The sequence below is a fragment of the Colletotrichum gloeosporioides genome (assembly GCF_011800055.1).
Source record: "Colletotrichum gloeosporioides strain Lc1 chromosome Unknown consensus_51, whole genome shotgun sequence".
Classification (NCBI taxonomy): domain Eukaryota; kingdom Fungi; phylum Ascomycota; class Sordariomycetes; order Glomerellales; family Glomerellaceae; genus Colletotrichum; species Colletotrichum gloeosporioides.
Window position 1 is genome coordinate 1 of NW_025544696.1, and position 56,709 is coordinate 56,709.

The window sequence follows — 56,709 nt, forward strand, 5'->3', positions numbered from 1 at the left end:
TTACTACCTTAATAAACTTAAAAAAGTAAAAAGTATAGCTACTTAATAAGAATATAATTATAATATATTTTTAATATAATTAAATAGACTAAGGAGTATCTATAGCTACCTTCTCTTAAATTTATACTTTAGTAGTATATTATAAAAACTAAAATAAACTTTAAGATTAAAAAAGTTATTATAGATATTACTTTCTAATAGTAATTAGCTACCTATAATAAGAAAACTACTAGTTAGTTAGGTTTCTAAAATTTAAAATTTAAGGTATATTCCCTTATAAAAATATATTTTAAATATAATACTAATATAATTTAGTTTATTCCTAAATTTATATAGTTTTCTAAAGTTACTTCTACTAATAAGAGAAGTATTAATAACTAGTTACTATATACCTCTAAGTTATATAAGTAAGTTATTTTTAAACCTCTTAGTTTTAAGAAGAATAAATTATATAACTAATATTTAGTTAACTTTAATAAGTTTTCTATCTATAAATACTTCCTAATTAGAATATAATCTTAATATAATTAAATTAAAATACTAAGAAGTATAACTTCTAAAGTAATTAATATAAAATTATAGAGTTAATTAGTTTAATTTATAATTACCCTCTTATTACTACTAAGTTTAATAATAAGATTAGTAATTATAATATATTTTAGTATTACTTTATTATTACTACTATTAAGTTTAATTTTAGTCCTTAAAGCTAATAAAAAGGAAATAGTAAATAGGATAGAACTTAAGTAGAATTTAAGACTTTTTTAAAACTAAATAGAAATAGGTTTAAAGACTTTTTTAGATATAATTAAAATATAGTCTAATTATATTTAGATTATAATTTATATATTAGCCCTTTATAAATAAGAATAGATTAATATTACTTTTATAAACTTATAAGTAACTTCTATAGGTATAAACTACCTAATTTAAGAAAGGTGGGGAGGGGTAAGATGAACTTTTGTGGGGGGGTAAGCTGAGGTGTTAACTGTTGCGAAACGACGTGAACAGCAGTTCGTTTGAGTAAATTAAGATTGACATCCTTCCAGGGGTGAGGCTTGTCAGATCTCTAGGTGCTTCTGCATGCACCCGTTAGGCTACGGCAAGATCCTGCTGAGGTAATCAACCAACCCCCCACGTCCGACTAACCCGTACCCCAGATCTAGCTGCACGGCGCGTGGTCATTGATTTCAGTCTCCATCTGAGTGGACGACAGACGATCTGGTGAACACGGCACATGATTGCGTGTCTCCGACCTCAAGACAACACACGCCTACCCAACGGAACCTGCTTGTCCTCGTGCCCAACGCATCTGGAGCAGAGTCCGTCTACTGTCAGGGAATACTGAGTAGCCGACCGATCCGCACCTGGACGAGCGACGGATGGGGCATTGACTGGGTCCCCAACGGCGACAACCCCGAACCTCGGCGCCGGGCGCGACCTGACTTCCTTCGACACCGAAACGTAACGCTCCGTTGCTCTTCCAGCACAGATACAGGTCAAATACGATAGTACTCGATTACCGGCGACTCGAAGCTCTTTGTTATAGCCAAACGCCGAGCTTGAAACACTCGCTCGCCGACATCGACGCCGCCGACAGGCCCGAGCAGCGATGATGGATCGCATTCGAGAATACCTGGGCAAGTCCAGCAAGCCCGATCGCGAAGAGTATGAGCCTTTAGCAGAGGAAGGCCGCGAGCTCGAGGGCTCTGCGTTGTTGGAGGGACAAGAAGAGGTGCCCTTTTCATGGACAGAGTACCTAATGTTCGCCTGGCTGGGGATGGCGATGTTATGGGCATGGTACGGCATCCTCCCTTCGTCTTCAGAATAGTGTCCAAGACAGCACTCTAACGATCCAAAGGAACATGTTTCTCGCCGCCGCTCCCTACTTCCAGGTGCGCTTCCAATCCGACGTCTGGATCCAACAGAACTTCCAGTCCGCAATCCTCACCGTATCGACCTTGACCAACCTCACCGCGATGCTCATACTCACGAACATCCAATATACTGCCTCATACCCCTTCCGTATCAACCTCGCCCTAGTCCTCAACACGGGAATCTTCTCCCTTCTGACGGCCTCTACGTCGATGTTCCTCGACGTCACCCCGGGCGCCTACCTCGCCTTCATCCTGCTCAAGGTAGCGTCCAGCTCCTGGGCCACAGGCCTCATCCAAAACGGCGCTTTCGCCTTCGCTGCCTCCTTCAACCGTCCGGAGTACATGCAGGCCCTCATGGCCGGCCAAGGCGTTGCAGGCGTGCTGCCCCCAATCGCGCAAGTCATAACTGTCCTCGCCGTACCAGAAAAGGACAGCGCCAACGAGACAGACGCGATCCAGGCGTCCAGCTCCTCGGCCTTTGTCTACTTTCTCGCAGCCGTGGCCGTCTCAGTATCTGCCCTTGTTGCCTTCATCCCCCTCGTCCGCCGCCACAACCAAATCATCGAAGCCCGCATGGTCGAAAACATGGCCGAGTCCCTCAACTCCGTGCAGGAAGCCGAGCGCGCCGCCCGCAAGGTCGTCTCCCCCCTCCAGCTGCTTAAGAAACTCCACTGGCTGGCCGGCGCAATCTTCATGTGCTTCTCCGTCGCAATGTTCTTCCCTGTCTTCACCGGCAAGATTCTCTCCGTCCGTTACCCGGGCGATGAAAAGTCCCCCGCGGGCGCTCTCTTCCGCCCGGCAGCCTTCATCCCCCTCGCCTTCTTCGCATGGAACTTGGGAGACTTGTCCGGACGCATGGCCACCATCTTACCATTCTCCCTGCGGCATCGCCCCGCGGCCCTCTTTGGCGTGAGTCTCGCCCGCCTAGGTTTCCTGCCACTGTACCTCCTCTGCAACATTGGCGGCCGTGGTGCGGTGATCAGCAGCGACTTCTTCTACCTCGTCGTCGTTCAGTTCTTCTTCGGTCTCACCAACGGCTGGCTCGGCTCGAGCTGCATGATGGCGGCCGGCGAATGGGTCGAGGACGGCGAGCGCGAGGCCACGGGAGGATTCATGGGATTATGTCTGGTGGCTGGCCTGACGACGGGCAGTCTCCTCAGCTTTTCGGCGGCTGGTATTTAGGAGATACTATGGCGTACTTGGTTAATGCATTATTGAATTAGGACGGAGTTTCGGGATACACATGTAGCATGACAGATCACGATTATTGATATCAACATAGAAACATATTCTTACATCGAGGAGCAACAACTCCTGTCGGGTATACAACATTGTGAATGCCTAGGATGACGTACCAAAATCAAAACAGACCAGCCAAGATGTCATCCGCGTTCAACTCCTCCGCCCTCGGCAGCTCTCCTTCATTAAACGTGCAGTACCATCCCAAGAACTCCGCTACAGACCCAAACACGCGTGAAGAGTAATCCCACTGTGACACGAAGGTATACCTCCACCTCCAACCACCCTCATCCCCAGCCCGTCTGCAATACACAGCACAAAACCACCCTTCCTCCCTCCCCTCCCCGAGCTCCCACCCGCCAGCAACCTCCCAGCCGGGCCCCAGCCCGCTCATCTGCTTCGCCTCTGTCGGCATCATCACCCTCTCCGCCGTCCTGCGCTCGAACTCCCTCCCCGCCGCCGCCGTCCCCCAAAGCCTATCCTTCAACCCCCACCAGAAGAACGCCGTCCGGTCCTTCGCCAGCCCAGGCCCGTCCACCGCGTCAACCTCCTCCGCCAGGACTTGAAGCTCCTCAGGCACGCCGATGCTCTCCCACACCTCCTCCAGACACGTCCGCCTCAGCTCTCTCAGCACAACGTCGAAATACTGCCCCCACATCTTGCTCCTCATCCCCTCCCGCGCCTGCGGCGACGTAACCCCGTCGAGCCCCAACCGCGGCACCAGCGCCTCATACCTGTTCAGCACATCCCCCGGCGTCGCGACCCCCAGCTCCGCGAAGCAGTCTTCGTCCGCAGACAGCAGGCCCCGCAGGCTCTCCATCCGGAGCCGGACCAGGTCCTCGCCGTCGTCGAGGTCCGTTTCCGCGGCCGCGATGAAGGGCACGTAGACCTCCAGGACCTGGCGGTTGCGAGATGCCACGTGCGAGCGGTACGCGGCCAGCGCGGCTTTGACGTCTACTCGTGCGGAGCGCATGTCGATGTGCGTGTCGCTTGCTGGTGATGTGGCATTAAGAATGCGACGTTGGTGATGATTACTACTTCATGGCTCGTTTTTTGTTGTTTTGCTCGCGCGAGTCAATTTTGTTGTCGTGCCGCTGGATCCGGCCGGGTGCGAGGTGGGCAATTTTAATTTATTTAATCAGATCAACACGCGATGGTCCTTGTGTGAAGTTTGCAATTGAGCTTAATCTATGGGGCCTGCTGGTTGTCCCAGAGATATCATGGCATCATGACCAGTCTCTTCTCCTCATCAAGGATGTGTACAGGCCGCATCGGCCTTTGCGTCTGAATTACATTACACTGTTGTACTTGCTAATTATACACTGTTTTACAGAGGAGAGCGCTCCTGAGTGTCGAGCTCCTCAGTTCCAGAGCGCGCAGTTCCTCATCTGGCCACGGCCAGTATACCACTCCTCTTCGACGAGGGCGAGCTCCTTTGCGCGCCACTCGTCAAATTTCCAGTCAATGTTCTTCCAGTCCAGGTCAGCCAGCTTTGCTTCGAAAGACGCATCATCCACTTCGTTCAATTCCTTCACGGTGCCGTCTTTCTTTTTTTCTTTCTTCATACGATATCGCACGAAAAGAGAACAGTCCCTCAACGTCATGGCTATGCCATAATCGATGTCGGCAATGTCTTTTGCTCGTCTGAGAGGACCGAGTGGATCTTTGGAGAGTTGATGTTGTTTCAACAACTTGAGTGTGGGCTTTTGCTTCAGGAGCTCGTACAGACGTGCATAATTCTCATCGTCCTTGAAGATCTTCTTGATTGCCGCAGCGCGGATGGATTTTTTGCCTGGCGGTGTCACTCTCTCAGGGTCGAGCCAGAGAGGGCAAGGGTAGTTGTCCGGGCTTAGCCTCTGCTCCTTGATTGGAGAATCGATCTTGGCTTTGGCCTTGCCCTTGTCATTGCTGGTCTTCTCATCTCCCTCCACCTTGTGATTGGGGTTGTTGGCGGTTTGGGGGTTGTTGGCGTCGTAGTACTTCTTGGATGCGAGAGCACAACACCGGCAGGTATTGGCTTTCGGGGGTGCTGACGGCGACTGAGCCAGCCACTTGGGCTTGAATTCGACAGCGCGCTCGCCCGGTCTCGGTCGCATGTCTTCAACTAATGCGACAAAACATTCTTCACCCGGTTCGATTGTGTCTCCTCGAAACTTGGCAGGCCGTCTGGGAGGAGGAATGTTATCCAAAGCCTTCAGATGGTTCACCATATTCATGATGATGTCTTTGTTGCCTTTCCCCAGTCTGTGCACCACAACTAGGTCCCTCCGATAGTCGAAAATTGGCAGGATAAACTGCTGGAGGTAGCCTAGCTGCAAACCTGCATTCAGGTACGGCTTGTTGGGATCTTTGGGTGCCTTTGGCACTCTCAAGAGAAGTTCTGTGAACGAGTCAATAACAAGCGAGCGGAGGCACCAGTTTCCATAACTTACTATTGAGGAGATCTTCATCGGTCTTGTCGCGTGGGTCGGGCTTTCCGGCATATGGTGGCAAGTGGGTTTTAAAAACGACGTTCGCAGCCCCCTCAGCGACGTAGTCGACATATAGCCAGTGGCCAATATACTTAGTATCTTTGGCACTGGTCACCTCAAACGAGAACGGCGGGCGGTTGGCGAATGGGAGTACCATCGCGATAGTAGTCGTGGTAGTGATAGATAGATAAGAAGACAGTGAAGCGATGTCTGGGGGTTTAAATAAAGGCGAAATCTTTGTGGTAGAACGAGATAATGTTGTCGGCAAAACGATGCCAGAGGGAGAGTCCGGAGGCTAAAAGCTAGATACCGTAGGAAACCATCTACTTTGGGGGCTAGGAGGCGGCCGCTTTGAGGAATGTTTTACCCAGGACGGAGGAAGTAGCGCCCATTGTGGATGGTTCAAGTTGAGAGGATATGGCAACTCGGGTAGTGGAAGGTCCTTCCCAACCGTGGGACTAAGGTAGAAAAAGACTGAAGGTGAATTGCGGAGCCGACACTGCCCGTCCAAACGATACCTCGCCCTGGATCTTCCTGCTTTCTTGAGTGAGTTTGGCCAATCTACCATGAACACAGGATACGTTGGTGAGGTAAGACCATAGATGTCAGCCAACCCAGCTCAACCTAGGCTGTCCTCCTCGGGCCGAAGACGAAGGCAGCGAGAACGGCAAGCGACAGCGGCTGGCCCGACTTCACCTCCTGGATAGATTCAGCAAATTTGGAGCGGTATCGACACGTCTCCATCTGCGATTTGTTGCTGCGGCGCAACGAGGTCGTTGTTGTCATGGGCTGTTGTTGTCTTTGCGAAGTCAGCGGTATCCCAGGATGACGACAGACTTTCCCCTTCCGGGAGTGGAGCAGAAAGCTGGCTTTTTTGGCGCTGGCAAGCTGAGCTTCCGTCGACACAACCGTAGCAGACAGGCTCTTCCTTGGTTCAGCAGGCGCTGAGGGGTTGGCCAATGACTGACACCCTTTCCGCAAGGAGGCGTCGGCGTTGGCGTGTTTGTCATGTTTTGGGCGTTGAACAGGACGGGACGAGTGGTCGGTGCAGAGCGAGCAGTCGTGTGAGGCTGTTCACTTTCGCTAAAATTTACCCCAGAGTCTCGTGAGAGGCTCGTCGCTATTAGTGGACTGGAAATCACTGGATACCGCATCTCCTCCCGTTGCAGACTGAGGGGCCGAGTACGGTGCATACGTAGAAAGATGGTCCAATTATTCCATCGGCACAGCGCGCGCCCCATGCACATGCTTCCATTCCATACATGAGTTCCTGCGGCGAGAGCAAGGCACGCTCTGAGCTCTGGCAGTCTGGGTAGCACTCAAGAAAAGCGAGGCGCCGTGCCGGCCGGTCTCTGCCGGAGGAGGACCGAGAATGGCCTGTGCAGTTGGTCGCTCGTGTCAGTCCCCACCGGCGGCCCAGAACGCATCCATGGATTGCGTCGTTTTCTTCCTTTGCGGCGTTGCCCGTTGGCTCCCTTCCACCGATAAGCGGACCACTGCGGAGAGCAGATCCAAGGACAGGGCCGTTGGTGGCTGGATGAGTGGCCTAGAGTGAGGGGTTAGGGACGAGCGGCACTGGCTGGACGTTGAAAGTAGGTAGATAGCAGGTCGTATTGGGCCGTGGGTGACGGGAGAACTGCAGCAGATCTGACAGGAGGTTTCGATGGGATAAGAAAGCGTCGGACTGGGCGACGGTCAAGAAGGAGGGGAAAGAGAGTCATCGCCTCGGGGCCAAGGGATGGCCGGGACGGCGGGCAGGTTACAAGACCCGAGAGCGAATCGTCGGACGTGATTTGTCGATGTCCTTGATCCTTCTTCCAGCAGTCTACAGGGGCCACGAACACCTCCCCGGCCTGGCGTCTGACTTGCTATTATTACACGGAGTATTGCCGTGGAGCGCATCTCTTCATCCCCCAGTCCAGGAGACGGAAGATGACGATGCAGGAGGGAGAGAGAGCATGGTCTGAGATGGAGCAAACCAGCCCATGCCAAATTGATTTCTAGATTCAGCCTTCATGCAGATGCATCCACCAAAAGGGGATGACGGCGTTTCCTGGAGTTTGGCAGTTTTCGAGAATCCTGCAAAGTTATCTCATGCTTTTCCGGTGCTTAGAGCGTAAAGTGCCCTGATGTCGGATCATGTCAAGCACATGTCTGTCGACGTCGTCCGATCTTTGCTGACTCTCCACCCCTCGTGACCAGTCCAAGACTGCAACGGCCACTGGCACCAACCAACACGGCGGGATGCGGATGCGGATGCGATGCAAAGAAGCCATGCCATGCCATCGGCGGGTTCATTTCGCCAAACGGTCCCAGAAGGCTGATTCGATTTTAGCTTGACAGATCTGAAGAGTCTCTGCGACCCCCGTTCCCCAGACGGTTCGCGCTTGGCGAAACGAGGCCCAACTCTAAATCGGCCACCGTCATGATCTCTTCTGTTAGTTCTTTCTCCGTCGCAATGCTGCCGGCCGCGATATGCCTCTTGGGTGTGCGCCAGATGGCAGATGGCAGATGTTAGTCTGGCCCGTTGTCTTGGAATCCAACCTCGGGTGACTTGCATGATGGCCAATTTGCCCCTACCTTACTCATACCGCCCTTCTCACAAGCAAAAACGCACCTAGGGACGGGCCTGTAAACACTGCCTGCCCTCAGTGCTACGCGCCGTCCGGGCTGCCAGACAAGCAGGTTGCAACCACTGTAATTAAGTGGAGCACACCCCTCCAAACACGGTGCTGTGAATCCCCCCTCCCCCGATGGAACTTGGAAGACCAACTGGGAGGGCTTCCTCCTGTCTCAACCGTGGCTTGGGGGCGCCCATCACGCTGCAGCCGTTGCGCCGACCACTCACACAGGGCGCCGACGGTGCCCACCGCCTCTGTCGCCCCACCCCAGTCGACCTCCCTGCACGCGACACCTGCAGGAGTCGACCAGTCACAGCACCCGGTTTCCCAAGTATCAGAAATTTTGCGGGAGGGAAAAAAAAATTCACGCTAAGCCCGCACCGCACCACTTACCTCCGAGTATTCCCTTGACCTTGGGAGGCGCTCCCGAATACAATAGTGTATTCGTAGCGCACCCGACCAGCGTCATTCGGAGGAAAACGCACACACGCACCGCACCACCACCACCACACAGAGCTCGCCCCGATCTACATCCAAGACCTGCCTCCTCGCCAAACCAACCCTCCTTCTCCTCCCACTCACCCCATATTATCCCGCTGCTCTTCCCCGGACTCTCGCCTTCTAATTGCTCTGCTCCTCAACGAGTCCGTCCTTTATTCCTTCCGACAAACCGTTGCGAACAAAGCTCAAGAGCTCTTTCCGTCGAATGCCGATTTCATAGCCCCCTCCGATCGACTACGTCCTACTTTTACCCGGCCGAACGGCCTACACCAAATCACCCTTCGATGGTTGGCCGCAGTTAACGCCATTTCAACATGGCCTTCAACTTCAACTGGTCGCCGCTGACGGCCGACGCCGAGTTCTATCAGCGCGCCCGCGAGATGCTCACAACCGCCCTGAACAAGTCGCCGAAGCCGCCGATTATCGTCGATGACATCCTCGTGACCGAGTTCAACTTGGGCTCCGTGCCCCCCGAGCTGGAGATTCTTGAGATTGGCGACATTGCGGAGGATAGATTCCGAGGAATATTCAAAATGTGCTATTCTGGCGACGCCTTCCTGACGTTGAAGACCCGGGTTCAGGTATGCCGATTTTTTTTTTCCCTGGAGGCTTTTTTTCTCCCGCCTTCCCTGCACCCGCAGCTTTGGAGACGAAGCTCGGTGCCGCGGCTGCGGCAATGACTTCACCAATGCCGCACCCCGACAAACACGCACAAATCCAACCCCGACGCATCCCCGTTCCAGCGCGAGTTCGTTGCATCAAGCATTTTCAATCGCGATGCCATTCCCATGCCAGTGCTTGGAATGAGCGCGAGCCCCGCCAACGACCGCATAGCCGAGACTCGATGACGCTGCTCCCAAAAACATCGTCAATGAGCTCGGTTACTACACTGCGCAACTTTTCTCTCGCCTACCCCTCGGCACTTACCCCAGACATCCCGGTGTTTGTTTTTTACTCATCAAACATTTCGTCCCTACCCGCGTCCTTGCATTGATGCTGAAATTGCTTTGCTGGGATGCGCGTCCTAAACCTCTCTACGGACCTACCAAATTGGAACGTGCGTCATAGCAGTGGCTAATATATCAACAAACAGGCAAATCCACTGAATACCTACCTATCTTCTAAGCCAAGCTTCACATCGCCCCAGCCATTGGCGGCGGCATCGGGGTTGACAATCCCGCTGTCAATCACCTTGTCCGAGATCAAGCTCTCGGCTTTCATCATCTTGGTGTTTTCCAGGACGAAGGGGCTCACCCTGGTTTTCCGGAATGACCCGCTAGAATCGCTTAAGGTCTCCTCGACCTTTGATTCGATCCAGTTCGTGCGCGATTATCTGCAGCGGACTATCGAGGCCCAATTGAGGAATCTGATGATGGACGAGCTCCCCGCCATCATTCACCGCCTGTCTCTCCGCCTGTGGTGCCCCGATGCAGTGCCAAAGGACGAGGATGCGTCCAAGGAGAACACTGATGAGACCGTAGTGGACCCCTTGGCTAGCCCCCCATTAGACCCCGTGGATGCGAATGGCAACCTGCTCGATGCGAACGACGTGTCGTCACTATCGTTAGAGGGCGGCCCAGAGGTCCAATCACTATTCTCGCAGAAGAACCTGCTGAGACTAGCTGCATTGAACGACTCTCATCGCACCTGCTCCCTCTTTACGCCGGGTATCCGCGATGTGGTTTTCAGGGCTTGGACCAGACCTGCAGCGTCTGAACCAAACAGTACCCCACCAACCGCGACCCCTAGCTTGTCCAAGACGAACTCGTTCGCTGGGACGTCGACCACGTACACATTCTCTGACACAGGTAGCGCAGCCCACGGTCACCTGCCATCCCGGCCATCCATGGTCAGCCTTAACTCGGCGACCACCGGATTGTCTTTGGGAGCTGGCATTAGATCGAAATCGTATTCAGGCCGGAAGAAGAAGAACAGAGTCGTCAACCTCCGTCGCACCCACAGCGAGGTGTCCACACCAGAGGCAAGCGACACTTACTCGGATATAGCGTCTGATTCTGCTTCCGTGGCAGGTCCTTCGACCGAACCCCTCACTTCCTGCTCCATTGCGGAGGATCCTGAACAGGAGGAGGCCCTGGCAGATCTGGCCAATTCCACGCCGAGCAAGGTCCGCTTCAGCCCCGTCGAGAGACCCCAACTCCACTCCCGGCCTCCTTTGCAGCCCAACTTCTACGCTCCGCCCACCGAGGCTCCCAGTGCGCCTATCAAACTCGATAGCGCCCTCAATGTGGAGACTACTCCGACGGCCCAACAGCCAGCCGACAAGGCTCGGACTTATCCCAATGAGAAGGGCGCTGCTGGCGAGAACTCGACTGTTTACGAGCAGGCCTGGATCATGAAGATGGCTGGAGAGATTGCTCGCCGTGTCTATGACGAGAAGAACCGTCAGCAACAAGGCATGTGGGACGAGAGGGAGGATGTTCCTCCTCCGGCCTACGAAGCCTCAACCTAAACAACAGACCTGCGCATAGCAGGTGAACATAACGTACGACCGTACAAAGATCACCACCTATCCACTCTGCTGGATTTAGCATTTTCCTTACCGTCTGTCCCATCGACTTCTCCTCGCAAGGCGTTTGGGGAGCTTCTCTCTTTTTTCCATTTTTTCAAGCGGAGACAACACAAAAGGCTCTGCCAAACCATTTGATTGCTTTAGTGTTAATGTGTATATCCGCATGGCGTTCGACAGGAGAAGGGAGGGGATCATAAAAAAAAGAATGTTTGTTTTGTCGACGACGGGGAAAACAAAGAGATTGGAGAAACCATGGCTCCCCCCCTCATCGTCGAATTTGTTTTGCGTTTTTTGGATTCTTTGGGTTGGGATTCGGGGGCCACCAACCACGACTGAATTGATGACATGACGAACGGCAGTCTTCTAGAGACACCAAACTTTACGGCTGCTGCTACTACCTTATCACGGCATCATCAGCCCTTTTTCAGCGACGTCCTCGAAAAGGCGCGTACGCATACACACCAAACTTTACACCCTTTTCTTTTGTATGGAATTATATGCAGAATCACGTCCTCGGAGGACGGATAGACAGAGAGAGGAGGTCGAACAATAGCAGGAAGGAGCCGCTGCTGCAGACAAGGAGAGCAAATCACATTGATATCATTCGAAAGAGCGGGGAAAAGGGGGTCAGACGGAATCTGTGGACAGACATTGAGTATCTTTTTTTTGCGCGAAAGCCTGGCTCGACAGAGAGAGACCCATGGCAAAAGGCATGTCAGTTAGACATGTCGGAAGAATCAAACTCCCATCTTCTATGCATAGTACTGTTTTCTCAATTGCGTCTGTGAAGCATGCTATCTATACACCTTTATTCGCCACACCATGAAACATCGACAAGCTAAACTGAGCCTATTTATCTGCTCACCCGTAACGACTACTCGCTCTTTGCCTTTTTGTTCGGCGACTTGACGTCTTCCATTGAGATGCATCGCTTCAACGGCGATGTACGAACCTCGGGACGACGTCGTTCGATGTTCGAGTGCGCTGGGTAAGGAAAATGACGCGTTGCAGAAGGCCCAGGCACATCCTGTGCTGTCAAGAGTCGAGTCTGACTTCTGTTGTCATGCTGGCTGCTGCAACTTGTCATGTATGACAGAGCTTGAGATGACACCGTCCGTAAATATTTTACGGTCTCAGGTGCAAGAGACTGTGACATTTCTGCTGGAGCGATAGGCTGCTGCTCGGAGGTTTCACCCCGTGACAGATGGTGGTCGCCCTGCTCCTCGTGCTGACGACGCCAGGCTTCACGATTCCGCTCGTGAACTGCACGGTCCAGCATCCGCCGTATTTTACTGTCAAGTCTTTCCTTCCAGAAACGGTCGCATCCTTGCAGGTGCTCGTCCAATAATGCTTCAAGATATAAATGCCTCTGCAACCCATGAGGCCAATGGGTTGCCGCGTAGTCATGAATCTTGCCGAGTACAAAGTTCTGGGCCACGTCAAGGAGGCTTGAATCGCATGGGTCAGCCTCGCTGTCGCTGCAGGACGCGAGTGCCACAGAGTAATTGAACTGTGGGCGTGAGGTATTGCTATCCACTGCGGCCGCGACGGCTTCAATCTAGGAGTCGAGGATCTTTCGCAGATTTTTCTTCGCATCCTGTACCTTTTTATCGTCTTCCTTTCTTTGGGCTTCCTCAGTCTTGCGTCGTTTCCTAACGAGCCCCTTGGTTTTTGTGCTGGGCGGCTTCTAGCTGCTCGCAGCAGCAGCGTTCTCGGCTTTGAGCTTGGCAAGTAATGCTTCCCTCTCCTTAAGAATCTCGAGCTGTTTCTCGGCCATCTTCTGGACCTTGGCCTTGGCCTCTGCGAGTTTCTTAACCTCGATCTGCTCCGTCTCGAGACTGAAGGGCTGTCCTGGCTTATTTACGGCGGGCAGAAGGGAACTCCGCTCCCAGGAAACTTGTACGTTAGACGTCTTCTCAGGCAGAGGAGGAATCGGCTTGTTCTTCCCCTTGCCGCCCTTCCCAACAGGATGGCCCTTTGGAGTAGCTCCAGAGGTGAGGATCTCGTAGAAGGCTTCGTAAGGCTCATTGAAGAGCTGCTCTTCGTAGTTCCAGGCGGTAATCTCACCATTGTTCTGGCGGGCCATTTGTTCCTTCTCGGCATCGGTCCTACCGAAAGGGTGCAAGCGGAGATTGTGGTATAGAGTTTGGGGCTTCTCGCCGGACTCGGTCACGTAGTACATCTTAATTGTGATCTCGAATTCTCCCCATCCGGTCTCGTGGATGATGAAGGGTTTTCCGGGTTCGCCGTCGATCACTTCGTTGGGGTTAGCAAGGTTCACAGCCAAGTAGGAAAGGCGAAGGGGGGAACGCACTCCGCACGTGGTTGGGGATGGACTCATGTAGCTTGAACTGCACTCTTCGAAGCCAGTAGGTAATGTCTGTGTCGTCAATTCCCTTGACAAAGACCTCCCACGAGTGGGTGTGGTCGTCAGGGACGCCCTCTGGCTTCGGGTTGCGCTCGGGATCGAAGGGCCGGGCAGTGGTTCCGTAGATGAAGGAACGCTTGATCTGGGTGCCCTTGACGCGCTTACCGAGGCTGCTGGGCGGCGCCATATTTGTGGTTTTTGCGGAATACTCTGATGGATTGATATGTATTCTGTGACGGTAAAGTATTAGAGAAAATCGCAATCGTCGTCATCAACGTTGGGGATTGAAGATGTAGTGGAAATGAGTTGTCGCAAGGAGCCAAGGCGAAGAAAGGCGAAGGGTAGGTAGCCTTACAGGTGCGCAACTTTAAAGTGGGCCAAGAATTGGAGGCACCCGTGGAACCGCCCCTCGCTCCGCCCCCATCGAAATTGTTGCCGAGTCTAGGAAACTCTCACCCGACGCCGTCTTTAATCCAGCGGCAAGGCAGGAAACAAGGATATTGTATAAAAGGCAATGGCGTTCGCAGGTTCGATCGAACCGAAGTTTTGGCCGTTTTCATGAGTCCGCCTGCTTTTTACTACATTTTCTGTTTGATTGTCTGCGACCTTCTGAAGGCGTGTGAATTATGTCTGGAAATGCACTCACAGGGAACTAATCCACAAAATATCCTGTAACGCAAAACACACAAAGTGAATCGGATTGAAATGAATGAACGTCTGGATGACAGAATTTAAGTGCTTTTCGGAGAGGTACTCAATTTTAACACTCAGCTTGGCATCCAGCGCTCGTCATGAGGTCATAGACGAGTCTCCACTGGAATCGAGAATCGGTCAATGACTTTCTACAAAGTGATGGTAGTTCAAGCAAAAAAAACGTCTGCGAAGTATTGAGATCTTTCTTTCGGGATACTTAGATTTCTTGGTATACACTCATTGGTCTGATGTGTCTGGTGCATTTCTTCTACTTTGGTACGTCCGTCCCATGGAATGTTCCAAGCTCAGGCACAGTGGACGACGCAGCCAACGCGAATCGGGTCTGGCCAATGACAAGCTCCAATATAGCTGCGCACCCCTGTAAGCGCATGCCTGCGTCAAGACCCTGGAAGATTTCAATGGGGAGCTGGGGGAGCTTCAGGGCGGGTGATGATTTCATGACTTTGCACCGCGTCCGGAACGGCATCGAACCACTCTCGGAAGAAACTGGCATGCGATTGTCGGTACACTAACGCCGAATTCGGGGTTCAATCTCATTCAACAGCAATTGGCTTTCATCCAGCTCTGTTCGCTCGTGAAATCTTCCAGTTTCCCCTCAATTGGTACCGCTCATACCTTCTCACACTGCGACCATGTCCACATCAGCCGTCACCAAGAAGCTCGTGGTCTGCGGAGGAAACGGCTTTCTCGGGTCAAGGATCTGCAAGTACGCCGTTGCGAGAGGCTGGGATGTCACATCAATCAGGTATATCCTCCCATAGGGCTTCATCCAGCTTATCATCTTCTCTAACATCGTTCCGCAGCCGCTCAGGTGAGCCCAAGTGGCAGGCAGTGACCTCATCACCAGCCCCTCCTCAATGGGCACACAAGGTCTCGTGGGAGCGTGCCGACATGCTCCGCCCCGCGACATATGCACCGCTCCTCAAGGGCGCCGACTTCGTCGTCCACAGCATGGGCATTCTCCTCGAGGCCGACTACAAAGGAGTCGTCTCAGGGCAGGAGTCACCCATCTCCGGTCTCCAAAAGGCCTTTGCGCCCGTCAAGGACCGCGGCGTCGACCCCCTCAAGGGCCCCGAGGGCGCTGACCTCAAACCCACAAACCCCAAGGACCAATTTACTTACGAGGTCATGAACCGCGATAGCGCTATTGCCCTGGCCAAGCAGTCAAACGCCGAGAACGTCAAAGCGTTCGTCTACATCTCTGCCGCTGGAGGCGCGCCTGTACTGCCGGCGAGGTACATCACCACCAAGCGCGAGGCAGAAAGCACGATTGCCAGCGAATTCCCGCGCATGCGTGGCATCTTCCCGAGGCCGCCCTTCATGTACGACAGCTCGAGGAAGTTCACACTGCCTCTAGCTGCCATGACGGGTGCCGGTGCTCTATTCAATAAGTTGACTGGAGGCGTGTTGGGTAGCTTCATGGGTGCAAGCGGTGTGAAGCCTTTGCCTGTTGAGTCCGTGGCAGAGGCAGTTGTAGAGGCACTTGATGACACCAAGGTTCAGGGGCCTATCGAAGTGCCTGAGCTCGAGGAGCTGGCGAACAAGGGATGGAGAAAAACCATGCTTTAGGGCATGTAATGTATTCTGAAAGTTGTCATAGACTGTATCATTCCCCAAACAAGCCGTAAGGCTCCCCCCGCGCCTTTACTCCCATTAATTCAACATCCGGCTCTTAAATCATGGTTCCTCTCTCGAAACTGTCCCTGATCTCCGCAGTGTACTTGTTGTAGAAGCGTGCCAGCTTCTGGTTGAACTGCTTGTTCTTCTCGTTGATGTATGTGACGTCGCCGTCGTCGCCGTTTTGTGCCATGCGATCCTTCCTCTTCTTCAATCGGTTCTCCTCAGCTCTCCTGAGGTCTTCCACAAGTCGGTCAATGGCAGCCTTGTCGGGCTTGCTTTGTGTGAATGTTGTAGAGTCGGCAGTAGAATAGAACGACCCGTCCTTGTCCACCGCGATGAGCTCTCCGTCTTCCGTCTCGACGATGTCGAGTCCACCAGATGCCGCCGCGCGCTCGATGGCGGCCATCTTGTCTTTCTCGTACTTCTCCATATCCGGCGCGATATTCCTGAGCTGCCGCTTGTAGATCTTGTTGCTCTCGGCAGTGTAGTCCTGGAACGCATTGTTGTCGCGGTGCGCCTCCTTCTTCTTCACGCGCTTGTCCCACTTCTCGCTCTCGTCGATGGTCCAGTCCCACGCGCGCTTGCGCTCAAAGTCACCACCGGCGTCCTCGACATCGGCCTTGAGAAGCTTGTGCGAGGCTATGGCCTGCTTGCGGTGGATAGCAGCCAGTTGGCTGGGGTCTGTAGCGAGGCGTTGGGACTCGAGCGTCGCTTCTTTGAAGTTTTGGTCGGAGGAGCTCTTGGCGCGGGCTTTGAGGGCCTTGAAGCGCGCCATGCGATCTTGCGCTTTCGATGCGGCATCATTTGATGCGGATGATTCTGGGACTTCTGCCTCTGTGTTTGTTGTGGTAGCTTCCTTAGCATCGGGCTGTTCGGTGGCGGCAGGTTCTGCCGGCGCGTTTTCCTTGATTTCTTCTTTGGCGGTGGCCTTGGGCTCGGTCTTTCTCTTCTTAGCGGCAGGAGGCATCTTTATGGTTCTGCAAATGTGATCGAGAAAGTCGTGCTTATGCTGCTGATCGCAAATGGTGGAAAGTTCGCTGGGGTCTTGGTTGGAGATGGGATGTCACTGGAGAGCTGAAGTGCGCCAGGTGACGAGAGCCGTGACGCTCCTCCGAAAAATCTCCAGCCTCTAAAGTATGTGGCTGGTGAGTTGTGCAGTTTGTGGCTGCGCTTCAGCCGGAACAACAAATCGCCCCACCCGCTGTGGATCGTATGGGGGGAGGCCACAACGGGACCTGCGAGAAAGCACCCGCGGCTACGCGGGCGGGCCATCCCTGTCGAGCCCCAACACCCCCTGCGTCCAGTCTCCCCTCAGCACCTAGACGCGCCCTCGGTAGTATGCGGCTCCCAGAATCAGACGATTTTTCAAGCGACATCGCGTGTCCTTGAAAAGCTGCATCCCCAAAACTGACCTAAGCTCGGAGCACCCAATGAGCTAGCCAAGCGCGCCAGCTATGCCACCTCTGAGATATGCGAGTGGCATCCAAGGCCTTCGCCGCACAACTTCATTTCCTGCCGCGGCAGCTCCATTTCATTCTACTGCTCATCTTACTAAAAGGACACGACCGAGGATTCACTTGAGAAAGCGCAGCACCCCTACACCGGGACCATGGTGGAAGCCTTTTGAGCTCACAGAGGCGGTTTTGGACCTGGACAGCTACGAGAGCAATTACACGCGACCGTATGACAAGGCCGAAGAAGTGGCCCAGACCGCAAAATGGAAGTCAGACCCAAGGAAGGATGCCATGGGGAAGCGCATCGACAAACTTGAGGCCGACTACAAGGACGCCAAGAAGAAGCTCGAGATCATTCAAAGCAAGTCCTGGCAATCATGGCGTGTCACGGATCTCGACATCATGACTGCTGCTCTTCAGGGAGCCCCCAAACGCCCAGGGCGCGAGACCCAAGACGTTGACAGTGTTCAACTCGAAGTTGTCGACAAAAACGGGATTCCCTTATCCGTCTGTCAAGACGACGAGCGCCTTCTAGAGTGGCTCATCCATCGAAAGCACAACGCCCGCCCATGGCGACTGGGCGCTGAAGAGCTTTCACGACTTTTAGAGGAACCAACCAATGCGAGAGAGTTTCAGCGCTTACTCTCGAGATTCCTAACGTCTGATCAAAGTCATGAGACAATCGCAAATAACGCCACGGCTATTGCAACGGTTATGTCAGATGCGCTTTGTCGTTTGGAGCGCCCCATCGAATTGCTGCCCATCATCAACAGCTTCAACGCTCGCTGCGAGTTGCACGGCTATCCAATGGGTCTCCCACTTTGCCATGAGGGTATGAGGCTTTGCGCTGGAGCCTTCAAGCTCTGGGGTTTGCAGAACTACATTGAACATGCCCTCAGCCATCAGTACAGGGTTGAGCCAGTCGTCATTACAGAAGTGATGCGCATCCTCCAAAAGGAGGTACTATTAAGAGAAGCAAAAGAGGAATCTGGCGTCGGCTCAGACCTGCAGAGCTTTGAAGGGCCCCGGTTAAACCTCAGAACCTGGAAATTCAAGATCTTTCGTATCTTGACTGGGGTTTCAAAGAAGGGAGACCCCGACAAGACGAAACCGTGTTTCCGGAAAATAGTCGAGAAGAAGCCCGACGAGCAGGAGCTGAACGATGTCTATCAGGAACTATTAGCAACAGTCAGGCCTCTTCCACAAGACATAATCGAGGCGGATAGTCGAAGCGGACAGGGAAAGAGACGATAGCAAGGACAGCCTACCGCAGAGGGACAACTGGCTGAATCCCTCGTCAGATCTGGTCAAGGCAGTCGTCGAGATGCAATTCCCACCTTTGCTGGAATACGGATCATGCACATCAATAGAGCTCCAGAACAACCGGTGAGTCGATGGTGCGCTATCCTTAGAAGAGATAGACATCAATGGGAAGAACGAAACCATGCGTTTCGGTCGAAATCTTCCCTTGGCCACTGAATGGAAACTTCAACTTCAAAGTTCGGACCCAACTGGTCGGCGCCAGAGCCCTGCCATCCCGCTAATTAGTCGAAAGTGGTTACTACTGCTCTGTCCTTCCAACGGCTCCCGCCCGCATCGTGGACTACCATCTTCCTTACCCAGCCAACAAGCGAAGTCGCGCCTTCTCTTTGAGCCGTCGGCCTCAGCCCTGCCACGCCCAATGCCGGATGCAGGATCTAGTGCCATGTGGCTGCCCAAACTCCATCCCATCCGGAACTTTGCTCCAGTGAGCTAAAGTGGGACTCTCCAGCCCACTTCTCCAATTGGACCTCGTACGTACCGTTCACAAGTTCTAGCTTGAGCCGCCTTTTCTCTAGACACATCGTTAAGACCGCGTTCGTGTTTAAGCCTCCACGGACTTCCCGTTCGTCTGATTTGCTATCGCTTCGTTTTTTGGCACCTGAGTCTCCCGGGAGGCTGACGCAGCTGCAGCGCAAGCCATGAAATCCCATCTGCGTGCCTCCTAGCAGCTGCTTCACCGCAAGTTGTCTCAAACGTTATTCCTCTGCCTTCGCGACATGTGTAGGTGTTTGCACATGGGCTCGGAAACCCCTGGTCCTCAAATATTGGACATGTTATCAATCCTCACAACAGAAAAAACTACAATCGTCGAAGTCGATGCTCATCTCGATCTAGGCCTTGTCCCGCTTGACATTCAAGGCGCCTCTCCGTCCCCCACTTGACCCGGGAGTCAGGTTCACTCACAACCAGACTACCAGAGTACCGAACGTGGCAAAGCAAGCTATATCGATCGAGGCATGGTGTCCCGGGCTAGAATTCCAGCTGTCTCGCCCGTTCACATCTGGTCAGCCTCTGGCTGCAGCCGAGCCGCCGCCCATCTGGATCCGGTCTGGTTTCGTGCCTTCTGGTCGCGGGGTTGACTGGCACTCCTAGCTTGCCAAGCCTGCGCACTCTCTTGTTCCCCATTCGATTCTTTGTCTCCGAGCTGGATCATATCTCTGGGCAGACCTAGCCTGAACTCCTTTCGTGGGCAATTCCGTTATTTTCTGGAGGTTTGCAATCCTTCGTCGGTCGTGTTCCTCGTCACATTTCTCCCTTGAACCACGTTCATCTCCGCGCAGCATTCCATTGCTCGCTCCAACCAGGCGATCTTTCCTTTCTAGTTTGCAGAAGTAACCCGCTATCCACGAGACATACAGAAGACTGGTCCGCAGAACAAATTATCTTCTTCTCGACTATTCGTTTCCTGTTGATCTCCACTTACTTTCCTCCCTTGCCTGCCGTGCCTTCGGCTACTGGACGCCAATCAACTGAATATATTCACAATGGGCCCGTCCCCAGACCGGGAGGGATCGACAGCCCGGGATGGAGGGGTGGTAGAGATCCGATCAAAGACGTCTCTGCTATGCGCGTCCGTTCTGTTACTCGTGGCACCGGCCATCGCACAACAAGATCCCGTTAACAACTTCTGCCGTCGATTCGGGCACCAGACAGCTGTTGTAGACAACAAACTGTACATCGATGGGGGGCTCATTAACTGGAACATAAACGAGAATCCGAGTAACTACTCAAGTACGTCCACCTATCGTCGCTAATAGTTGGAACTATAAAGATTGCATAATTCAAGAAGTCTCGCTAACACCATCCAGATCCATGGCTCCTCTATCAAGACCTCTCCCAGTCAGCCCCCAATGTGGGTATGCCGCCATTATTTGCGAACCTTTCAAAGAACGGAACTATCCCCAACACCAATGGCGGTGGCCTCTGGGCCGATGGTGTCAACAAGCGTCTCTATCTCTTTGGCGGCGAGCATAATGCTGAACCCCCTTCCCCATTCAATCTGTGGTCGTACGATATCATTAATAACTATTGGACCTCGTACGGAACTCCACGGTCCGGCATTCCCATTTCAAAAGTCAGCTACGGAGCTGGTGTGTCTGTCGACACGAGGGGTGAAGCGTACTACTATGGCGGCTGGCTTAGCAACGCCTCCGTAGCGGGATGGGGAACAGGTCCACCAGTTGCTACTAACGGGCTTGTCAAGTACACCATGGACACGAATAGCTGGTCGAACAATACTGGCCCGGACAACGTCCGCCGCGCTGAAGGAAGTCTGCATTACATACCTGCTGGAGGCGGCGGGATGCTGGTCTACTTTGGCGGCATTCAGGATTTCAATACGAACGGAACAGGAGAGGGTCAGCCGATGGACACGATCTTCATGTACGACATCCTGAGCAGCAGGTGGTACACGCAGAAAGCGACGGGCCAGATCCCCGAGATGAGACGGCGTTTCTGCGCAGGCGTCACATGGTCGGCTGACCAATCCTCCTACAATATGTGAGGCTCTTTCTTTCCTTTCTCCTCTCAGGTGCATCACTAACATGTTCAAAGCTACATGTACGGCGGAGCAACGGTCCCAGGAGTCCTTGGCGCAGGCTACGACGATGTCTACGTTCTCTCCCTCCCAACATTCACATGGGTGAAGATGTTCCCTTCCACAAACGGCACAGGCTCGAACCCTCACCATTCTCTGTCCTGCAACATCGTGCCAGGCCGCGCGCAAATGATCATCATCGGCGGAACTTTCCCTTCGTCTAACGATTGTGACTATCCCGTGCAATGGGGAACACACAACGTCGACCTCGGTAAACAGAACAAGAACAAGAGCATCTGGGAGCTCTACTCACCGAACAAGACGACATACTCGGTCCCAGATGAAGTCATTGCCGTGATAGGCGGCAACGGCAATGGCGGCGCAACAAAGACATCTCCCGCAGCCGGCTGGAATACCGCAGACCTGGGCCTCATGTTGGCCGACCAAGCCGAAATCACGCTCAGAACACCCACCCGCATGGTCTCTGCTACATCTGCTCCTTCCAGTGGCTCGTCCCTCTCTACCGGTGCGATTGTCGGCATCGCAGTCGGTGCTGCCGCCCTCATCATCCTGCTCGGCTTGGCCTGCTTCTGCCTCATTCGTCGCCGCCGTAGCCAGCAATATCACAACCCTCCCAACTCGAGCTCAGGCCAACCATTCCATGCGCAGACACAAAGCATGTCTGAAGCCTGGTCCCCGCCGGCAACGCACCTGAGCCCAGCGGCATCGCCATACTCACCCCCTTACCACCCCTCCCCGTTCACACCACCACCGCACTCCCCTCCGCCGCCGCAATCCGCACAAACAGTCCCGCCTTACATGGGACCACCCGTCGAACTCCCGTCCGAGTCTCCAGCACTCACAACAGCTCTTTCTCCCCCGCCGCCGCCCTCGGGGGGGCACCATTCCGGCGCGACGGCAGCAGCAGGCTCCTCGATGACGCGCTCGTCATCGGTAACCTACCCCCCGCAACAAGCCTACTTTCCAGACCCGGTCACCTTGTCGAACCAAGTTCAAATTGACGCCAATGGGAACATGTGGGTGCCGCAGGTGAGCATGGTTCAAGTAGCGTCTGGGAGCCATCCGGGTAGCCAGCACGGCACCCCTCCGGTGTACACGCCGCCGATGGGAGACCGAAAATCGCCGGCGGCGCAGCCTACGCCTCCGGTAGAGGTCCAGCCGACGCCACCAGTGGAGTTGCCAGGGTCGCCGCAAGAGCTGAGCGCGGACCGGGATGATGATCGGGCGGGTGGTGGGAATTCAAGGCACCAAACATTTTACAACAGGTGAAAAGGGCCTTCAATGGTATATATTTGGATATATTAGCGAGAGCACCCATGACTCAGATCTCATGTCTATTGTTACGAAACTAATCTTACAACGTATTTGAGCCTATTGGTTTTTCTGTTTCCTTTGTTTGGACGAGAAGATTCCTGCCTGGAGTTTGGACGCGGCGACTGGGATTGGGTGTGTCGAGGGCGCGGTGATGGAGGGTCCGGGCCTTTCGAGATCAGCAGTGTCATGAATGACGAGCAAGTAACGTGGGGTTTAATGGAATACTTTCAGCTACTTCTGTTCCTTGGAGAAGATGATGAGCTCTTTCCAGAATATTTCAAGTTCATTCCCGGCGATCTCTCACAATGCTGCAAGACTCAATTACACTCCAAGAGTCGGACGTCATTACTGGAACATCTCTCGCAGGGACAATAATTTCGTGATAAGCCCATGTGTAGTACTGTCTCTCATCATCTCTTGGGGGTTGAGACAGCTCTGACGACGGCTCTGCTGTTTCATCACCCGAGAAGTGTACAATGATACTGTCTCGAGGAAGGAGAGATTGGCGATGCATTCACTATGAGGTCTGTGTTCTGGATCTCTAGCTTGGCCGTTCGTCTTCAAAGAGACCCCTGAGAAGAATATATCGCTCAGCTTGAGGAGCAATATCGGTGGAAGCCAGAAGGCCCTAGTGATATATACTTCGGCAAGCTACTCCGGATCTAAGGTCACCATTGTTTCGTCATTGAGTCAACATGAAAAGTCGCAACATATGTTCCAGAAAGACGAGCAGCGACAAACCAAGCGAGAGTCGAAAAGTTTGCGTTGAAAGTTCGCTGGCCATGGTGGAAGGTAGGCATATTGCCTTTCTTCCAGCGGCTACTTACTCAATCAGAGACTATGATCTGGTCAGGTAAAGTTCAGAATGTTTGGCTACAAGATTGTCTCCCTCGAGAAAGGATGGAGCTCCAGGGCTATGTTCTCACACGTGGTGCCGAAAATGTTGCGTCTTATACCGTGGTCGTCATCCTAGCACCCACCCGCCCGTCAGGTTTTGTGATACAACCGAAGCGGCAAGCGATGAAAGACCCGGATGTTACGAGCCCTCTGCAGGAGTAAGGACGCAAGTACACAACACAGACGCGATAGAAATTATCATGTAACTGACTAGTAACCAGTGTCGAGTAAGCGATTATCAACCACGGGGGGAAAACAAACTGCCGTTTCCCACAGCCGCCAAAAGCGGCTCAGTAAATAATGCCCTCACGATATTGTCACCGTATCCTCCCGAAATAAGACCGGGCCTCGATACGATGCAATCCCAAAGAGAAAGCAGGGGGGAGAGTCATTCCTCCACACACACGCACAGCGTCGCAATCTCTGCTCTCCCGGCGGCGGCCCAAGCACCGTGCACGCCGCAAAACTCGGGCACCCCCGATGCTCCACCCCGAACAACACCGGCCTCGCCGACACGGCGCCGGCCGTCTCTCCCTTCCACGGTAACCAGCCCCGAGCAAACGCGCGAGGAAAGCCGCACACTGTACGAACACGGGAAAACACAAATCATTTGGAGACGCGACTGGTGACAGCGTGCATCAATCACATCCCATCACATACACCGGCGGGGGACAAAACCTGTTCGCCATGTCTCAAAAACCTGACGTATCTCGAACCGTTGGGCCGCTCTTGCCAGCAGAATCTCGGATATCTCATCCCCGAGCAAAGATTAGATCTGGCAAATGCCACCAACAACCGAAACTAGCCTATCTCGCATGCGCTGCTCTCACCTTCCCACCTAATCTGATCGACCCAAAATCCAACACGGGCGCTACGCAACCAACCACCCTGCCCAAAGCAGACCATGATTCCAGTTTTCCCGACTATGCGATTCCCCCGGGTATCCCAAGTAGGCAAAAACCACACGACCCCTTCTCACGTCATCATCCCACCCATCCAGCCCACCACACACAACCAGAATCACTAAACCGGTCTTCCCTGGGACACCGTCACACGCCGTCCCTTATTGCACAGCAGGCGCCTCAGCCGCCCGCCGCGCCGCCACCCAGAATCTCTTATCGCAACGGCTCCAAGGAGGGGCGCCCAAGACAACGGTCTACGGCTCACGGGTCGCGGCTCGCGGCGTCCTCTCCGCTCACCTGGATCCTCAACCCGCTCACCGGACCTACACCGCCCCCAAGCAACACCCAACCCCCGTACGTCAGCCAAAGTCACCACCGCGATCGTCAACATACACGCACGAGACCTTCGTAAACCACTTCGTCATAGGACACCTAACCCTGGGCCGACTTCGCCTCAACCTCAATCAACCAACTCATCTGACTTTTCCCGCACACATAATCACCATCCCGCGAGCAAATGTAGCAAACCCGCATGACTCGGTATGCCAAACCTCGAAAACCATCCACACAGTATAATCTCATATTCTCTTGACGCCCCCCCATATTCCCGAGGTGTGATTGTCTCCACCGCCCACCCCAATACGTGACGAGAAAAGAGCCCACCCCCAGATGTTGCTCCTCACGATCGTCCAAAACGAAAAGCCAAGCCCCACGCCAAAAAGGTGACCTCCCAAATTGCCAAACAGCCCGGGACACCTTTCCTCCCCCAAAACCCCACTACGTGGTTCTCCCGCGCCCGCAAGCTTCGACGCGTCCCAAGGTCGTCGTGATGGGAATCCCGACCTCACCACCCCCAATCCATGAGTTCTCCAAAAACATAGCACAATCACAAGCAGTGTAGCATCCAATATCGGAAATCGCCCGGCGCCAACACTACCACCTCCCCCCACACAGGCACCATAATCCTTCACCACCTGCCATCCAACCAACCAGACCACACACATACATCATCCCTCACCCGTAAGCACGTTGTACGACCTCAGTGAAACCTCGGGCCCGAAAAGAAACGGTCCAGACCTCTCTGTATAGTATTCTTGAGCGGCACAGCAAACACACGAACCAAAACCAAGGATTCCCTCCTCCCAAAGACGGGTGTCCAATTAATATCAAAATCCTACGGTGCGCAACACCTTTTCCCACCACCCCTGGGCCACCCCCAATTATCCTCCTCCTCCGCGCTGCCGTCTCAACGGTAGGTTACTCCTGTCCATCTCCCGCAAGAACCCACCGCCGAGTCAGTTGCGCACATCACTCGCGGGGCCACTCACCCCATACATGTCTCGTCCGGGTAAAAGAAAACAGAGATAGATCGACGTTGGGTCTTGCGGAGGTGGGCAGGTTGAGATAAGTGTGGAACTGATACCATGACCGCACACCCCCGGATGCACGAGTTAGTTGCTTGATGCTAGGTAGCGAGGCGTGTGTGTCTGCGTCCGCTATTCACCAATCATACACTCTCAACGCGCGCTGCACGAGTGAGACAGACACCAGACATTCCGGTTATATACAAACAAACATGATTATGATGTGATTCATATTTTGTTCCTCGCGAAATCAGGTTGTGCCTGCTCTAGAGACATATACCCAGATCGCGGAATGAGATACATACAGTAAAAAAGCCAGACTATGGTCGTTTTGAGAGGAGGGGGAGTACTGTATCCGCCATGTGCCTCCTGTCCCAAGGTCATGATGATGATAGTGACATGAAAAATGCGCCCAAGTGATAACCTGAAGAACCCGTTGTCCTTTCATGCAAAAGCTGGAGACCCGTAAATGCCCGCCTTTCTAATATGCTTTCAAGATGGCGTGAACGACGCACGATACGTGCGCAGCGCTCAGAGAAGATGAAAGAAAAAAGAAATAAGAAAACCCCCCCGTCATGAATCGTTCCCGGCCACAGCCCACCCCGGCACGGAGATGTCGTTGAGATCCTCCGTGATGAGTTGGGTATGGCGTACCAAACGGCCGGTTCGAAATCCAGACAGGCAATATCCCCAATAACTCGCTGTGTCAATGCCAATCAATGCCTATGCCAATGCAACCCCGATTTTGTGTGTTTTGAGTGTTTGATCCCCCTTCCCTTGCTCCTCCCCCGCTCACATGACCGATGAGAACACGCCGCAGATGCGCAAATTGGCAAATCCCCACACTAGTGACTTCCACCATGCTGGTTTCTCCGCGCGCGTCAAAGCGTCATTTTCGTGGGGTAAAGGGACGAAGGTGGTGTTGGAATGAGATCGGCTGGAGAAAAATGAGTGCCGGATGATTCGGAAATGTGGCGACCCGAGGCAGGAGGAGCAGCAAACAAGACAGAAGCTGAAGTTTGGGATCGAATCTCCCCATTATCGGCCGTCGTCCATCCCGTAAATTAAACCCCCACGTTTTCCGGCGCTCGAAATCGACGCTAACCCCGCGTTGGGGGCTGGGGGTGACAGGCGAGTACGAGAGGAGAGAGGCGCCCCCCTCGGCCCCGCGCTGTACACCTGTTCGGGTGCGAAGGGAGGTCGCCGAACAATACGCCAGTTCCACCCTCGATGTCGTCGTGCTTGCCAATGGGATGGTAGTCCACAACCATGTGTGTCTGGTGGCGCCAGTCCTCCCCCAAGCCCTTTGGTTGGGCGTTAGCGACCGACCATGGGGGTCACCAATTCGATACTTTTCGGCCTCGAGTAGCCCGGGCCAGTGGGTCTCCGCGTCGGCAGCGGCCGATCCATGCCGCTGGAGCTGTAGTTGTAGGCGTAGCCGGTGGAAGCGTAACCACCGTCGTAGGTTGCGGGGAAGAATCCGTTGCCGCTGCGGTTGTAGGAGGAGCTGGGGCTGGCGGCGCTGCTCTTGGTGAAGGGCCACAGGCTGCTGGGGTGCGAGGATGTGGGGGATGGCGGGCTGGGAGGGCGGATGCTGAGCGACCTCAGGGCGGAGATGGCAGACGAGTACTGAGCACCGCTGGTGGCACCTGGTGTCGTGGGCGGGGAGAAGTGCATCGAGTTGGGCCTCGATGGCGAGGCGCGGGGGACGATGTCTCTCGGTTCGGGGTTGCCTGCAGCGTAGAAAGGGTAGTGGCCCTGGTGCGACTGGCTGTGACTCCTGCCGATTGATGCGCTCTGCTGGTCATGGAGGCGGCACGCTTCTGAGCAGTACAGCGTCTTGACATCTTGGGGCACGAATTGCTTTTCGCACGTCATGCTAGAACACAACCAGTCAGCGGGTGTGTTTGTGGTAGTCATGAAAGACAAGATGGTTTTGAGAGGCTTTATCGGGAGACGGGGTAATGTGTGACGCCCCGAGCTGCGCGTGCGTCCATCACGACACTGCAGCACTCCCGAAGAGGGAAACCGTCTGCAGCGAGCCATGGAAGATAATTGCGTAGAACAAGACGGAGCTGTTGTGGGGATTGCCAGTCCAGAACATGGCGCGAGCAGCCACTTGCGCCAAGCTGAAGAGAAAGAAAGGAAAGGCTGAGGTGAGGAAGCAGAGTGAGAAAGACAAATCATGTTTACGTACCAAAACTGAGGGAAGCTTTCACGGTCATCGTCCCACGAGTCCTGCCATTCGCGTTCGCGGTCCCTGTGGCTCTTGCCCAGCTTTTGCGCGGCGACAGGTGTTTGGCGTCTGGAGAGTGTTGTTGGGCGCTTGCCATAGCGGGAGGGATCAGTTGCGGTAACGGTCTTCTCCGTCATGGAGGTGTTGCCGGACTTTCTGCGACTGTGATGCATTGTGTGTTGTTGTGTATGTGAATGAGTGAGTATACGAAAGAGAGGAATAGATCGGGAGGTGAGGTCGGAAAGCCAATGCTATGCTGGCAGGGGTCTTTCTTGTAGTCGAAAGTCCTCACTGTCTGTCGTCTCGCAGACAGTCAGTGGTGCCTGTGATGCAGCGGGAGCCTGTGTCGGTGGTGGCAGGCGGAGGAAGATAAGCGGGGATGGTGGTGGTTTGGTGGAGGGGTAGGCGCCGTGCAATTCCCCTAACGAGCGATGATTGACACCAACACAACTGTAAGGTGGTTGCCCGTGCTGTCTCGGCCGTCGGGTTTGGCAACGACCAGAGACAGAAAGACCCAGTTTAAAAACCCCGTGGAGGTGAAGGAATCGAGTTGGTGACTCTCGTGAAAATTTTTTCGTAAACGGGGTTTGTGTGATACGGGTTGCCGTCCTGTTGGTGGCCTTGGGTATGGGAATGCAGGAAATTGGTCCTTGCTTTCTCACGCGTTCCGAGTGGCAAAAAAAGGTCTGGACCGTTGCGCGATGCCGCTGAAGAGATTTTTTGTGTTTGCCCGTTCGTTGGAGAGTCAAGTTTCCCCCCGCAGACAAGCCAGGTCGGAGCGGGTGCTGGGAGGATTAAGAAGGGGTCGAGAGCAGCCGCAAGTGCAGGGGACGCCTGATGTGGTGTGCCTTATTTTCCAATAGCTAAGGCGCCTTGGTGATGGGAACTGATAGATAGCGGCGGGTTTGCCTGGGGGTGTGGATATGGCCTGGTAGGTATTTGACCGAGCTGATAAGTGATGGGTGTGTGTTGTTTGTATGTGTGTGTGTGAGTGAGTGGGTGAGTAGTGTGAGAGCGTGTGTGTGAGGATGCGAGAGCGGTAGCGGATGCAGCAGCGTGTGTGCGGGCGGCTGATACGCCTTTATGAATGCCCGCACCCAAGGAACAGGTTCCTATCTAATTATCAATTCGGCGAGATGCCGCTGACACAGACGGTGTTCAAGCCCAGGCGGATGAGGTGCTGGGCGGCCGTGGTGGTGCTAGCTAGCCCGCAGGAAGGATGGCCGGAAGAGCGCTCTATTTTTGCGAGGGCTAACTCGGCTGAGAGGCTTGTAGCTGACGGTGGTTGATGTTGCCGTGCTAGGTAAGGGCAAGGTAGGTGAGATACCTAGGTATGGAAGGTAACCTAGGCGCGAGAGGTTGCAAACTTGGTGTAAGTCGTAAACAAGCCGGGGGCAAGGCGGGCGTCTGTAGCGCCAAGTTGCACCGTGGTAGTGGTTTCTCGATCCAGGGATGGGCCGTGGCCGGGTGCTTTTTTCGAGATTTAATTAAACAGCGGGTGCAGCAACGAACATGCGCTGGTTGGAAGCACGATGACGACACACGAGAGCGAGGAGTGCGGATGCGGGGACCAGGGCTAGCTGGCAGCGAGAGAGAAAAAGGAAGCTAGGGAAGTTGAGGTAAGGCGAAGTGGTTTGCGGTTTATTTTGCGGATGTCGATGTGGATTGGGATGTCGGTCTGGTCCCGTTGTCGTTGATGTTCGGCGGTGGGTTTAAGCCTAGGGTCGGAGGAAGAAGCGGAGGGCGTAGTCGGAGTTTGTTGGAGCAGAGCGAATTGGTCAGGTATGTGCCTCGGGTGAGACGATTGAGACAGAGGAAGAGAAGAGAGTGAGGTAGTGAGAGAGAGAGAGAGAAGAATGAGAATGATGACTGATGACCGAGATACCTCGTAGTCCGAACTGATACGGGAAGACGCGAAAGAGAGGCTCTGGAAACGGACGGGAGGGCTCGGGAATTATTTGTAGTGCTGCAGGACGATCTGCTTTTGTATCAAAGCTGCTGCTGCTTTCTCTCGGGGTCTCTGGGGATGGATGGAGCCGCTTGACGAGTGTGACTCTTTCCGTTGTCGTGCTACTACTGACTACTGCTACGGATACTATGGAGGTACTCTACTCACTCCCTTGGAGATGGGTATTTTTTTCCCTTTCCCTTTCTCGCTGTCTGTTCCCTGGACCTTGGACCCAGGCAAGAGCCCGGTTGAGAGAAAGGTACATTGCCCGCAAAAAGAGTACCTCGGATTGACGCAAGGACGAGCAGGGCCGTGGGTTCGCCGAAAGCGGAGATGTCGGGGTGCGGACGGGCCTTCAGCCAATCGACTCTGCACAGCGCCGCCGATTCGTCCGTCGTCTCAACTTTGCCCATGACAGACGGCCAATTTTTTTTATTTTTTATTTTTTGCTCTGCGCGGAGAGAGAGAGAGCACTGTGCTGCCAGAGGCAAAGTCACAAGTGCAGAAACGCGCAATTTTAGTCGCCGCCGCAAAGGTAGCATGCTGCCAGAGACAACAGAGCACACTGCAGACACCCTGATGACCTTCCCTCTTTCCATTTCAAATAATCCTTTTGACCTGTTGTCCCAGTTGTTCAGAAAGCGCGCGTGTGTGTTGGGTAGGTTGTGGCCCTGTCTCTCCAATGTCTTCATCGTCCAGTTCCTCGCCAAGCAGAAAAGTTCTTGCTCCCAAGCGGCGGTGGACGAATTGGAGACAAGCAAGGGCCCCCGAGAGGAATGAATGGCGGCGGGTTTGTCTCTCGCATACGTGAGACCGGAGAATAATGTCTAGCCAAAGGTATTCTTCTTTGACGTCTGTGTGGTTAAACGCGATGTGCGAGTGTCTTTTTTCGTATGCAGACTAATTTGGTTGGGAATTCTTTGATCCTCTTTTGGTCTTTGAAGTTTTTTATTTTTACTCCTTCCTCTCCTTCCTTCACCGACTTATTGACGTGTCGAGGAATGCGGCTCACTAGCGAGAAATCTCTGACTTTTTTTTTTTTTGCGCCCTCCTGTCTCTTCTCGGATCGAGATTTCAAGATCGGGGTCCGAGGCTTATATCGCGGTTCGCCCCCAGAGCTCAGGTCATCACGGGGATTGTGTTTGTTCCCTCTGCAGTGGGCAGGATGCGAGGCAGGCAGGTCAGGCAGGTACCTCTCTGCTCTCGATCCCTCTGGCGCAGTTGCGAGGTTGCGCGTGGACGGGGGAAGCCTGTCTTTCGAAAGGCTCTGTTGGGTAATCCGGACCCCCTGTCGGCGAGGTGGGTGAGCTTCGCTGGAGAGAGAAAGAGAGAAATGGTCTGGTTTCTCTTGCGGCGGAGACGCAGAGTGGACTGGCGGGGACCACGTCCAAGGGCTGCTAGGCGCCTTCAGGCTAGGGCAGAATGGCCAAGCAGGACTTTTAATAGTGCCAAAATATGGGGAAGCGAGAGGGAAATCAGAGGTGATGCACGATGCTGCCGAACGAGTCTGGGGACGGGTAGCATCAGAAGAGTACTTCGAGCGACAACCTACGACGGTCCAGAGTACCTCTGTACCTTTCCCAGGCTGAAAGGTACGTACTCAGGGTCAGGGCCGGAGCAGAGTCCTCTGGCGGTCAAACGGTGAATGGCGAATTCAAGCCTGCGATTACGAATCTAGCCACGACCCCTCCATCATTACATGATCGAAACTAGAATGTCAGGTACGGACACAGAATGCAGCGGCATGCAGGACGGGGTACAGTACCTTGCTTGCTCTCTCTGGCCTCTCCAGTCTGACAGGGCAATGGCGAAGAGGCCCTGAGATCAAGGCCACCGAGGGGGTGGGAGGGCTTGAGGGCATCTGTTGGACAGCAGAGCGCAGACAGTAAGCCAAGGTGTGAGGTGAGGTGTGGCCAGGTGACTGGCCATGCGAAGGACTAGACTGTGTGGGAAGCAAGCTAAGGTACCCAAGGTACGCAGTAAGGTAACCAGTCTCCCCCAGGCCTGACGCGAGCCGAGGGGGCTCAGTTGCCATTGCGATGCATCATTTTCGCAATTCTGTCATCAGCTCACTCCATCACTCGCTAACTCCCTCACCCACGGCCACGGCTCCCCGTGCTGCAATGTGGTAGGTGGGTGGCGGCCGGAGTGCACGCCGACGGGCAGAGGTAAGGTAGGTAGCTTTGGCTGCATGGACGACTGACTTGTTGCATCACAGAGGACACCTTATTAGCTAAGATGTGCAAGTAGCGACAACCTAGAAGTTTGGGTCGTTTCCTTGCTGGAGCTCAGAGCTGGTAGAAGCCGTCCCATCCCCATCCCCCCCGTCCTGCATCCCGGCCATTGCACTCCAAGCGCCTTATGTAAGTCGAAACCTCTACGGCCTCGCTGTCGGCTCCCTCAGACACTACATGTACCGGCCCGGCTGACGACGAGCCAAGCGGTACATCAAACATTGAAGACACGGCTTCCGTCCAAAGTCCTTGGATGAAAAACACCCGACGGATGACGAGTGGGCAGCAGAGAACAAGCACTTGATGTGGTGGAGACGGAACGGAAGGGGACATTGTGACCTTGCCCGCGCCGCCGCCCATCATCGATCGTGATCGTATGTTGGGGACTCCATCCGCATGAACACTGCGACTTTTCAGTCCCTGGCGACGGCCAGTCGGCTTCGCGCAGCTGGATGCAAGGTGCCTTGCTGCGTACCCCGTATTATGGAGAGGTGGAAGCCGTCCCGTGTGCATAAGGAACCAGGGCAAAAAAAATTAACAACACACACGCACATGAACGTGAGAGGTACCTTGCATCGGTACCGTCAAATCTTCTCTAACCTTCCATCGCTTGAGCGGCATGGCATAGCATATGGCATGGTATGGTACATACGTAGTGTCTCAACTCAAAAAGCCAAGGCAGAGACGCTACAGCATCTTGCCAGCTGCTTCATTGGGACTGGCCGCCACCGCGTCGTTCGTTCCATGAGGCATTTGAGCCTTTTTGCATTTTTCAACCGCCAAACTGGCATCTTTTGCACAGCCCGCGTGTTTCCCAAATGCCATGACTATATCCGAGGTTTTTGATTTTTCTTCTTTACAGATGACTCAGGAGTGCAAATTGAACGCCCGCAAACAACGGGTACTGGGCGGCACTTACAAGAGTAGCGCATTATGTAATACCAGCCGGCCCGAGGCAGGTTGCGATAATAGCCCTCACAAAGACTCTGAGGGATGATGCAATTGCAAAAGGGAAAAACCAGCCGTGACGCAGCTCCAATTTTTTCAGTTTAGGCACGTCCCTGGATGTTGCAGTTCTCGTCAAAGGGCAACAACAGACGGGACACCAAACAGTCCCGGTCACTCTATCGTCAGCCCATCGCGGGTCCTTTGACTCCTTGCCTTAGTAAGTTGGGTGTGGGAATGGGCAGGTACAAACGAGGACCCAGAGACGACGACACTGCAGCTTGTGTGACCCGGCAGAGAGAAAGAGAATTTCTGGAGACTCTGGAGACTCAACTCCCACAAGCCCGGGCTGGAGAGGGTCCCGCTGCTATGCTACAGCGCCGTGTTCCCCGAACCCAGCCGTGTTTGGCTGCTGCCGCGGTGTCTGTTGCAGGAGTCAGTCGCAAACGCAGAGGGACCCCCATATTATTTGGTTGTTCCTTCACCACTTCATAGTGCTTTTCTCACACTCACATCACCCCATCCACTCTCTTGAGCACGTTTCCCCACGAAGGGGCCCCCCAAAAGAGCTGCTGCGACTTGGGTTGGACAAACGCACAGAGTTCAAAACAACTCCACAAAAGACGGTCAACAGGAGGGAACTAGACCTCTGACCGACAGCTTCCCACAAGCAAGTCTCAGGCCTTGGTTGGGGGCCATCTTTTCTCAGGAGTCAGGGCTCTCAGGAGGACCTTCAGGAGGGAGAGCCACCGGAAGCCCGGTCGTCCAAGGCTTGCCTCCATTCACATGGAGGATCGTCCCCACAGCGGGAATGGATGTATCCAACAGAGGCCCTGAGTCCCCTGGAGGCGTCATGCTTCCCGAACGGCGCTGCAAGCTTGGGCGGTCCGGCGCTCATCGTCCAGGCCTCTTTGAGTTTTTGGCGACACCGACCTAGGGTCCCGTGGAAGATCCCCATTTGTCTGGTCTGGTCGTCGTCCCTCACACCCCTTTTCTCACTGCCCGTGGACCTCTTCGGCCCTCACTCCGTCGCCCGCAACACAACCTGGACGAGACTCCGTTTTTCCCAGGAACAACGCACAAAGACTGCAACGCTCCGCCAAACAATGGAATCCACTGCATGCCACAACCAAACAGGGCACGGGCAGAAAAACAGATGAATTGTGGAAAAGGGCAGCAGGACTGAGCAATAGACGAATGAGAAGAAGGCAAGGAGAAGTCTGGAAGGGAACTCAATGACACGGCACGACAGTCCAGAGCCCCAATATGTGCCCCGCCTGTTTCCTTCCCTCCCGGTTCCGTTTCTGCCAGGGCTTCAAGACGGACCTTGTCTGGACTTCGTCTACGCAGTGCGGATACCTTAGCAGACGCCGCAAGTACCAGAGGTACCTTGGGCTGGTGGGAAGGTACCTCTCCTCTGGTACGGCCAAACCACCTACCACAGCCGCCGCTTCATCCACGTTGAGACGTAACGACATGGACGATGCCTTCCGTCGCAACACACGTGTTTGCATCGTGTATGGCCAGAGGCAACTGCGTGCGCCCCATCACCCAACTCACTTTTTCTTCTTGGTCTCCTTCTCGGGCAGTTACAGTAACACCCACAGCATTGATGCGCGTTTCGTTTCCCTTTGTTCCCTTCCTGTGGTTCGTACAGCGGGGCGATCCCAGGCGCAGGCTCGTCCGGCGAGGGAGCCGACGGAAAATTTTCTCTCCTCTGCTGTAACCCGGAGCTGCACGCTGCAAGTTGTATTGCAAAAAGCTACAAGGTCCAGAAATTCTTTGGCTAGGAACCACGGAAACCAGCGCATGGGCATGGGGTATTGCTTTCGTTGGGGTTTGGATGCTGTTCTGATCGTCGTAAGTTTTCGGTTTTCTCATCCCATTGCCTCTTTCACTACCTCCCGTCTGCATGCGTGAAGAAGAAAAACCCCTACCTAGCAGATGGAGATCCGATTATCAACATGTTTGGGACGTGTCCATCGCCGTTGGAGACGTCGAGACTACATTGGCTGAGGTGAATGTTGAATCCGCCGTCTAATATGTCTTGAATATGGCTCTGCAACAGTACAGGTTACCACCAGCCCACATCAGTTGTAACGGCCTATGATACATTATTTTTCGTGAGAGTACATGGCAACATCACGTACATGGCTTCGTGACGACGGGCAACAACAAGAAACGTGCTCATGCACAGTGAAAGCACAATTGACTAAGCAGCACCGCTTCCCACCCGGCCAATCCGCTAGATGGCGATCCCCCGGCCCAGACCCAGCGCACCGCCGGCCCCAGGCCAAGACCCTACCTACCGCAGTACCCATTGGAGGGCCGCACCCCCAGTATCGTGTCGGTCGTCACACCAGCAGACCGTTCAATTATTCACACCGTCAGATGCGAAGCCATCGTAACGGACGGGGGGATCATTGTGTCGCGTTGATCAATTGCTCTCTCCAGCTGGTGGTGCTCATCGCTGTCTCACCCCCTTTCGATGCGGGGTCGTCTTCTCGATCGCAACTGCCGTTCTATCCATGTTCCCCAGGGTACCCAATGGCATCTGAGTGTCCCCTCACATCCTTCTGGACCACCATCTATCATCCCCCGCCTCAACCAAAGACGACGACTAGATACGACGCTACACGACTCACAAGCGCAAGCCTGGGCCGCTGGGCTGCGCTGATGGCTTCACCGGCGCAACGTGGACGGTGCTTGGGCTCGGCCGAATCCAGCAAAGACATGTCGTCTGGCGCCGCGTCCTTCAACCGCCCGGGATCCTTCGTCTCTACCATATACAACCTGCCAACTGGATGTCGCCATATCGCTGTGTGCTATCGACGTGCTCAACTACCCCATTGAGTTGGCAAGCTCTATGCAACCGGCTGCTGTCGTGCAATCAACGAAAGGTCCCTACCGCTGCCACTTTCCCCTCCCAGACATGATCGCATATCTCGCGACAAGCGATTCAAGCCAGCTGCGTCGACACACCACCACTGAGACTCTCGCATTCCCGCGACTGGCTCGATACGTGCAGCTCCTGCTCGTAGGCGAGAGGGGGTTGCAATTAAGTCGAGGGACGGTTGCGTGTCGTCTTGTCTCTGCCTGACGCTCGCAACCCCGCGTAGGCGCGCGCTGGGCCAGACAAGTCGGCGGTTGACAAGTCGCATGGATAGGAACTCAACCCACCCCGTCTGCCGTCTCTACACTACGCAAGGCCGGGCATATGCGCTCAATTAAACCGCAACCCGCAACTCCGCGTGGGGGTCCATCCCTCCTCGGCCTGCACTCTATGTTATCAGAGTTATCAGAGTTGATTGACGACGCGATCAAGAGAAAGGATGCCGTCTGGGCCTCCGTCTCCCGCCAGCCTGGCAAGGGAGGGTTACGTCGATGCATCCGAGTCTCGAGAGGGAATCTGGACGCGGTAGAATCCACATTTTGCCGTCCGAGGCAGCGAGATTGACAACTGCACACCACGCTCGCAATCGACTTGCCGTCCCGGTATGCCATTTCGGCTCATGGCGGCAGCCTTTGCGATATGCGCGCCATTCTCCCTCTCCCAGCTGGCATCCCACGTCTTCAGCACACCTGCGCCCCTCGCAAAAGAAAGGCCATCCCGTGTCTCGGTCCCGATAGTGCCCCAATCCATGCGAGGCGGGTTTGCAAGCGCCACCATCAAGGTGAGCCGAGGAGTAACTCCACGATCCTCATTCACCTCGCGCGTCACCTTGAGAGCTCACCACGTACGAAGTCGGCCGAGCGCCTCGGTCAAGACATTAGACCAATTCTGGCCTTGAATCTGCTCACGGACCATAGAAAGCTCGCCATTGGTTGTTGTACGGGCCAGCAACTGACGACATGTTTGCGTACTCGCTTACAGCCCCAGAACAATGAAAATTTTCACCAACAAGACACGACAAGCGCAATACAGCCTCTGGCTCACCAACGTGTTGGATCTCAATCTCCCGCTGGCGACCCAATTGCCTTCAACTATCATCCCACGCCTCTTTATTGGAAGCGACCCAAGAGATGGAGAGCTGGGTCGGATACTTTCGGGACCAGCCCATGCGGTTGTGGTGTGGATACCCCTCGACGAACATGCACCCAGGCTCTTTGAACGCCGTCTTTGATCGTAGAATTCTCATGCGAGATAACGGCATCCGGGACCTCTGAGAGCTTCTAACCTGCGTCCCCTTGTTTCACAACCACCTTTCTCTGCTGCCGTCCCCTGGAAGCCAATTCGTCCATAACGTAAATTAGGACTGGCGAAGAGGTGTGCGGACATGCAGCAGCAAGAGTCCGCTCGAGGCGGAGGGGAAGAGACGACCACCAACCAACGGCGCCACACCTCACGGAAGTCGGATATCCCACCTGCGATGCAACGAGACAAAATGGGCGACCCGGAAACTGCCTCTCTCCCTGGTCCCCGGCCCTGCCAACCTATCCCGTCTTAGAAGAAGCTTCAAACCACGACCTGCGCCCTTCTTAACCGTCTGCAGGTACAAGGGCCGAAGAATGGCTCGGGATGGCCTCGGCATGAACGCGGGACGGCCACGATCTCTGGTTCGCGCACGAGAAATACGCCCATCGGCCTCTCCTGCTTGTTCTTCTTATCTATGGAGTCAGACACGGGAACGCGGACGAACCGCAACTGCAAAGACGTCCGCGTCTTGCCCCCCTGTCAAGAGCATGGGTGGTTGCGAGGTGGGAGTGGGCAACCAGCAGCAGCAGCAGCAAGCAGACGATCCTCAAGCCGCTATGCCTCTTTCAACCCGTCCGGGGTCCATCCATATCGTGGGATCGTGGGGACCCTGATTGCCAAAGGTCTTTGTTTGACAACGACTTTTGGCAAAGAGCTAGAGGAGAAAGCCCATGCTCGGTATGATGGCTCTTTTCGCCGATTTTTGAAATTGTTCCCAGTGATGCTGCATGTTGGCGTCAGCCACCAACAAACATACTTCGGGCTTCGTTATCCCGCAACCCTCCCCGCCCAAGTCGTTGACTGCGGCCTGCAATCTGCGTACGGCAACCCTCTTGCCTGCTCCCCGGGGACCACAAAGACGACGACGTCGTCGTCGCCGTTGGGCCACGTCCGCTCGGCGCCTTTCCCATGTGGCATACCGCATACGCCTGCGGGCCTGGACCACGCAGCGGGTGCGGTCGGTCCCCTTGAGGTAAGGTGAACACGAGTCCTAGATCCCCCAGCAATAGTTCCGAGCACACTCTCCTTCCGGTCTCGCTCTGCGATGACCGGCGAGCGATATCGGTTGGCCTCTCTCTGGGTGATTGTCATGAGAGAAAGACACCCGTTGCGTAACGGAGATCCTCGGCGCCGAGCGTGTGATTCAAAACCTCGGGTCGTACGGCGGTATTACCGCCTATATTTTTCACCGTAAGTTTTTTTTCGATGTACCCGCCCGCATGTCTCTGATCTTGCCAAAATGTCGTTGAGTTTTGACTCACAAACTGCGGCGATCACTCTACGTAGCCCCTGCAATGACGAATCGTGGGGTCGAGGCAGGGACTGGGCAAGAAAGGAAAACAATTAGGTAGAGCAGAAAAGAAAGAAACACCCAAGCGTCCAAGACGCAACGCGCCGCCGTGGTCGCATCACTGGAATTGGCGCCGCCCCCACACCTCAATTGCGAGCACGACATCCACATCATGATCTAGCCCATCTTTTCTTCTCCTCTTAATCTAAAAAGCTTTACGAGCAGGGGAGTCGCTGTCAATCGGTTTTGTGGCTTTTCCCCCGACGATCCGTAAAAGCGAGAGAAACGGCATCGCGGTGTCCGTCTCGTCACGCGACCTCCAAATGATGCGATTTCTTCTTGTATCCCAAAGACAAATAAGAACCAAGACATTGCGCATTGGCACTTGGATCACGTAGAAAGCGCCGACGGCATCGCAATCGCAATCGCGCGCTTCGCTGGTTACCTCGCTAATGAAGGTGCGTTGTGTTACACTGCGCTCTTTTGACACAGACACGACCACCGATCATCGTGACATTTGGGCAGAAGAAGACGGAAGAACGCTTTCTCTGTACGGGGTAAGCCCAACGTCGCGGAGTCGATGGGAGTGGACGTAACCCCATCGAACGCAATAAAGGCTTGGCTTTCTCAGACCCTGGGTCGTCGCGTCGTCGTCATCCTGGACCCTGATGACCTCAGAGAGACCCGGATGGTGTGACTACGCAGGCGGCTCCTGTGTCTCGGTCTTGGTGTCAACGTTTAGTAATGCTGTAATTGATCCCTAACTGACCCATGATCAGTTACTAGTTTGCGGGAAAGAAGTATCCTACTGATAAACAACATGCAACTGTATTTGCAAACGCCTACGGGTATATCGGACGATCTATGCATGTCCTCTCTAAGCCGCCGCTTCGCTAGATACCCAAATCCAATGCTCCAACTGATGCAGCCTCCCGACCCAATGCTCCTGTAACGAAATGATATGCACCCAAAATTCAAACACATTGCTCACCGCACCCTCTTCCTCGGAGACCTTTTGAGGTCTTCCACCTCTTCCCGAGACAGGATGATGCTCTCCTCTCTCTCCTCCGTGTCTCCCGACAGCTGCTCCTCTCCTATCCACCCGGCCTCGACAGCAAACCTGACAACCTCCGCGGCGCACCCAAAGGACGGGGTGCCGGCCTTGGCCTCGGGATCCAGGTACTTCCAGAGCTCCTTGGTGGCCTTCTTGAAGTCTGCCGCATCCTTCTTCTCGCCCTTGAAGCCCTTGATCATGTACTGGTAGAGATACGCCAACCACAGCACGTTCGTGTACGGCACGTAGACATCCCAGGACAGGGGCTGCCCGTCCGCTGCCTTGGGGTATGGCGAGTTGTGCGCTGTTGGTGGGAGACAGCCGCGCTCGCCCTTGATCAGGAAGGACCGCATCTGGCGGTAGACCTTGCACTGCGGTGCGTGGGTGCTGGTGAAGATGCCGAGTTCCTTCTCGAGGTCCAGCGCGATGGGCTCGTCGTCGATGTCCAGGTCCTCGGCCCTGGATAGACCGTAGTCGAGAATAGTGATGTCAAGCCCCGAATATCCAAAATGAGGCGCTGTCTTGCTGTTACCACGGGCTTGAGGCTCGTCTGTCCGCCGGATGCAGAGATTGCCCTCGTGAAGATCGCGATGCTGGTTCTGTCAGTCTACGGAGAGAAGGAAGGAGTTCTGCGAGCGTACCTCAAAACAGTTGAATTCTTCTGCCCTCGCCAAGGCAATGGCAACGAGGAAGAAGATGTCCCACAGCTGACTTTGGTTGACCAGCTCAAAGTCCTCCAGCGCCGTGCCTGCATCGCCTAACTCCACGACAAGAAACTTCGTGTCGGCAAGATACCGGCTCGGACTCGGGTAGAACTGCAGCCTGTCCGGGTCCTTCCGCTTCATCTTTCGATGAAAGGCCTGATGCGTCTCCAGCAGACACTTTGGCGCCTTGCCCTGCACAATGTAGCGCTCCTTGTACACGACGAAGCCCGGGATGTCGGCAAGCCACTCAGATATTTGTAGCTCGCCGCGCATGTCGTCCTCGGAATGCGGCTCCTCGTCGACAAGACCAGAGCGCTCCTGTGCCTTGGTCTGCGGCTTGATGGGCGACTCGAGACGGATGCACTTGATGATGCTGGTGCCGCGCTCATTCCTGACGCGGTAGACCTCGGCGTAAGAGGCCTCGGCAATCTTCTCAATCGTGTCTCCTGGTGGGCAGACTTCGTCCCATGTGAGGATGCGGTAGTCGGGCTTGGGCTCTTCCTGGAGCTCTGGTGACGCTGGCTTTTCAGCCTTTGTAACCTTGGAGGACTTGGACTTTGGTGTTGCGGGCTTGACTGGTCCTGGTGATTCCTGGACTTGCTTCTTTGGGGATAGCACCTGTCTCCTCGGCAAGACGGGCTTCTTTGGCTTTGGTGGTGATTCCACCACGATGGAGCCAAAGTCTCGCGACAACTCATCTTCCGAAGAGTCATACTCAGCTCCAAGCGCGACCGCGTCAAGCTTCTCGGAGATCCTGATGATCGAGTCATCGTCATCCGAGTCCACTGCCACTGCTACCGTCGTCTGCGGCTTTCGAACTGGACTCTGCGGCAGCTCGCCGAACAGGCGCCGCGCCTTCGACTTGGTCGACGTCTTGCCGTACGTACGGCTCGCTATCGTGCGTGCCATTTTTGATGTTGCGTGTTGTTGAATCTGCGTCAACTTTGGAAGTATTGCATCTCTCGTCGTACGACACCGCAATGGCCGTCGTTGGCATCTATTGACAATCCATGCGGTTGACCAGACAACGTGAGCTTCAACGGAAGGGACGTTACTCCGCGGCCGCTGAAGACCCACTAGGACCCGCCAAGCTGGGCTCGACCGCATTCGGACGGGTGTGGAGCTCAGTTCATCTGCCCCAGCTTCCAGAAGAAGCCACTTGACTGGCTGACGACTAGCTAATTTCGCCATCTCGTTGGCGACGTTGCGCATCTGCACCTGCCTCCTCACAAGCTCGCAGCTTCACTGTCTGCAAGTCTTGCGTCCTTTGACAACCCATCGCAGCCAGCCAGCCATCCACCCCCGACCGCAACCATGGCCAACATGCTCAACGGTCTCTTCGGAGGTTCCAAGCCCTCTGCATCTCCAATCCCCAGCGGTGACTCTGGTACGTCCTTTTCTCTCGTCTTCGCCGGATGCCTGCATCTCGACGTCAAAGCTTCACCCACGTCTTTCCCCTCCGCACCCACATTTCCACCTCCTCAATTGAAACTGACGCAATCTCCAACCACGCACAGATTTTGCAGACTTTGCCGGCGCTCCTGACCCGTCGCCCACGCCCAGCTCCTTCACTGCTGCCCCCGGCGGCGCGAGCCTCGCTGGTGGTGCTCCCGCTGCTACGGCCCGTCCCTACACGAAATGGTACAACATCCACGAGCGCCACTCGCTTGACGAGTTCAAGCTCGAGGGCGCCATTCTCGCCGTCAGCGCCGTCATTTTCCTTCTGCACATCATCGGCTCGCGTCTGAACCGTAGCAAGGCCAAGGCTTGGGCTACTGCTCACGCGCCGGTTCTGAGGAGCGAATTCGCGTCTGTCGGCTTCGACCCGAACCCGACTGTCGACAGCGACCCCAAGAGCACCGATGGCGTTCTGCGCGAGAAGTCCCTGTTCGAGTTCGCCAGCTACGGCACTGGACGCCAGAATGTCGCCTTTATGGATGTCAAGTTGAGCCTTACCAAGCGATTCAACCCGGCCCTGAGCATCGTCGAGACAGTTTCCAGCTTCTTCATGGACTCTGTCGAGGCTCCCCACGACTCCCTCGAGGCTGTCATCTACCCCTTTGACGGCAAGGAATCTCTCACTGTCCCCTCTGTCCCCGGCACCCACGAATTGCGCAGCAAGGACAACAAGAGCACCTACGACAACTTCGTCTGGGCCATTGTCTCCAAGGACCGCATGAAGCAGGTTCGCGATGATCGCTACGATGTTTCCATCACCTTCACCAAGGACCACAACAAGCTTCCCAACTGGGTCACCGTCATGAGCGAGAGCGCTGAGATCACAGAGCAGCTCCTCACTCCTGAGCTTGTCAAGGCTGTGGAGGCCGCCGGCGACGCGTTTGACTATCTCATTGTTTCTGATCAGCCCATCCAGAAGCCCACCACGTGAGTCCATTGCTGCGCTGCAATTTCCCGCGTTTCGATGCTAACATTCTGCAGCCTGGAGGAGACCGTTCCCCGCAAGCGCGTCTTCCTGCGCTACCGCCTCCCCTCCAACAACAACTACGACTCTCTGGTGCCTCTCTTCGAGTACTTTGTCCGCATCCCCGACGCCCTTGTGTCCGGTGCCCACTTCCGTCCCGAGGTCCTCCGTAAGGTCCGCAGCATCCGCGACGAGAACATTGCGCAGATCAAGAAGGCTGCCGAGGCCGAGAAGGCCGAGGAGCGTGCCGTTGAGCGCGAGAAGCAGAAGAAGGCTAAGCGCGACGCCGAGCTCAGCGGTCTGGACGCCAAGGCTCAGAAGAAGTACCTCGAGAAGGAGCGTGAGCGCGAGCAGAAGAAGGCCCAGAAGAAGCAGACCATGCGTGGTTGAGCGATCTTTTGTCCTTCGTATTGCAAGCTGTCGAAAAAAAGTTTCTCGCTTTTTTTGTGTAACGTTCTGAACAAGAAGACCATGATCTGATGTATCTGGGTTACGGGGGATAAAGGGGGCTGGCGGTGTCTATATCACGATCTAGGCTGGACGCGGATGAAGGTGTATACTGTACTACCATGGAGAAAAGCGACGGGGAGGCAACTAGCATATCTGTCAATCATAACTTAATAAGCATCATTTTACATGCATTTGAATCAACTCTATTAGAAGATTGTTGGGTCTATTTGTCTTCAGCCAGGATACCCTCCACACGCTTCACCTTGTCCTCGGCAGACTGCTTCTTGTCCGTTCTAATTTGTCGTCAGCTCCGGGTCCTTCGAGGGTTGAATGAAGAGGGGCGCAATTACCTTGAACCGACGCGCATCGAAGACTGAATCCTCACGACGCCCTGCTGATGGACAAGGGAGTGCGCCTGGCCGATGACGCGGAAGACGTCGTCCCAGCTGCCCTCTGCGGTGATTGTCAGCTCTGCACTTTCTCCATCGCATTTCACACCACGTTTCTCTTAGTGATCCCCGAAAGTTGAGGTTCTACCGCTCTCATGCCACGACACAACCAAAGAGGGGAAGGACACCATCTCCGAGGGCTTCAACCGGGGCGGCACTCACCAACGGTCGTGCCGGCCGAGTGCATGGTGTACTTGAGCCCGCTGGCCTTGAGCAGGCGCTGGACCTGGGCGACCTCGTTCGCGACGGAGACGCTGCCGGTGCCGACGGGGATGAGGCAGAAGTCGGCGTAGGCGGCGGCCGGGGTGGGGATGTTGGAGTAGTCCGTCGTCGACATGTCGCCGGTGGTGCTTTTTGCGTGCGTCTGTGTGGTGGTGCCGCTTGGTGTCTATGAGTCTGTCGAACGATATGCCGAGCGCAACTGAGAGAGAAGGGAGATTGATTGCTTCGGTTTTTCAAAACGATCAGCGCTGGCGAGAGCTGTCAAAGATATCAGGTTGATCGTGGAAAAGACGCCGTGATATGTGAGGGCAGAGGTCGAAAGCTTACTGCGGCATTATCCAATGATGCAATGGACTGCGGGGCTCACCCGTCCAACGAGGGGTCAACATGAGCTCATGGCTTTCGTTGTCATCACCACATATTAGCAAATTCACAGGTCACCGTTTTCAATCCCTGACTATTGTTCAATATTTTGATTCTTTTTGAAGTTGACCCATCCAGTACATGATTGTACTATGCTGGGCATTCCTGAAAACTATCCTAATCCTTTGCTGTGATTGGTATGTGTCGTGGCCCTGACTGTGGGCATGTGTATGTATCCTTCTCGCCAGCGGAACGTTTCACGCTTTGCTGTGTAGTAGGCCGTTGAACAAGATGTCGTCAAGAAAGAAAAACAAATCCCATTTCCTGCCGGTGTTCCGGCCCATATAACGCCATCGCTATGCTTCAAATGACAAAAGGAGAGAAACAAAAGGACCGAGTGAGGAAATCTATGAAAGCCCATGATTTTCCGGTCCCGACGCAGTGTGAATGAAAAACGTGCGTCGCATGCTGGCGCATTGACCCTCGCAATCGCTCTCGCTCCTCTTAGAACAGGAACACCGCGGCAGCCAGGAACGCGACGAGCGCTCCCGTCTCCATGCCGCCGGGCGCCCGGCCTGCGAGGCCAGCGCTGCTCGCGGTGGCGCTATTGCTGCTGCTGCGACCGGAGATGTCGCTGGACGACAGGCCGTTGAGGTTGTCGGCGGCGTCGATGGCGGGTCCCTTGTTGAAGAAGTCGACCAGGACGAAGGTCGGCTTTTTGCCCCATTGGGAGGTGCAGGTCTGCGCGTGCAGGCCGAGGTTGCCCTGGGTGGAGGTGCTGGCAGAGTTTGTGGTGTCAATGTCGCTGACGTCCGGGATGAGGATGTCACCGGTGAGGATCTGGTACTGGAAGTGGTTCATGAGGGGCAGCATGTTGGCGGAGACGGCGGCAGAGGCGGTGGTGTAGGTTGAGGGGCGGTCGATTGTGCAGTTGAAGCCCGAGGCGGAGGTGACTTCGTAGTGCGTCTCGAAGACGTAGGCGAACTCGGGGAGGAGGTNGGAGGTGACTTCGTAGTGCGTCTCGAAGACGTAGGCGAACTCGGGGAGGAGGTAGGGGTAGGTTGAGTCGGCGGTGATGGAGGCGACGAAGGTGACGAGACGGGTGTTGTTCGAAATCATCTCCTGCAGGGTAGGCCAGCTGGAGGTGGCGGAGGAGGAGGAGGGCGTGTAGCCGTACGTTGAGATGCCAGAGGACTCAAAGACCTTGCCGAAGACGGAGGCGGCCTGGTTGTCCGAGTTGACGAGGAGGATGGTGACGACTTCGTTCTCGTGGGCGTCCATCCAAGTCTTGATAGAGGAGAGCCACTTCTCGAGAGTGCCGGCGTCGAGGAGGGAGCAGGTGGTGTGGCAGAGCTCGAGGGTCGTGCCGGAGGTGCTGTTCATGGTGTGTACCTGAGCTTGCAGCAGGCGAAGGCCGGAGTTGAGGGCGACTGTCGCATTGTAGTACTGGTTGCCTGCAATGGAGTTCGAGGTAGATGCGTCGCGGAGGAAGGCGCTGTCGTGAGCGCCCATGTGGGTGATGTTGTTGTACTTGCGACTGCACAGTGAGGGAGAGTTGTTGCAGGCTGTTGTTGAGTTTGATTCTGCGGAGTTGGTGGTGGAGTCGGAGACTGTTGAGGGCAGGGCGTTGACGAGAGATGTCGTCGCGAGGAGGGCCGCGAACGCTCTTCGGAGGGAAACCATGTTGATGATGTTTGCTTTTGGTGTTGATGCGTGTCTGTTAAATGTTGAAAGGCCTTGAACCACCTTGTTGGCCAAAAAGGAATCCTTCCTTTAATCCTTATATGTATGTTGTCTCGAGAGGTTGATCGGCAGCAGGCACAACAATGAGGTGGTTGGCGTGGAGCAGAAACAAGAGACGAGGCGGCGGAGGAGGTTGATGAGAGGTTGTAAGCAGGGCAACGGGATGGGCGGGATACGACCAGGTGAGGTAAGGTCAGGTAAGGTGTGGAAGGTAGCGGGACAGGGTATCAGGTAGCTGCTGGCCAAAGGTTAAAGAGCAAAAGAAGCAAGACGAGACTGCGATGACCTCGACTGTCGGGAAAGCAAAAGTGAAAGCGGTGCCGGATCCCCAGTCTTAATAGGCATGGGGCCGAAGGAGCATCCTCGCAAGGCCAGGCCAAGGCTGGACGTGTGAGATGGGTGTGGTGTGTACCCCATGTAAGGTCCTTGAGGTGCTAGAAGGTGGCTACCCGCCTTACGTATTCGCCGATGGAGCATTTGAGGCTGGGTTCGATGGTGTACAGTGGTAGCGACGCTGGCCTCGGTCCAATGCCCCCAGGCGAATATCAGACTGAGAGTGCTGCGGCTCCCTCTCGCCGTCGTTGGGTACGGAAAGCTGAACGAGATGTGCAGAACTGCAGCGACTGGGACAGCCCAGAGCCCTTGGACCCTGTTGGTTGCGCGGCCCCCAGTCCGTCCCCCGTCCCGGTGGGGCTCCGGGCGTGTGGGCGGGCTGCATGGCGGCATGGCGCAGTCGCAACTTGGCAGTTGTGCAGTACGTATTCCCGCGAACACGGCTCTTCAACCACTTTATTTTTTCCATGCTTCTGCTACGCCTATCGCATCAAGCTTCTTATGTCTCTCGTTTCTGATAGCCTGCCTGTCTCTCACTTGTCTATTCTTCATTGGCCCCTTCCCGCCCTTTCAACGACGGACGGAACAGAGATAGAAACAGCAACAGCACACGGTCGACGGAAGTGGCATATTCTTACCACTCAGACCTGCACAGCCGCCTCGCTGTCGTCCAGTGCGTGCATCGGATTCGTAGGCAGGCTGTAAGGAGTCGCGTCAGCAAGAACGTGCAGTGCATTGGCAGACGTTTTATCCACCCAGGCTTACCACCGAGCACACAATTGATCGCTCTTGGAGGTATTGGAGGTACATCGGATGGAACCCGCCCAATGTATCTGTCGTAGCATCCCTAGCCTGTTGCCCCCCCGTTTAATGCCCGTCGCAATGCAGATCCGGCAGTGAGACGGTACAAAGGAAGGGGACCGGCTTCATCCAGATTGCTCTAGGTCTCTTTCCAAGGCACTCCGTCAACTTGTCCGCTAGCCAGTCCAACGGTTTTAGCGTCAAGGTGACACGCGCAAGACATGAACAGGCGCCAGGCAGCGGGAACAGAGGAAGAAGAAGCAGCCAGAGGAGGGCCCGACTCCACGGACTTGAGACAGTCCCAGCTAGAAGACGGTGGTGACGGCGCTCGACATCGCTCGACGTCTCACCCTTCAAACCTTGGACGAGGCACCCTGGGACAACAACACCCTTTCTTTCCCCTCCAGCTGTGCAAAGTAATCCGAAGCCTGGGTACAAAAAATGGCCATTACACGGCGAAGAAAAAAAGTGCGAGAGTTGCAGCCGCACACAACCTTGCCTCGTCTGGCTCAAGCACGCACCACACCTCCCGCGCGAGAGAGGCCCTTGCTTTGACTTCCCGTCTTCGCTTCTTGTTCGGCGAGCGATCACCCCTTCACCGGCCGCCGGCTGTCGGCCGAGGCGTATGAAGCATAACGATAGTGGTGGTAAGCAAGTGGACGATCTGCGACCGCTGTATGGATGTCACCTGTGGTTTCCCCCCCAATACCGATGACGTATCTACGACAGCGGTCCATTGGTGTCGGGCAGTGTGGACGATCTCTGATGGAGACCCCGACCAGCCGACCAACCGACCGTTGGCGAGAGATGACTGACTCCAACCTTCTTGTTCCTTCAATCTGCTGGCAGTGATGATGCATCCAGTCTCCATTCCATCACCTGCGGCAGAAATACAGGAGGTTGTGGTTGTGGTTTCATGGGGGCTCCAATGTTTTTCTGACCCAACCAACCTCTGCCTGCGCGCTGATCACCTTGTTAACCTCGCAACGACGAGCCTCAGAAAAAACACTGACAGCAGGGGATGACTCGTGCGGCTGTTTTTTTTCGTTCGCCTCGTCGGACCATGTGCCGTATGCGACCTATGCAGTCAACTCTGTATGTGCATCTGTCCAGTAACATCACCGTTGCCCAGCCGTTCCCAGCCCAGTGTTATTCCAAGTTTGGTGTTTGGCTGCATCAGGCTGGAGACACAGCGGCAGACACGGGAGAGAACAGGAACAGAGTTGCAAGATCAACAGGCGTGCTCCAGGTACCCGTAAACAATCAACAAAAAAAGAAGAAGGCTGCCAGACCGCCAGGTTGTAGGATACCGTTCTCCAATATTCCCAGAGCCACATGGGCTTCTCGCAATATCACTGGTGCAAACGGCAAACGCCTGCTACGAGAAAACAGCCACCGGCCCCTGTGCCACGAATGCCACGCAGCGGAGTCTCGAAGCCACCAAAAAAACAAGCTGCAACCTCCAAGTCCAAGACTCTTGCGACCGTTCACAGACGATCATCTGAAAGGCCCCGGAATCCCAACCATGGGATTTTATGGAATTAGTGGAAACGCTCACTGGGGACGCCTAGAAAACCTGGCAGGCAAACCACCTCGACCTGCCGACCATGGCCCAGACCATCGTCATCTGCCATCAGCACTTGTTCCTCCCACACTGCACTGGCAGTAGTCAGTACATTGAAGGTGACCTATGATTCCCATCCCGCGGGCAGTGAACCCGATGAGAGACGGGAGGGCTGATCGGAGTGGACCCACAACGCCAGGAAAGACCCTGCCACAGAATCCCCAGCGACGATCGCCCTGTTGCTATTTTTGACTTTTCTTGCCGTCTGTCACTCGTCCACCCGTCAGCTTCTCAGCCACCACCCCTGACTGGGACAGAATGTTTCTCTCGACTTCGCGACACCGTTTTCAGGATGCAGCTCTTCCATTCAGGCAGCCAATATTATCGCCAAAAGGCAGCCTTGCGCTGTACCACCGTACAATTACAAGGACGTGCTCTTGGCAGGAGAAGCCCCCAACACACCAAACAGCTAACCCAATCACGCCTCTTTGACCAGAGAAAAGAAGAGCAACAGTCACCGTGAAACACCGTTCTAAATGCATCTAGACCTTTTCCCAGAAGCACCACGGCGTAGCGCACGGCATGGCGCGCGCAAAGATGCGGGGAGACGTCAGTCAACGAAAAGAAGGAAGGCAAAAGAAGCCCAAGCACCCCCCCAGTCTTCGTCACCTCACATGGTCGGTAGCTTGATCCGAACCGCCTACTCAAAATACGCACAAACGTTTCGCCTCCGCGCCCGGGTGGTTTGTCCCATCGCCTTTTCTCCAATGTCACATTCGGCAGAGGGAGAGTTATCAAGCCAACATCATCCACAGAACTACAGATGGCATCGCCATCGCCATGACCCCATCACCAAGAGTTGCCCCACGGGAACACAAAACGGTTCGTATTCAAGTCGGGGACGGCATACTTTCGCTGCTGCAAATAACTCGCGACCACGAAATCTTTCGCCTCCTTACGTGCCCCTGCCGGCCTAGAACCAATCGGTTCGGCGCTCCGACAGTGTTCGTAGTTTTTTTTCCTTTCCCGCTTGCGCTGAGCCTCGCCGTGCGGCGCACCAACCTGTCAAAACCACCACCCATGTCACCCGACGCCGGCACTTGCGCCCACATCCCTGAAGAGGCCTTCTATCCGTAGACCGAGAAAAATGAGAGGAGAAAAACTGCGGTTATGCAGTGTAGCTTAAATCACCGGAATGGCAAGGTATCACGGGCTGCGGGCGGACGGCCACCACCGCGCCTCACCCTTTTAAGATAGTCTCACGTCTGGCCACGGAACGAAATGCACGCCTGCAGCCATCTGTCGTCAAGTTGCAAATGGTTGTGAGCTGCAGGGATGGTAGATCGATAGAGCATGGACAAGTGGTTCAGGCCATCGAGCATACGTAAACCGCATCACTAAGCCCGGCGCTCGGGTCGAATAGAGGCGAGGGTCTTGGACCATAAGTTCGGCGGTGTCCATGCCACAAGAGAATAAACCAGTCAACCGGTGCGTTTCTTGGAATAAAAGTCATGCTGTGGGGGAAAACCGGCCGACCAACCAGCCGCAAAAGCCGCGTGGTGGTGATTTCAAGGGATGCCAAGCCACACTACCTGTTCATCTTGCCATTTGAACTGCTATGCAGTGCGCATGCCGTGTTCAATGCTTTCCCCCATCAGACAGCAGTTCATCAATGCCTTGGTGCAATTCTGCTCTTATTGTTTTCGTCTAATTTGCTTAATTTTGACATGGTCATCCGGCATTATAAGATTGGTTTTTGAGGTAGCAACTTCCCGGTCGCACACTTGTATTCCAACTGGCTCAGGGTATCTGGGCACACATCGCCTTCAATGTCAGTGAAGGCTGTTACTAAGCAGTTGTAGAGGGAACAATCCATCCTTTCTGGGACCAGCATATTGAATAACAGTAGCGGTATGCTTTTGCTCCAAACTGTGAACCCTTAGGATGCTGTGTGAGTGCCTAGGTAGGCAAATTGGGCGAGGTCGCATACACGCACTCGCGCCGCAAAGCTCCTTCATCTACACCATTAATAGCCTGGATTTCAATGTCTCTCAAAGTGGTGAAAGTCTACATGTGGAAATTCAGGACTCTGCTTGCACACAGAGGTGGCTTCTTGTACTTAACACGACACCCAAAAGTCAATACGAGTGAAGGGCGGTGTATCACTCTCGGAACCTACTTGCTTCACAACGTCTACCTTTAGTATCATTCATGTCCGGAGACGAGTTCCTTATATGGTCGAATTGCCTCTTGTAATCTCCGACCTCTTTATTTGAAGCACTCAAATGTAGTGAAGGGAAATAAGATCGCACGTTGATGCCCATGACTGAACTATCTATGGCTCTGGCTATCCTCATCATCAGGGCAGATCTTCCATGTCTTGCATTTCTCTTCTGGAAGCAACTCACAGAGTCTGCCTTGCTATTTGTGTATCAGGCTGTTAACCGTCCCTCGGTGAAAATCGATTCTATCGTATCGAGGTGCCTTGACTCTGTTGGACCGAGGGGGGTCCATTCTCGATATGGCCAAGTTTCCTGATGTCTCTCTCGTAGCTCTCCCACAAATTTCAGAATATCATTGCAGTCAAGTGCCTGACCATCTTCATCACGCATTTCCAGGAGCCCTCTTGAAATTTCCAGGTCCTCGTGCTGCAAAAGAAGCGATATGTTGGGCCCCCTCTTTAGAGTCGGCCAAGGATCCCAGTCGTTTTTACGTGGTGTGTCTAACCAGCGACATTCTCTTTTTGACCAGATGTCGCGCTCTCCACACACTGGTATCTGGTGTCTGAATGCATAGAAAAGAGTGCTTCTCCCATCGTTGTCTTTGGCGTTGATCTTGATGTTAGGGTTTGCAAGGAGCACTGTGAGTGGCTCATGTTCACAATCGTTGTAATGGTAAGGCCCCACAATCGTTGTAATGGTAAGGCCCGGCCTCGAGAGCATGAAGAAGCGGCGTTCGGCCATGATGATCATGTAGGTTGGCTTCCGATGCCGCAACATCCAACAATAATCCCACCTGGTCTACTTTACCGAGCCTGCAGCTGTACATCAAAGGTGTGATTCCCGCTGTGTCGGGGCAATTCGCTTTCTCTCTGACAGAGTCATTTTCTAACAAGATCGGTACGACGGATATCTTGGAGTCCCTATGTTCGCTTCCCGCCGCATAGGAGAGTGGCGTCCGACCAGAGGCATCTCTTGAATTCACATCGACGAGCGGATGTTGAATGAGCATTCTAACAAGGTACTCGGCGTGGTATTCCGATGCATGCGACAAAGCCGTCCGCCCGCTTTCGTCGGGGATGTCTGGCTGAAACCGAGAGTCTTTCAGAAGCATTTGAATTTTGGAAATGATGTCCAGACCACGGTTCTTTTGTTCGTCTATGTCCACATGGTGCTTCGTCAAGAACTCGATCAGAGGGTTGTATTGGCTGCTGAAGTCGAAGCTAGGATGTTGGAGCAACATACTCAATGTGCGCGTGTATTTTTCATCAGCAAGCACAGATTCCTTTGTCCTGTCCCTGATGGATGCACGGCAGGCCAGCGTATGCGCTACAGCGGTTTGTAACAGCGTGCGTCCGTGGATGTCTATGCATTGAAAGTCAATGCTAGAATGATGAAAGATCAAATCTAAGATGGCATGTTGCTCATCTAATCGGTCGTAATCGGAGGGACTGGAGACTGCAGACTGTATGGCCTTCTTCACTTGATTGAATGTCAGGCGACTGAAGTCTTCGTACTCAAGCAAGGACCTCATGATTGGCACTCTTGACGGCCGAGGGTTCCAGCGAGGGGCTTCGGCAACAAGTTTGAAGACTCGGCCAACACTGCATTGAACCAAGTCGATCATGTTCGGAATACTCGAAACATGAGACAGCAGTGCGCGGAAAACTCCCAAGTGGCCCTCTTCTGCCGCGAGTTCCAACGCATCCTTTTTGTCGGCATAGCACACTTGTACATCCGGATAGTTCAGCAGAACACGGACACTCTCAAGGCAGCCAGCTGCAGCGGCAATCTCAATACCAGTCTGATTCCCCGGGTACGTCTTGTTGGCGTCTAAGCCCTGCTCAAGCAGATACTCCACCCAGAAAGATGCATTCGGCCGGCCAAATAATACCTTGAATCCCTCAAGATTCTCATCAGGCGACATGTGTAGCGAACGAACGAGGAGACTATTTTTAATCCGAGATTCGTCCATAGAAGAGCACATGGCTATTCGATTGAGGGATATGGTATCCAGGGGGCACCTTGTGATGAGAATGTGAAGCATATCAAGATCCTTTTTCTCGTCCGCTGCTCGGAAAGCTTCGTAATAAACGTCGTCCCGTATCGAGGTGCGTGCAAGCAGCAAGGCTGCAAGTTCCACATTCCCCATCCGACTGGCGAGTAAGAGCGGCTCGTCAAGGGCTATGTGGCGGAACCCAAGCAAGGAACACCCGTAGTCGGGGTGGCCGGGACCTTTTTCCTTCAGCATCGGTGCCACTTGAGTGTCGGAGCCTTGATCCAATAATTTGCTTATCAGATGGTTGAGACCCCATCGAGAACAGATTGATATCGGGGTGACCTGCCGCAGTTGGGCTTGACCGATAAAGCTGTTACCAGTTGCAATATCTCCATATGGCGACACGGAACAGAAGTTCTCGTGCCACCGCAAGTTTTGTTCGCGATACACGACCATTGCTGGCCCTGTGAGAAAGTTCAGGAGCACATTCTGCAGGGGCTTCTGAAATTCTGAACAATGCGAACCCCAGTGTTTCTTGCAGTACCCCAAGAGCGACCAGTTCGCAAGCGTGTTTTCGGGTCGCATCAGCAGGTAAGAATCGTCTCCCTGAAACATGGCCGGGTTTTGAGAGGACATTATCGACTCTTCACGTTCTCTCACGTGTTCTAACCAAGTTTTATGCGTGTCTTCTATAGCCTCCAAAAGCTTGGAGTTCATCATGTATGCAGTGCACAACTGTGCTGGACCCAATTCTGCACCTGGCAGCCACTTTGTGAGCCGGTCTCGTGTGAAGTACTCCTGTGTGGTGTAATGAACGAATCGAACGACATTCGACTCGTGGTCGATCGTGATGAGTCCGGCGCAGAAAGATACAAGAGCATCTATCTTCACAAGGGCCGATGCTGAGAGACCCCTCTCTAGGTGTTCGGGCTTGGTTACAGCGTGCTGAAGTTCCACTGGTGAAATTGGTTGGAGGCATTGAACCATCCAGGAAATAGTGAGTCGAGCATAATGTTTCCGATTCGCTGGCTGGTGATCGATACGTTTGATCGCGTCCTCGTACGCCCTGTCCAAGGCATCCGGCCCTTTAGACAGATTTTCCAAGATATCCTCGACTTCATACTCGCTGTACGCATCTTTCAGGGAGTCCGAATGCAGGACTGCGAGTAGGAAACTAAACCAAACAATATCATGCCATGGTTAGATATAGTGAAACAAACAAGTTGGCCAGAGGCTAGGTAGGTACTAACATTCCTGCCGAGGCTTCCACAATACGATCCGCGATGCTTTGACGAAAATCAAAGTCATCGGGTAGATATGGGAAACTGCAAATCTTCTGGTCCAAATACGTATGCAAGTCGTCGTCGGTTGCCGTTATCTCGATAGTAGCATCTGACCACTTGCTAATAGCGAGATCATCAGTCAAGTGTGGCCGAGCCGTCATCATAATTTTCAGGCTACCGGAAGCCTGAATTCGCTGAATTAGATGTAAAAAGCGAGTACGAGCCCCGTCGTCATCGTATAACTCATCTAAAGCATCCATGATGAGAAAGCTCCGGTGGGATGACTGGACAAGACTTTTGAGGATAGATATGATATCGTCCATATGGAGTGACCCTTGTCGCTCATAAGTTTTCAAAAGGCGATCGGGAACTTTCTCTCTCCGAGATAGAAATTGAGCTAAGATGGCGAGAAGAAGTGTCCGATGATTGTGATCTTCAAGGTGTCGCTTGTAATTGAAGTACAAGATAGCTGTGGGATGATTGCTGCCCATCGTCTTTTCGTCTAGATGGGACTTCACGATAGAAGCCATTACAGTCTTGCCTGCCCCTGGTAGGCCAGGGCAAAAGATGGTCGCACAGGGGCCTTCTAGCCATCGTTGAAAATTGTCAGAGCTCAAGAACGCCTGTCCTGTGCCATCCTGTGCAGCAGCGTTATAGTCCTGCTGAAAATGCTCGTGATTCACGGCAGACTGGTATATCCATTTAATTACTTTCTCTTTATCCGATTGTGCTTTCTCTGTTGCCTGTAAACTTGCGGTCGTCTGGATGCGGGCTTCGACACTGTTCAGAACTTCATGGGTATGGCCGGACAAGGAACTTGGCATACCTGGTCAGATGATGATATTTCACATATCAGGCTTCAAAAGGTACCAAGACTTACAATTGATCATGGGACAATGCGAGCTGGATAGCAGATTTGTGCCGCTCAACCTTCCTGAAGATTTCTTCGATTTTCTCCTTCTCGCGATGCCACACAAAGATCCGTCGGAAGCGATAACTCTTGACTTCGATCAAAATGGTTGCAACTTGCTCCATGTCGCTCGTGTAGTGTTTCAGCACTCCGTCCTCGCCGGCCAGAGCCTGCAAGTGGCGAAACCAAGGCTCTACAGTACGTCCATCTGCCAGATTTGAATCGAGGCGTTCTCGCACTTGCTGCAAGGCTATGCAGGAAGAGCTTGCTTCAGATATATATCTATTGCAGTCAAGTCCCGAGCTCTTTATTTCTTCGAAAAACTTGATAACCTTGTAGGTTGCCTGGATTGTGGCGATGATGTTCGGGATCATGCCAAAGGCGTCCATCGTGGATGTTGACTATCAATTGCGCCAAGACTGAATGGAGAAGTGGATTTGCTTAAGAGACAGAATTGGCAAGGTGATGAAACAGGCCACGAGCTTAATCTTCGCACAAAGAGCCTTATCCACGCCTACGTACGCATCAAGCTTGCCGGCGAGCCTGAAGCTGACTTTGGAGATCGTGACCTAGGTAAATGAGCCTCGCAGGCGGCTGGATATGCTGAGGGGTAAGTTCATATGTATACCTGCAGTCAGGCAGCAACCGTAGTTATGCCATCAGCCAATGAAAACTAACCCACTGCAATCTTACGGCCCACACATACTCTGGCTTTCGAGAGGGGTGCCAAGTGTTTGAAGCGCGTATCTCATCCTTTTTCCAAGTTGGAAGTCGATCCTCATACAGGAGAATACGTGGCCAATTGGATTGTTCTGATCATGGAATGATATAGCTCTTCCTACTCATGATCTACACCTTGATAATGTGCCAATGCGAATCATTTTGCTACTTTGCCCGCTCAGGAACTCACCTGACCCAGGCATAAATGTGTTTCCTATGCTCAATAGCTTCCATTTCCTCATCCAGGAGGATACCGTGAATGTGCGCGAATACCGAGTGGAACTGAATGTCTATCCAGCTGTCCTAGTCGCCGACGCAGCCTTCCTGCCGTCAGACCTGACTTCTTATTATTATCACTTTCTAGATTATAGTACCTGACCTGGCAGCCGGAAGAGGCACGTTTTCATCTTATTAGGCGTATGACTGGCTTTGTAACATATTCTACCTACACCTCCAGGAACCCGAGACCTTGGGACATAGGCAGAGTCAAGAAAAACGGACGAAGATGACTTGTTCATCAAGAACATTCTGTGTCTTGGCTCGGGTCATGATAACCACGTTACACAACACGCTAATGGGCCATCACCAATGCCACTTTGCGCCATTTTAGCTGGTTGAGAGCTTGATGCATTATTATATGACCCTGCAGCGAAATGTGCAATCTGTTGTCAGCTGACGAAACTCGTCAAGATTGCTCCAGGCAACTGAGCTCATGCCTCTTGCTTGATAAATAGTCACTAAAACCCTGACCTACATACATGAGAGCCATCGTCATTCAAACACGACGGCGCTTGACTGTGTTATTGACCCGGCAGAGCTGGAAGCTAACCCCGACATTTCTGGCCCTGGAGCAGCCCACCCCCACCCCCACC

At 54.0% G+C, this 56,709-nt stretch overlaps 14 protein-coding genes across 14 annotated transcripts; 6 read left to right on the plus strand and 8 right to left on the minus strand.

The window, feature by feature from the left end:
* Positions 1–1,612: 1,612 nt before the first annotated feature.
* Positions 1,613–3,059, plus strand: GCG54_00007821 (uncharacterized protein; the record flags this gene model as incomplete). Its single annotated transcript, XM_045407798.1, has 2 exons — positions 1,613–1,800; positions 1,862–3,059. The coding sequence occupies 2 exons, from the start codon at positions 1,613–1,615 to the stop codon at positions 3,057–3,059; spliced, it is 1,386 nt and encodes a 461-aa protein (XP_045263187.1).
* A 1,418-nt stretch (positions 3,060–4,477) lies between these two features.
* Positions 4,478–5,910, minus strand: GCG54_00007822 (uncharacterized protein; the record flags this gene model as incomplete). The annotated part of the gene is made up of 3 exons (XM_045407799.1): positions 4,478–5,496; positions 5,549–5,797; positions 5,898–5,910. 3 exons carry the CDS (start codon positions 5,908–5,910, stop codon positions 4,478–4,480), a joined length of 1,281 nt encoding a protein of 426 aa, XP_045263188.1.
* A 3,113-nt stretch (positions 5,911–9,023) lies between these two features.
* Positions 9,024–11,179, plus strand: GCG54_00007823 (Mitochondrial distribution and morphology protein 34; the record flags this gene model as incomplete). Its single annotated transcript, XM_045407800.1, has 3 exons — positions 9,024–9,290; positions 9,359–9,457; positions 9,803–11,179. 3 exons carry the CDS (start codon positions 9,024–9,026, stop codon positions 11,177–11,179), a joined length of 1,743 nt encoding a protein of 580 aa, XP_045263189.1.
* Positions 11,180–12,926: 1,747 nt separating this feature from the next.
* GCG54_00007824 (Protein AF-9-like) lies at positions 12,927–13,794 on the minus strand (the record flags this gene model as incomplete). The annotated part of the gene is made up of 2 exons (XM_045407801.1): positions 12,927–13,495; positions 13,554–13,794. The coding sequence occupies 2 exons, from the start codon at positions 13,792–13,794 to the stop codon at positions 12,927–12,929; spliced, it is 810 nt and encodes a 269-aa protein (XP_045263190.1).
* A 1,159-nt stretch (positions 13,795–14,953) lies between these two features.
* Positions 14,954–15,890, plus strand: GCG54_00007825 (uncharacterized protein; the record flags this gene model as incomplete). Its single annotated transcript, XM_045407802.1, has 2 exons — positions 14,954–15,066; positions 15,125–15,890. The coding sequence occupies 2 exons, from the start codon at positions 14,954–14,956 to the stop codon at positions 15,888–15,890; spliced, it is 879 nt and encodes a 292-aa protein (XP_045263191.1).
* A 103-nt stretch (positions 15,891–15,993) lies between these two features.
* GCG54_00007826 (Pre-mRNA-splicing factor SYF2) lies at positions 15,994–16,908 on the minus strand (the record flags this gene model as incomplete). The annotated part of the gene is made up of 1 exon (XM_045407803.1): positions 15,994–16,908. The coding sequence occupies one exon, from the start codon at positions 16,906–16,908 to the stop codon at positions 15,994–15,996; it is 915 nt and encodes a 304-aa protein (XP_045263192.1).
* Positions 16,909–17,395: 487 nt separating this feature from the next.
* GCG54_00007827 (uncharacterized protein) lies at positions 17,396–18,649 on the plus strand (the record flags this gene model as incomplete). The annotated part of the gene is made up of 1 exon (XM_045407804.1): positions 17,396–18,649. The coding sequence occupies one exon, from the start codon at positions 17,396–17,398 to the stop codon at positions 18,647–18,649; it is 1,254 nt and encodes a 417-aa protein (XP_045263193.1).
* Positions 18,650–20,202: 1,553 nt separating this feature from the next.
* On the plus strand, positions 20,203–22,544 carry GCG54_00007828 (uncharacterized protein; the record flags this gene model as incomplete). Its single annotated transcript, XM_045407805.1, has 3 exons — positions 20,203–20,449; positions 20,527–21,217; positions 21,272–22,544. 3 exons carry the CDS (start codon positions 20,203–20,205, stop codon positions 22,542–22,544), a joined length of 2,211 nt encoding a protein of 736 aa, XP_045263194.1.
* A 4,525-nt stretch (positions 22,545–27,069) lies between these two features.
* On the minus strand, positions 27,070–28,161 carry GCG54_00007829 (uncharacterized protein; the record flags this gene model as incomplete). The annotated part of the gene is made up of 2 exons (XM_045407806.1): positions 27,070–27,631; positions 27,950–28,161. 2 exons carry the CDS (start codon positions 28,159–28,161, stop codon positions 27,070–27,072), a joined length of 774 nt encoding a protein of 257 aa, XP_045263195.1.
* An 11,427-nt stretch (positions 28,162–39,588) lies between these two features.
* Positions 39,589–41,268, minus strand: GCG54_00007830 (Serine/threonine-protein kinase haspin; the record flags this gene model as incomplete). The annotated part of the gene is made up of 2 exons (XM_045407807.1): positions 39,589–40,254; positions 40,297–41,268. 2 exons carry the CDS (start codon positions 41,266–41,268, stop codon positions 39,589–39,591), a joined length of 1,638 nt encoding a protein of 545 aa, XP_045263196.1.
* A 375-nt stretch (positions 41,269–41,643) lies between these two features.
* On the plus strand, positions 41,644–43,171 carry GCG54_00007831 (uncharacterized protein; the record flags this gene model as incomplete). Its single annotated transcript, XM_045407808.1, has 3 exons — positions 41,644–41,746; positions 41,877–42,744; positions 42,799–43,171. Coding segments are annotated over 3 exons (1,344 nt in total), but the record flags the coding sequence as incomplete, so codon positions are not given.
* A 283-nt stretch (positions 43,172–43,454) lies between these two features.
* Positions 43,455–44,428, minus strand: GCG54_00007832 (UPF0045 protein ECM15; the record flags this gene model as incomplete). The annotated part of the gene is made up of 4 exons (XM_045407809.1): positions 43,455–43,524; positions 43,582–43,684; positions 43,843–44,068; positions 44,417–44,428. The coding sequence occupies 4 exons, from the start codon at positions 44,426–44,428 to the stop codon at positions 43,455–43,457; spliced, it is 411 nt and encodes a 136-aa protein (XP_045263198.1).
* Positions 44,429–44,769: 341 nt separating this feature from the next.
* GCG54_00007833 (PI-PLC X domain-containing protein 1) lies at positions 44,770–45,948 on the minus strand (the record flags this gene model as incomplete). The annotated part of the gene is made up of 1 exon (XM_045407810.1): positions 44,770–45,948. The coding sequence occupies one exon, from the start codon at positions 45,946–45,948 to the stop codon at positions 44,770–44,772; it is 1,179 nt and encodes a 392-aa protein (XP_045263199.1).
* A 5,635-nt stretch (positions 45,949–51,583) lies between these two features.
* GCG54_00007834 (uncharacterized protein) lies at positions 51,584–55,506 on the minus strand (the record flags this gene model as incomplete). Its single annotated transcript, XM_045407811.1, has 3 exons — positions 51,584–54,098; positions 54,175–54,987; positions 55,088–55,506. 3 exons carry the CDS (start codon positions 55,504–55,506, stop codon positions 51,584–51,586), a joined length of 3,747 nt encoding a protein of 1,248 aa, XP_045263200.1.
* Between the last annotated feature and the right edge of the window lie 1,203 nt (positions 55,507–56,709).